The following is a 70,573-nucleotide window of genomic DNA, read 5'->3' as shown; positions in this document are numbered from 1 at the left end:
CATATCTGTATATAATTGTATATATGTTCTTATATCATTAGTGTTTCATTAAAGCTGTGTAGTTGAGTTTTCAATCCAGCCAAGTCTCTCTCTTTTTCTCTCTCTCCTTCCCTACCTGGGGGGGAGGGGGAGGGGATCGAGAGCATTTTTGTCAGACCTGAGTCAAACGCTGACATGGGGACACCTCCCACCAGACCAGGTTGCTCCAAGCCCCATCCAACCTGCCCTTCAACACTTCCAGGGATGGGGCAGCCACAGCTTCTCTGGGCAACCTGGGCCACTGTCTCACCACCCTTATAGCAAAGAATCTCCTCCTCATGTCCAACCTAAATCTCCCCTCCCACCTTCACCCTTTAGCAGGGCTTTGGCCACCTCACCTATTGAACTTTAAGAGCTTGTACCATTGGTACCCATAATACTGCAAAATTCAGGGTCCCAGCTGCTTTTGGGAAGTGAGCACACAGCCCTGGTGAGGCCTCACCTTGAGTCCTGTGTCCAGTTTTGGGCCCCTTACTGCAAGAAGGACCTGGAGGTGCTGGAGCAGGTCCAGAGGAGAGCAACAAGGCTGGTGAAGGGACTAGAGGGAAAGTCTTATAGGGAGAGGCTGAGGGAGCTGGGGTTGTTTAGCCTGGAGGAGACTCAGGGGGGACCTTCTCACTCTCTTCAACTACCTGAAGGGAGGTTGGAGTCAGGTGGGGTTGGGCTCTTTTTCCAGGCAACTGGCAACAAGACAAGAGGGCCTGGCCTGAAGCTGCTCCAGGGGAGGGTTAGGTTGGATATCAGGAAGCACTTCCCATGGAAAGGGTGATCAGACATTGGGATGGACTGCCCAGGGAAGTGGTGGAGGCACCATCCCTGGAGGTGTTCAAGGAAAGGCTGGATGTGGCACTTAGTGCCATGGTCTGGCTGCTGTGGTGGTGTTGGTCATAGGCTGGACTTGATGGTCTTAAAGGTCTTTTCCAGCCTTGGTGATTCTGAGTATTATAATAATGATGTGTTATTATAACAGACTCTCCCAACTCACACCTCGCTGTGGTTAAGGTAACAGCCCCCAGAGAGTTATCAGGCTGAGAGGAAGGAAATGTTTACTCATCACATTCCTCTTCATCATTGTGGCTTCCTCCCCAAGCCCAGATGGAGGTTGCAAAGGTCCAGATCAGGGCACTAATCCTGCTACAACCATTGGGGCAGCTCTTGGCTTGTACAGTTGTAGAAAGGTTTGTATCTTTGAGGTTTCTCCAGCCCACGTTGTTGGGTTCAATTCTTTATCGAGCAGGTGCCCACATCCAAAAGGCCCTAGAGGGCTTTTTGCTCTTTAATTACACAAGGTCATCCATAAACTTGTGAGGAAAATAACTATCTGCTCCCTTGGCAAGTTAGACAGGAGCAAAGTTCTCAGCTCCACCTGAGATGGCCAGCAGATCCATCTGCTGGATTCATCCAGACTGCTCCATCTTGACTCTTAGGACCTGGCTGGGGGGCAGCCAGTTGGGTTTCCTGCCAAAGAGGAAATGGAGCATCTGAACAATGAAGGATCAGCTCCTGAACATCTTTTAGCAGAAGCCATGGTGGGCCAGGAGCTCTTGGAATGGTGCAATGTCCCTTGAGACTGAATTCTGTGGGGAAGGATGTCCCAGATGTCACAGGGTTGGTTGTCTGGGTTGTTTTGATTGGGGTGGGCAATTATTTTGGGCTCGGTTGACTTGTAACTCTAGGAATGACTGGTTCATGGTGCCTTTGCACAGCTCATTCATGATGTTCAGATCCAGAAGAAGTGCTCTGGGGGCATCATGGGGATAATACTGGGCTTCAGGGAAAGGATCATGGAAGCAGGGCCTGGAGGTGGTAGGACCAGGGGTGATGGGTTTAAATTGGAAGAGGGGAGATTCAAACCAGATATAAGGAAGAAATGCTTTATACTGCGGGTGGTGAGACTCTGGCCCAGGTTGCCCAGAGAGGTGGGAGATGCCCCATCCCTGGAAACATCCCAGTTCATGTTGGTCAGGGCTCTGAGCAACCTGATCTAGATGCAGATGTCCCTGCTCACTGCAGGGGGTTGGACTGGATGGCCTTGAAAGGTCCTTTCCCACCCAAACCAGTCTGTGATGAACATCTGGAGAATGCACCTGGCTCCAAGACCACCACCTCCAACAGAGATGGAGGAGCCTGAAAACATGATGGTAGCCCACAGCTTATTTTGACTGAGTTTCTGAATCACTTGGGGGGCAGGAAAGTGGGGGAACATGACTGTCACATGGGGGCCTCTTCTCCGTTCTTAATTAAGGTGAGGGCAATCACTTGAGTCTGAGGGTTTCATTTTTAGACAGTTAAAATTAGGAGAGATGAATCCCAGGCAAAAGGTGCCATTTTTTGTCCCTATGGGATTATATGATATTGCATCCCACCATGTTGTCCTGGTGGTCTATGATGGTGGCTTCACCTTCATCACTCCTGGTGGCCACAGGGGACATGGGAAATTCAGGGAATACTCCTTACTTTGGCTGGATGACAGCATCCTGCAGCCATGAGCTCCTTTCTTTCTCTTTCCTGGTGGGACACGTGGCTCAGTGAGGAAAGACCTTCTAAAGGTGGGACAGAAGTAGTTGGCAGCCAAAATCAAGTTAGTTCCTTTAAATCAAGCTCTTTTTGGACCAGCTCAGCCAAACCTGGAGGTAGATGGAAATCCAGGAGCTGGAAGCTTGAATCCTTCAAGATCTATGATAAAACTGCAGTTGTCTTTGGTAGGGCCAGAGCAGAAAGAACAAGCCACCTGTGTGGAGTAAGTGTTCTCCTGAAGGTCAGCCAAAGGAGTGATTCCTGGCTGTGATCCCAACAGTGTCATACCCAGAGAGAGGACCTGGAGAGAAATAATGAGGAACCTTGATGCTTCATGTCTGGTTTATGTGTTTGATGACAAATTTTCAAGGAACCAAAAGGGAAAGCAGTTCTTTCCTCTCCCATGTAAATGTTCTATCCCAGAAAATCCTTTCTCTTCCCTGTAATAAATCTCAGGGAGGAACTTCTCTGACAGGCATTTCACCCCAGCTGTCAGCTGAGACAGATGGTTGGGAAAGATGTAGAAACAAAATAAGGAGCTTTAAAAAAAAAAACAATCTAGGTTCCATTTCACTATCAGGCAGAATTTCAAGTGAGCCAGCCCAGCCATGTTTCGTTGCTTGCAGACAAAACATGGTGTAACCTCTATCCCTTCAGAAGCACTTGAGATGATTAAGAGAAAGGCGGTTTTGTAGAGCCTGTTTCCAGGAATAAACATGAGCTTCAGCACCACCACGGTGAGCTCCACATCTCAGGACATGAATTCAGGTGGACAAGAAGAAACAGGGGCTGCAAATAAAAAAAACACCAATAAAAAGCACCAAGAATGAGGATCTTCTCCTTAGGCAACGTGAGGTCTCCACGGGTTTTTGAAGCAAATATTGAATATCCAGCTCTGCTTGGCCTTGGACACCCTTGGCCTGCAAAGCCCTGCTGAGGCAGAGCATCTTGCTTCTGTTGTGCTTCCATATGGATGCAAGCTTGGATTGGAACCAAAGAGCTCTACTGGAGATTAAACAACTCCACAAGCAGCTGGTATTAAGTGGAGACTGGATAAAGTTCTCAATTTAGATTGAACTGGGGAAGTTCTGCTGATGGACTCGAGCAGCAAAGGTGCACAGATGGCAACTTAGGGAACTTCTGAAGAAAAACCCAGCTGGGCCTTCTAAACAAATGTCCTTTCTGAAACCAGCATCTGAGGAGCAAGGGAGGGAGATTCTGTCTCAGCTACTATGATTAAAATGGTATTTTTGCCATCAGGGACCTGCCTGAAGTGCGAGATGTTGCCATATCAGGAGCAGTGCAACAGCCACATGGCTTCAGGGAGTGAAGAGGGAAGGTGGGATCTGCACGTGGACCATCAGGGCTTTTTAAGGAACAGAGAATTCTGGTTTTACTCCAAAAAAGAAATGGAGGGAAGAAAAACCAGCTTTGTACAGTTCTGTGGGGCAGGGGTGTTTCTGAGAGCAGCACCTCGCATCCGTCCATGGGTCTTTGAAGCTTCCCAGCCCCAACTTGTGTCACCTTCAAGCCCAAAGTTTCATGGGGGAGCTTGGAGGTATCAGCTTGGAGGCCTCAGACCAGACACTGCCCAATTATCTTGAAGTCTTCTGGAGAAAAGGACCCCAACAGCACTCACTTTCCCAGCAGCCATGGGAGTGGTAGAATTTATAGAATTATAGAATTGTTTTGGATGGAAAAGACCTTTAAGATCATCCAGTCCAAGCATTCCCCCAGCCCTGCCAAGGCCACCACTGCCCCATGGCCCTCAGCACCACATCTACATGGCTTGGAAACCCCTCCAGGGATGGGGACTCCACCCCTGCCCTGGGCAGCCTGGGCCAGGACCTGACAACCCTTGCCAGCAAGAAATGCTTCCCAAGATCCCATCTCAACCTCCCCTGGCACAACTGGAGCACATTTCCTCTTGTCCCATCACTTGTTCCTTGGGAGACCAACCCCTCTGTTGATGAAGAACATGGGCAGCTAGAGCTGATGTCTGCTTGAGCTCTGGGGTCACCTAAACAGCCTCCATCAGCAAAGGTTTCTTTTGAGACCTGTCCTTGGACAGTGGGAGATCCCTAGCATCATACAGCCCTGGCATCCTACCTGCTCCCAAGGGAAGGGTCCAAGGCCAAAGGTTGGTCCAGAGGAGGCCACAAAAATGATCTGATGGCTGGAGCAGCTCTGCTCTGGAGACAGGCTGGGAGAGTTGGGGTGTTCAGCCTGGAGAAGAGAAGGCTCCAGGGAGACCTTAGAGCACCTTCCAGTGCCTGAAGGGGCTCCAGGAAAGCTGGGGAGGGACTTGGGACAAGGGCTTGTAGCAAGAGGACAAGGGGTGATGGAGGAGGGGAGATTTAGTTGAGACATGAGGAGGAAATTCTTTGCTGTGAGGGTGGGGAGACCCTGGCCCAGGTTGCCCAGAGAAGCTGTGGCTGCCCCATCCCTGGCAGTGTTGAAGGGCAGGTTGGATGGGGCTTGGAGCAACCTGGGCTGGTGGGAGGTGTCCCTGCCCATGCAGGGGGGTTGGAACTGGATGGTCTTTAAGGTCCCTTCCAACCCAAACCAGTCTGTGGTCCTATGAAGTAATGGTGGCTATTGCTTTGTAGGGATTTTCTCATTGAGGTGCACCATCCAAAAACATTGAAGAGTTTTGCACACCTCAGACAGGTTTCAAGGAACATGAATGAACCCTAGAGATGCAGGAATGGAAATATTAACCCAGTTCTGGATATGGCAAGTGGACAAGGGCTTCCAGAAACAGGGTGGAGACACAGTGGGCTGATGTTGCCCAACAATGGGCCAGCACTGCAGTCAAAGGCCAACGAGATGTTTCCAATATCCTTTAACTGGTGCTAGAAGGAAACAAAAAATAGATATATCTGAAAAGTCTTTGGGGTGCAACGTGAGCTGATTAAAAGCAAAATAAAACCAAACACTAATTAACTGTGCTATTAAAGGTCCATCCACTTTGCTGGAGGAAAGAGGAACATCTTTGAGGATGGATGCTTGCTTATAAATCAGGAGGGCTTTGTTCAGCTGCCAGGTCCCCCACGGGCTGGCTGGGTGTTCTTTCTGAGAGCCCAACCTCTTGAACCTCAGCTTCTCTAGCTGCAAGATGGGGAGGAAAACTTCTCTCTCGCATCACAGCATCACAGCGGTTGGAAGGGACCTCAAAAGATCATCCAGTCCAACCCCCCCGCCAGAGCAGGGTCACCTAGAGTACATCACACAGGAAGGCGTCCAGGCGGGTTTTGAATGTCTCCAGCGAAGAAGACTCCACAACCTCTCTGGGCAGCCTGTCCCAGTGCTCTGTCACTCTCACAGTAAAAAAATTTTTCCTGATATTCACCTTAAACCTCCTGTGCTCCAATTTGCATCCATTACTCCTTGTCCTATCACTGGTCATCACTGAAAAAAGCTTAACTCCATCTTCTTGACACTCACCCTTTACGTATTTGTAAACATTGATGAGGTCCCCCCTCAGTCTCCTTTTCTCCAAACTAAAGAGACCCAGCTCTCTCAGCCTTTCCTCATAAGGGAGATGTTCCACTCCCTTCATCATCTTTGTGGCTCTGCCCTGGACTCTTTCAAGCACTTCCCTGTCCTTCCTGAACTGAGGGGCCCAGAACTGGACACAATACTCCAGATGCAGCCTCACCAATGCAGAATAGAGGGGGAGGAGAACCTCTCTTGACCTACTAACCACCCCCTTTCTAATGCACCCCAGGAGGCCATTGGCCTTCTTGGCCACAAGGGCACACTGCTGGCTCATGGTCATCCTCCTGTCTACCAGGACCCCCAGGTCCCTTTCACCTACACTGCTCTCCAGCAGGTCAGCCCCCAACCTGTACTGGTACATGGGGTTTCTCTTCCCCAAATGCAAAACTCTACACTTGCCCTTGTTGAACTTCATCATGTTTCTCCCCGCCCAAGTCTCCAGCCTGTCCAAGTCCCTCTGAATGGCAGCACAGCCTTCAGGTGTGTCAGCCACTCCTCCCAGCTTGGTGTCATCAGCAAACTTGCTGAGGGTACATTCTGTACCCTCATCCAGGTCGTTGATGAAGATGTTGAACAACACCGGTCCCAGTACCGACCCCTGAGGGACTCCACTAGTCACAGGCCTCCAACTAGATTCTGCCCCATTGACTACAACTCTCTGCCTCCTTCCTTTCAACCAGTTCTTGATCCACCTCACTGCCTGGTCATCAAACCCATACTTGATCAACTTATCTACAAGGATGCTGTGGGAGACGGTGTCAAATGCCTTACTGAAATCAAGATAGACCACATCTACCGCTCTACCATCATCCATCCACCTAGTAATTTCCTCCTAGAAGGCTATGAGGTTAGTCAAACATGATTTACCCTTGGTAAAACCATGCTGACTGCTCCTGCTGACCCCCATGTCCTTGATATGTCTAGAGATAGTGCCAAGGACAAGTTGTTCCATCACCTTTCCAGGGATGGAGGTGAGGCTGACCGGTCTATAGTTACCCGGGTCCTCCTTCTTGCCCTTCTTGTAGACTGGAGTGACATTTGCTATCCTCCAGTCCTCAGGCACCTCTCCTGTTACCCATGACTTACCGAAGATGATGGAGAGCAACCTAGCAATGACCTCCGCCAGCTCCCTCAGCACCCTTGGATGCATTTCATCCAGACCCATCGATTTCTGGATGTCCAGATTACGCAACTGATCCCTAACCCAATCCTCATCTACCTGGGCAAACTCCTCCTCTATCTTGACTTCTTCTGGGGCTATATGAGACTGGGGCTCCTGGGGAAAGCCTGCAGGAGTAAAGACAGAGGCAAAGAAGGCATTCAGCACCTCTGCCTTCTTTAAATCCTCTGTCACCAGGGCTCCCACCTCATTCAGCAGTGGGCCTATATTGCCTCTGGTGTTAGTTTTGTTGGCTATGTATTTGAAAAAGCCCTTTCTATTGTCCTTAACCTGACTTGCAAGGTTAAGTTCCAAGGAGGCCTTAGCTTTCCTAGTTGCCTCCCTACATTCTCTGACAACAGTCCTATATTCCTCTCAAGTGACCAGCCCCTCCTTCCATGATCTATAGATTTTCCTTTTCCACTTGAGTTTGCCCAGCAGTTCCTTTTTTAACCACGCTGGTCTCCTAGCTCCCTTACTAGATTTTCTACCCATTGGGACGCTCTGATCCTGTGCTTGCAAGAAGTGGTCCTTGAATGTTGACCAGCTATCTTGAGCCCCTTTACCTTCCAGCACTCTGTCCCATGGGACTTCCCTTAACAATTGATTGAGGAGGCCAAAGTTTGCTCTGTGGAAGTGCAGGGTTCTGGTCCTGCTGGGTATTCTGTTCCTCCCACACAGGATCCTGAACTCCACCATCTCGTGGTCACTGCAGCCAAGGCTGCCACTGACCACCACTGCTTCAACAAGGCCCTCCTTGTTGGTGAGCACAAGATCCAGCAGCGCTCCTCTTCTAGTCGGCTTGTCCACCATTTGCATTAAGAAGTTGTCATCAATGCACTGGAGGAACCTCCTAGACTGTGAAAGGCTGGCTGTGTGAGTCTTCCAGCAGATATCGGGGTAGTTAAAATCTCCCATAAGGACTAGGGACTGTAGTTGTGAGGCTGCTTTCAGCTGCCTGTAGAAAGCCTCATCAACTTCCTCGCCTTGGTCAGGAGGTCTGTAGTAGACCCCCACAACTGTATCACCCATACCACCCTGCCCCTTAATTCTTACCCACAGACTTTCAACTTGCCCCTCATCAGCCCCAGCACAAAACTCGATACATTCTAGCTGCTCTCTCACATAAAGAGCAACTCCACCACCTCGCTTCACCGACCCATCTTTCCTAAAAAGCACATAGCCATCCATGGCCACATTCCAGTCGTGTGAGCTGTCCCACCATGTCTCTGTTATTGCTACCAGATCATAACCCTTAGCCCGCACACAGACCTCTAACTCTTCCTGCTTATTCCCCATGCTGCGTGCATTGGTGTACAGGCATTTCAGGAAGCAAGCAGAGCACACTGGTGGGACCAAATCCTCCTTAGACCACCGTCCTTCAGGCCCTGGTATGTTCCTCTTGGGCTTGTCCCTAACAGACCCAGTTTTCTCCCCTTCCCCCTTCACATCTAGTTTAAAGCTCTCTCAATGAGCCCTGCTAAGTCCTGCCCCAAAAGCCTTTTCCCCCTCTGGGACAGGTGCATCCCACCTGCCACCATCAGGCCAGATGTCTCATAGAGCAGCCCATGATCAAAAAAACCAAAGCCCTGCCTTTGGCACCAGTCTCGTAGCCATTCATTGATCAGTAAACTCTTCCTGTTTATCTCTCCACCCATTCTTACAGGAGGGATGGAGGCAAACACGACTTGTGCTCCAGACCACCTAACTAGCGGTCCCAGGGCCCTGAAGTCTCTCTTCATTGCCCTTACATTTCTTGTGATAATTTCATCACTGCCAATCTGAAAAATCAGCAGTGGGTAGTAATCAGAGGGATTTACAAGATTAGGGAGTTTCCTTTTAACATCTCAAATCCGAGCCCCAGGGAGGCAACAGACCTCCCTGTGGGATGGATCTGCTCGACCGATGGGCCCTTCTCTTCCCCTCAGAAGGGAGTCACCCACCACAATTACCTTTATTTTCTTCCTGATTGAAGAAGTCCTAAGGACTCGGGGTGACTGACGAGTCCTAGGTGCTTCGCTAGGTAAGTCTACCCCTCCTACTTCATTTTCCTCTCCCTGAATTTCCAAGGCCTCATATCTATTCTTCAAGGGCAATTGGAAGGTGGAGGGGGTTGGGAGGGTTTTTTCTTGCCTCTCCGAGGTTGGACCTCCCTCCATTCCTTCATGTCTCTTAAGTCCTCTTCTTCTGTCTGGTGACAGGAGGGGAGGGGATCCATCACTTTCTCAACCTCTTCCATCTGCCCCTGCCTCAGGGTATGACTCCACCAATCTATTTCACTCTCACATTCTCTAATGGTACTTAATCTTTCAACCTCCTCTGTCAGTTCAACCACCTGCCTGAGGAGATCATTTACTTGCTCACACCGCATACATGTGGTGTCATTGACTCCCTGTGGTACCAGTGCCAGGCTCAGGCATTCACTGCAGCCAGAGACCTGCACGGCTGCGTGCCTGCTTGGGAGCTCCGTCTGAGTTCCCACATTCTTTTTCACTATGGTTTTTGGGCGCGTAGTGACCATGATCTATCTAGCTAGCTAGTTTACCTGTCCTGCTATGAGAAAGCAACCACTGCCCGCCTGCCCTCTGGAGGTCGCTGCCACTCTGCTCTGCGCTGCCGCGCGCTCTGAGGAGCTGCCGAGATGGCCGCTTTTAAACCTGCTGCCGTTCTCAGCCACACCCCCCGCCACGTCAGCCTTCCTGTTCCTCTCAGGATTCCCGCTCAGACTCGGGTCTCCTCGCTCTGCTCCGGCTTCGCCGTCTCCGGGAAGCCCGGTCTCTTCTCTAATCCTCAGTAATTAAAGGAGCAGCTCTCACCGCTGCCGGTGCCGCTGCCGCTCTGCGCTGCCGCTCTGCGCTGCCGCGTGCTCTGTGGGATCAATTCCTCCCCCCAAAAATTGGAAAAAGGGAAAAAGTGCTGTAGAAATCTGGAGGGTTGCTGCTCTATCTTACACTGCAAAAGCCAAAGTTCCTGGGTGAGGAGTCTTCTTCTGCTTTCTTATCACAGAGGTCTTTAAGAAAGAGGGCATCCAAGAGAGGAGGTATGTCCACTGTTCCCAAATCCTAAACGAGACCCCTTCCAAACAGGAGGAATTGGGAAGGCTTCCATCAGCAAAATGCTGGCAGGAACTGCCTCCAAACATTTGTAGCACCTTGGATCTGGTGGGGTTGCCTACAGAAGTGACATGACCTGCTTCCCAGGACAAAGAGGCTGAGGTGTGGAAATCAAAAGGCCATCGTGACTCCAGCGTGGCCTCCAAGATGTCCTATGAGACATAGAGGCTGGGGAGATGGATGGAGGAGGAAGGAGAGATGTGGGCTACAGCAAGTCCTTGCTGAGTTCTTCCCACTTGAGAGGAAGAGCTGGTGGAAGGAGCATAGGAAGAGTAATGGGAAGCTACTGAAGACATGGGGAGCTAAACCCAAACCCAGTGGGTCGTTGGTTGGACTTGATGATCTTAAAGGTCTTTTCCAACCAGAATGATTCTGTGATTCTGTACCCAACTCTTTGCAGAAACAATGGATGGTCAAACATCAGGATGCTTATTAAACCAGATCAGGTTTCCCTGCTCCCACTAATCCAGGGCTCACTCAGTCTCTTTATTAGTTTGCAGTTTTTCCTGATCCACTCTGGTTTTTAGTTAATTGCTTTTCCCCCTGGATTATCTAGACCAAGCTTTTTATGTAACAGCTGAGATAGAGAGCCTGAGAGATGGAGCTGGGATGTTTCTAGGGATGGGGCTTCTCCCACCTCTCTGGGCAACCTGGGGTGGTGTCTCACCACCCTCAGCATGAACAGTTTCTTCCTTCTATCTAGTCTGACTCTCCCCTCTTTCATTTTAAACCCATCACCCCATGTCTGATCACAACAGGACCTACTGAAAAGCCTGTCCCCATCTTTCTCAGAAGACCCCTTGAAGTACTGAACATGAAGACAGCCATCCAGAGGGAACAGGCTTTGTTTTTCAAGGTAACCAGTCTAGATGTCACTTTGCACCTTTATATTCTCCCACTCTCTTCTTAAAGAGTCCTCTGGAGGAAATTCTGAGAATGTACTTTGGTATTTTCCACCATCAGTCCCATGATTTGCTAACTCAACCTGCAAGGTGTCAACCAGCAGTAGGAACAGCACAAATACTCACTTCACTGCTGTCGTGGAAGAGCAGGTATCATCCATCTGTTCCCTGAATGACAGCAAATTGCTTTCCTCCTGCAGATGAGCCTCAGCAAAATGGGTCACTTCATTCTGAAGAGCCTGTGAGAAAGACAATGGCAATGACTCCAGTGTCGTGGCAACATATGCCAGCACTGTGAGGATCTCAACATATCCTCCCCCTGGTCCTCCCTTGGAAAGGAAAAAGCATATTTTGAGCAGCACTTCAGCACTGAGGTTTCCTGGGAACAGTGCTCCTGGGGAAACAGAACCCACACTCCCAGCTCTGCTGGATTTTGGGGGGCTTCTCCAGCCAGCTCCATTTAAAGCATCCTTCAGGCATCTCTGCTCTGCCCACCCCAGAATTCTTGTCAGCAGGACTTTGACAGCACCTCTCTGCCTGCTGTTAAATCCTCCCCTGAGCTTGCAGAGAGCTCTTCAATCAAGCAGCCTCTACAAGAGCACAGGACCAACATGGAATAGAATCATAGAACATCGGGTTGGAAGGGACCTCTAAAGATCATCTAGTCCAACCCCCAAACAATAAGCAGGGACATTTCCAACTAGACCAGAGCCCCATCAAGCTTGAATGTCTCCAGGGATGAGGCAATCTTTGCAGCCATCTCACACAATCAAGGGCTTGCGGGTGTGGGGGGCTCAGGCTTTTGGTTCCTCCACTGGGAAAGTAGATGCAAAGTATCTTGCTATCCAAGCTAATCTTGTGGGAATACAATCCTTACAGGCTGTCAATTACACTGTCTCCAGGATCTCCAACTCACCCTCCCAAAAAATCAGCTCTCTTGCCTTCAGCCAGGGCCCATCTGGGTGGAGTACAGGTAGATTCTCAGTGATATCATGGAAGGATGTGGGTTTGCCTGCAAATTCCTGTGTCTTATCCTGAGCTAATTTCTCTCTTTGTTTACTCTTATCAGGACCTCTGCAGCCAAGAATTAATTAGCAGCACTGCCTCCCTGCAGTGAGGTCCTACCAGTTCAAGGCATTGTACACACATGAAGCCAAGAAGATCTGCACAGCTTCAAACAAGTTTTTTTAAAGGAAACCATTACTAAGCACTATTACCAGTCAAAAAATCAGCTTGTTATACCACCAAAAATGAACACTTTAGTGGTGAAGGTCTCTCCAGTTTTCATTCTGCAAAGCAAGCTGTGGGAGTGGTTAGGAAGAAGATGTTTTCAGGCTGGAGAGATGGGCCCGTGAAGTTCATGAAGTTCAGCAGGGCCAAGTGTAAGGTCCTACACATGGGTCAGGGTAATCCCAGGCACAAACACAGGCTGAGCAGAGAATGGATTTGGAGTAGCCCTGAGGAGAAGGACTTGCACTGAAGCCCAGAAAACAACTATGTCCTGGGCTGCATCACCAGCAACGTGGCCAGCAGGGCCAGGGTGGGGTTTCTTCTCTGATGAGGCCCTCCCTGCAGTGCTGGATCCAGTTCTGGGGTCCCCAACTGTTGGAGCCAGTCCAGAGGAGGCCACAGAGATGATGAGAGGGCTGGAGCAGCTCTGCTCTGGAGCCAGGCTGGGAGAGTTGGGGTGTTCAGCCTGGAGAAGAGAAGGCTCCAGGAAGACCTTGCAGGGCCTGAAGGGGCTCCAGGAAAACAGGAGAAGTGAGAGGACAAGGGAGGATGGATTAAAACTGGAGGAGGGGAGATTGAGGTGAGACATGAGGAGGAAATTCTTTGCTGTGAGGGTGGGGAGACCCTGGCCCAGGTTGCCCAGAGAAGCTGTGGCTGCCCCATCCCTGGAAGTGTTGAAGGGCAGGTTGGATGGGGCTTGGAGCAACCTGGTCTGGTGGGGGTTGGAACTGGATGATCTTTAAGGTCCCTTCGAATCCAAACCTGTCTGGGATTCTCTGAGTCTGATTCTATGACTTTGCCTTTTTTTTTTGCTTGCTGAAGAGCTTTTCTACCCCTCTCCACCATGCCTGGTTCCTGGCTAAACCAGACCAGACCAAACATCCTCGTTGCTTACCTTGCCTGGGGCAATGGATTTTTTTTCCTTTTGTCTTTTGCTTTTGTTGCTTGTTTTCCCTTTGAAGAAGGCCAAAAAAACATCCCAAACAGGGTGATACTGTATCACCCAGCATTCATGCAGCTACTCCAAGGGAAGTTATTTGCTTCGGTTATTTGCTAAAATAAATAAATGCCCTGGAGATTAAATGCTGTGCCATGAAAGCATCATTGTACACCCCATCCCCCAGCAGACAATGTTTCCTAGATAAGATCCATGGCAGCCAAGGCTGATGAACTACAGATTTTTCACATGAAACTACTCATAACTGCTACTAAAAATATCACCTAGCTATACTTGCTAAAATAAACATTTCCATGCAGAGATAATTCCCCAAGCTTTGATGGAGAAACCAACAGGTGGTGGGTAAAACTCTTGGAAGAAGCTTGTCCTGCTTCATACCTTGCTGCAATTTGCCTCTTAGAGGCTCTTTTCTGGCATCAAACCAATTGACAGGAGTTGGGGACGCAAGTGGAAGCAAATCCAGAGTGTGTCCCCCAACCCCACCAAAAAAGAGAGTGATTTATTTTGTTATTATTATTTAATTAGAAGAAAATCATGAGCAGATATTTTCACATCGTAATTTTGATGCCAAAGATCGGACCAAAATAATGAGTCTCATTTCCTCTTAGGAAACTAAATGAAAAATGAGACTTGGAGAGAAGTTCATGAACCCACCTTAGCTGTCACACAGCTCCAGGAGAGGACTACTTGCAGCACACGGGGCTTCAGGAGCCCTTTTCCTTCATGCAAAGTGTGCTGGGAAGCTCTGCATAAGCCAACCCTGGGATCGAAGCCCCCATCCCAGTGTGCTCCCACCTCCATGTATCTCCTCGTGAGAGAAGGTCCATATTCCATGTCTGGCAAGGAGAAAACCTTGGCCATAAAAAGGTTTCTGGCCTACAGGAGGCATTTATTTGTGTGGGAAGACAGGACATTAAGTAGTCATTTGCCAGACAAAATCAACTCTAGAATCCAAAACCTTCTACAAAAGCCAGATGAGAAACTTATTATAGAACCACTGAATGGTTTGGGTTGGAAGGGACCTTAAAGATCATCTAGTTCCAACCCCCTGCATGGGCAGGGACACCTCCCACCAGCCCAGGTTGCTCCAAGCCCCATCCAACCTGCCCTTCAACACTGCCAGGGATGGGGCAGCCACAGCTTCTCTGGGCAACCTGGGCCAGGGTCTCACCACCCTCACAGCAAAGAATTTCCTCCTCATGTCTCACCTCAGTCTCCCCTCTTCCAGTTTTAATCCATTCCCCCTTGTCCTCTCACTCCCTGCCCTTGTTCAGCTTTCCTGGAGCCCCTTCAGGCACTGGAAGGTGCTCTAAGGTCTCCCTGGAGCCTTCTCTTCTCCAGGCTGAACACCCCAACTCTCCCAGCCTGGCTCCAGAGCAGAGCTGCTCCAGCCCTCTCATCATCTCTGTGGCCTCCTCTGGACTCACTCCAACAGTTCCATGTCCTTCTTATGCTGGGGGCTCCAGAACTCTCTTCAATGACTTTTGACAGCCCCGTGCTTTGGCCTGGTTTTGCATGGGGTGGGAAGACCCCATATGAGGCAGTGCCACGACCATCAAAACTAGGCAAACTGGGAAAAACAGCTCCTGAAGGACGAGGCAAAGAGGTGCCAGTGCTTACACATCCAGGACTTCATGAGGTAAATCTGCATGAAGATAAAATAGCAAGATCCACACCAGAATCATGTGCTGGAGCTGAGTCTACACAAATCCTGGAATAAAGATAAACCAGCCTAACCATCTGAATAGATATGTCATGCAACAAGCTCTGCAATTTATTTTTTTGCTCTTAAATCCTCCTGTCCTGAAAAAAAAAACAAAACTAAAAATCAAGCTAACTTCAAACAGGTTGTTTGGTTTTTTTCTGCCACAAACATCTCAATTGGGTAAATCCTCCAGCAAACTGTTGCTTTTTTGTTCTCAGTCTTAAACCAGGAACCAAACAGCAAACCAGACAACCTGAACAATTCCATTTCTGCCCCAGAAATCAGTGCAGACAGGCCCCCTTTTCAGTGGCAGGGGTTTCTTCTTGTGTATTAAGTGTAGACACAGGAAAGAAAGTATCTCCGTGTTTTCCCTTTGATGATGGGACCTGGAAGAAGCATTTTTGCCAAGATCAGTCCCATTATTGCTGGCACTGAGGAGCACTGGTAAATTCTGTACCTGCAGGCAAGTGGCTCTTGAATAGGTCCAAAAAAAAAAAGCAAGCCCGTTTCCTGCTTTTTGAAGATCTGAAAGGGACTCAAAAGGATTATGAAATGTCTGTGGTGAGGACAACCTTCAGACAGCAGCAGCAGCAGCAGAAAGAGAGGAAGAATCACCAAATTCATCCCACATCTCACTGGTTTTAAAGTCAAGTTCACACTGGAGACGCCTTCAGCAAAGCCAGGGCCTACAAGGTGTTGTGTTAATGAGTGCAGAGAAAGAAGAGCAGATATTATGATTTTATGATTGACAGAAGTATTGTGTGTATATATATATTTTTAAAAATATCTATATAAAAATATATGTGTGTATCTGTATATATTTCTATATATACATCTGGAAATAGCAACAACTCTTCAGAGAAACAAAACCACAGATCTGGAGTAAAATGAACAAAGGTGCCAGCACGACACAGAAAGCCTATTTTCTAATTTAAAACTAATCATAATAATAATTAATAATAAAATCTTCCAATCTAGACTGAGAATCTGGAGTAAAAAAGCTCCTGTGGTGATCTTTGTCCACCACAGCTTGGTGGTGTAAGAGAGCTCAGAAAGGGTCTGTTTGTTGAGCATATCCCACAGTCAGGTACAACCAGGTGGTTACTTGAAAGGCTGTTTGATGTGTTGCTGCTTCTTGAAGCCTAAAAGTCCAAGTCCTGTGCTTGTGGTGAGTACCAAGTCTGGAATTCATGTGTAGACATGTCTCTGCCCTTCCTCCTAAGACCTACTACCTTCATTGCTCCCCCTGTGCTGGGCCCTGGGGAGGGGGCACCTGGAATCCTGGGGTCAGTTCTGGGCCCCTCAGGACAAGAAGGACATGGAGGGGCTGGAGCGTGTCCAGAGAAGGGCAAGGGAGCTGGGGAAGGGGCTGGAGCACAAGTGTGAGGAGGAGCAGCTGAGGGAGCTGGGGGTGTCCAGCCTGGAGCAAAGGAGGCTGAGGGGAGACCTGCTGGCTCTGCAGCTGCCTGAGAGGAGGTTGGAGCCAGGGGGGTCGGGCTCTGCTCCCCAGGAACAAGGGATGGGACAAGAGGAAATGGGCTCCAGTGGTGCCAGGGGAGGTTGAGATGGGATCTTGGGAACCATTTGTTGTTGGCAAGGGCTGTCAGGCCCTGGCCCAGGCTGCCCAGGGCAGGGCTGGAGTCCCCATCCCTGGAGGGGTTTCCAAGCCATGTAGATGTGGTGCTGAGGGCCATGGGGCAGTGGTGGCCTTGGCAGGGCTGGGGGAATGCTTGGACTGGATGATCTTAAAGGTTTTCTCAAACCAAAGCAATTCCATGATTCCATGGCTGACCTATCTGCCAGTAAGGTCAACATCAGGAAAATGAAATCCATGCCACCATGCTCCTCATGGTGTAACACAGATCAAACCCAACCTTCCAGGCAGGGACAGCTTAACCTTTAAAGCTGTTGTCCACCCAGCAGAAGTTGTAAATAATTTCAAGCTCTTCCTGGTATCAGTAGCACTCAAGGGTGCTCAACCTCCAATGGGAACAAGCCTTGTTTCCAGGCATATCAAAATAATTTAGATTATTTTGGCATCTCATTTGAAACAATCCCATTGGGTTCTTGCTTTGACCATGTGTACGAGGTTTGTCTGGTGTTCCACAGAAGATAAAGCAACAGCAGGAGAACTCGCTCAATCCTTTGCTTCCCTGTTGTCTTCTTCTCACCCATGATATGATGAAAATTCACAAGAGAACCATGATTGGTTCAGTAATTGTCAGTGTTAGCATCCTCAAAATCCTAGAGGATTTTACCTCATGAGGTAGTGGTTCCAGCTCCATAAATGGCCTAACATCCAAGAGAAGGCCACGGGCCAACATCATGGCAATGAAAAGAAAGCAAGTGGCCTGTTGATAAGACTGGAGGTTTTCTTGGCAGAGCTCATGTGTGTCAGCAAAAATATCCTTGCAGTAGCATAAACTCTGACTATCAACCCAGGCAGGTAGGTCCTCCTGCTCTTCTAGCTCATGCCATTTGGGAGATAAGCTTAAGTGACACTAGAGGAAGAGTTTTGAAGTCCCCAAGAGATGTATTTCCTTAGCAAGGGGTATCTGGTTGCAATGGTACAATTCTGCTGCTACCACCTCTGAGCACAGACAAGAACAGTTCCTGCCCTACCTAGTAGAAGGTCTCATGAAAGGTGTCCCTACCCATGGCATTAAGGTTGGAACTAAATGATCTTTATGGTCTTTTCTAACCCAAATAATTCTCTGGTTCTACTAATCCTCACCTGGAGGGCTAAATCTGCTGACAAGGCAGAAACTCAGAACATTTCACCTGGAGCCACACCTGACTGGTGTTTGCACCAACGACCAAGCCAGTAAAAGGGCAGACCAGAGAACCCAAGGAAGAAGCAGTTTTGCAGGTACTTTATGAGCAGAGCTACTGAAGGCAGTGGAAGTCCTGATAACAACCAGATTATTTTGACATGTCCTTTGATTCTAGTTCATATACGCTTCTCTCTGTGCCCTCCATGTTGCTCCATGAAGAAGTTTTGGATGAGAAAAAGCTGACTTGCTCTTGGGTTCAGAGAGGATGTACCAGCAGGTAAGAGCAAACCAGCAATTAGAGGTTAATGTTCTGATAGCTGAGGCATTTTGTCCATCATGGCTCATAGGGGACCCACTGGGGCAATCCCAAGCACAAATATGGGTTGGGTGGGGAATGGGGTGGGAGCAGCCCTGAGGAGCAGGCCTTGGGGGTGCTGGGTGATGAGAAGCTCCCCATGAGCCGGCACCGTGCGCTGGAGCCCAGAAACCCCCCGTGTCCTGGGCTGCATCCCCAGCAGCGTGGCCAGCAGGGCCAGGGAGGGGATTGTCCCCTCTGCTCTGCTCTGCTGAGACCCCCCTGCAGGGCTGGGGCCAGGGCTGGGGTCCCCAGCACAGGAAGGACATGGGGCTGATGGAGAGTCCAGAGGAGGCCCCAGAGATGCTGAGAGGGCTGGAGCAGCTCTGCTCTGGAGCCAGGCTGGGAGAGTTGGGGTGTTCAGCCTGGAGAAGAGAAGGCTCCAGGGAGACCTTAGAGCACCTTCCAGTGCCTGAAGGGGCTCCAGGAAAGCTGGGGAGGGACTTGGGACAAGGGCAGGGAGGGATGGGATGAGGGGGAATGGATTAAAACTTATTAAATTGTCCTCCGGGGGGTTTGTCCTCCGGGGGGTTTGTCCTCCGGGGGGTTTGTCCTCCAGGTTTGTTTTCTTTTTTTTCTTTGGAAAACAGCTTCTTTCTGACTGCAGCTGCTCACCAGGAGCTGTGGCCTGAAACACCGGCCAGGTACAGTCCCAACTGTGGCCAGCAGGGCCGGGGAGGGGATTGTCCGCTCTGCTCTGCTGAGACTCCCCTGCAGGGCTGGGGCCAGGGCTGGGGTTCCCAACACAGGAAGGACATGGGGCTGGTGGAGAGAGTCCAGAGGAGGCCCCGGAGATGATGGGAGGGCTGGAGCAGCTCTGCTCTGGAGCCAGGCTGGGAGAGTTGGGATTTTCAGCCTAGAGAAGAGGAGATTCTGGGAAGAAACATATTGTGGCCATTCAATAGGGCCTAAAAGAAAGATGGGAACAGACTTTCTAGCAGGGCCTGTAGTGATAGGACAAGGGGTGGTGGTGGTTTTAAACTGAAAGAAAATAGATTCAAACTGGATATTAGGAAGAAAATCTTTACTGTGAGGGTGGGGAGGCCCTGGCCCAGGTTGTCCAGAGAGGTGGGAGATGCTCCATCCCTGGAAACATCCCAGCTCAGGTTGGACAGGGCTCTGAGCAACCTGATCTAGGTGCAGATGTCCCTGCTCACTGCAGGGGGCTGGACTGGATGGCCTTGAAAAGTCCCTTTCCACCCAAGCCATTCCACGATTCCATGAAATGGCTGCTCCCGGTGGGCAGTGGCACCATCTCCCCCATGCTTCTGCAGCCCTACTGGGATGTTTGGTGGGGTGCAAAGCAGTTGTCCCTGAATCAAACCTTGCTCACCCCTGCCTTACACTGGTGTCTCCCCTGGACCATGCAGCTCCCTCAGCATCTCCTGGGAGCAAGCAGGGTCCCACCAGGATTCCCCACCTTGGTGGGATCCCTCACCTATGATGGGCATCAAAGAGACAGGAGAGGAATCGCCCTTTGGAGGGATTTGTCTCCCTGGAAAGAACCTAGGCTACTTTAGACCAGCAATCTAACTTCCTTCTGGCCAAAAATAGCTAAGGTGAACACCATCTTATAAATGGCCTGGCCAGGTAAGTACCAATTGTGACATTAATTATTTCAATCAATGTCAAATGGGTCCATAATTGAGTTTTTCAGTCTAGAGAACAGAAATGAAGTGCCTTGGAAGATACTGAAACAGAAATACACACTGCCCTCAGGGGTGCAGATAATGGCATGGAATTTCTGTACGTCACAACATTCCTTTAAAACCATGTCATCTAATGACACTTTCTTCCCTTTGGGAGGAGGGAGAGAGGAATTATCTTCGTTAGATGATTTCCTCCCTCTTGGATATCCCTCGTCTTAATTTTCAGATAGATGTGCGTTTTCTAGGTCTTAACTGTAAATAAAAATAGCTTCTGCTTTGTAGTCGCTGCTTTTTTCAGAGTCTTGAAGGAATAATCATGCATCTCTGGATGACATCCTTGGAGGAAGAGCTCTGCAAGGGATCTGGTAGTAAGTGAGGTGAGAGCCTGGTAAACTGAGGCAGGGGATTTGCCCTGTTCAAGGGTCTCATGGAACTGAGATATAATAATGAATATATGAAAATTCTAGAATGGTTTGGGTTGGAAGGGACCTTAAAGATCATCTAGATCCAGCCCCCCTGCATGGGCAGGGACACCTCCCACCAGACCAGGTTGCTCCAAGCCCCATCCAACCTGCCCTTCAACACTGCCAGGGATGGGGCAGCCACAGCTTCCCTGGGCAACCTGGGCCAGGGTCTCACCACCCTCACACCAAAGAATTTCTTCCTAAAATCTAACCTTAATCTCTCCTCTTCCAATTTAAAGCCATCCCCCTCCTTGTCCTATTGTTACATGCCCTGGTGTGAAAAAAAAATATAAAATCTCTCTCTCTCAAAATCCACCTAGATCTAGTAAAACCTTCATCAACACACAAAAACGCCTTCACAACTTCAGCTACTTCGCACAGAACGACATCCTTTCCAGCTGAAACGATTATTCTCCTTAGGTTACCTGCTTCCTTTAGGCCTCACCGTTCCCTACAACATGCTGTGGAGAACCCACCACAGCAGCCCCCGCCCCCCAAGGGCGTTTCCAGCCGCCCCTCCCAGTGTCCCCAGCCCCTCCGTTCCTCACTCACCGAGGCCCCGCGGCCCAGCCTGGCGCCTCCCCGGGTCTTCCCCCCGCGGCCGGGCCAGGCCTGGAGGAGCCGCTGCCGCCTGAGTCAAGGCAGCCGCGGAATGTGGCAACGGGGAGGGGCCGCCGGAGGACGGCGGGGAAAGTGGGGAAACTCTCCCTAGGCAGCCCGGAGGGTTCCTGGAGCCTCTCCCCGGGCAGCCCCGGGGGTTAAACGGCGGTTCTGCCCACACAGCCCCGGTGGGTGAGGGGAGCGACTCTCCCTGCGTTCCCTTCTGCCCCAAGGAGGCCAGAGCGGGCAGCAAGTTCCAGCAGGGGTCGGAGGCAGGGCAAGCGCCACGGGTGGCAGATTTGTTGTGTGTTAAAGATAAACCAGCTTCATTTATTATTTTATTCATGTTTAGGTTGCCCAACGTTTTGTGGTTTGTAGAATCGTGGAGTGATTGGGTGGGAAGGGACTTTTCAAGGCCATCCAATCCAACCACCTGCAAGTGAGCAGGGACATCTGCACCTAGATCAGGTTGCTCAGAGCCCTGTCCAACCTGAGCTGGGATGTTTCTAGGGATGGGGCATCTCCCACCTCTCTGGACAACCTGGGCCAGGGTCTCACCACCCTCACTGTAAAGAATTTCTTCCTTATATACAGCCTAAATCTCCCCTCTTTCCATCTAAAACCATCACTCCTCATCCTGTCACTACAGGCCCTGCTAAAAAGTCTGTCTCCATCTTTCTTTTAGGCCCCACTGAATTATTGAAAGGTCACAACAAGGTCTCCCTGGAGCTTTCTCTTTTCCAGGCTGAACATCCTAACTCTCTCAGCCTGTCTCCAGAGCTGCTCCAGCCCCCAGATGAACAGGAAAAGCTGCAACCAAAAGATGCTCCGAAGTCATGGTGCATTTTTCCATCTTTGCTCCCAGGCCTGTGTCCCAACTGGGGAGGTCACTGATTTGGGGGGGGGGGGGGTCAGCAAAATGTTGTGCACAGGGAGGTTGGCTGCACTTAAGATAGTTCAGCTGTAGAGAAAACACAGCCTTGCTTCAGAGAGTCTGAGTAGTCTTGTGTTCACAGTGAAGTCAAAGCAATTAAGAGGGCTTTCTGGCTTTCCTTAATCTAATTTACTACATTTTTTTTGTAATGAATCTGTTGCACAATAGTTTGAACTGGTCCAAATTAAACAAACTTTCCAGTTGGTGCCAGTGGAGCTTACCTGTTGGCCTGCAAGCTGACATGCTCGCCAGAGGGAGATGATGCACCTAGATTCACCTTCACATATTGTGGTGTTTCTAGCTTGAACTGAGAAGGTGAGATCTTACTGTCCCTTCTTTATCTCTCCAGTCAAGTTTTGCACCAAATTTATGGATTCAGTTATTGCAGCAGAACATGAAAAGCTGGAGTTTTCAAGCTTAAATGGCCAGATGTGGATCTGCCTGCCACATATATGGGTCAAATTTGTCATCAGGCTGATGTAGCTGCTCCTCACTATAGAAACAGAGCATGGTTTGGTTTGGAAGGGGCTTTAAAGATCATCCAGTTCCAACCCCCCTGCACGGGCAGGGACACCTCCCACCAGCCCAGGTTGCTCCAAGCCCCATCCAACCTGCCCTTCAACACTGCCAGGGATGGGGCAGCCACAGCTTCTCTGGGCAACCTGGGCCAGGGTCTCACCACCCTCACAGCAAAGAATTTCTTCCTCATGTCTCATCTCAATCTGTTCCTCACAGCAAATAATTTCTTTGCTTTAACATATCTTGGAATTAATGCTACAAACTTAACAAAACTACCTCTCTAAGCAGGACTTTGGTGGGGAAGCCCTGGAGACATCTGGAGAAACCTGAGCTTCCCACTTCCTAGCACATCCCCATCAACAAAGGGAGTACTAGCAATAATAATACTACCACTTAACAGGTAAGGACAATAGCTGGTGGGGCTGGGAATGGGAGAGTTCTTGCAAACCTCTGGGTCCGGTGCCGGTGATATCAGGCAGTCTGGCAGGAGGTCTGCAGCTCGGGTTTCTTAAAGCCTTTTAGGAGGTGGTAATTGTCTCACTTTCGCTTTAAACACCGTGTTAATTATGCTTTTAAACAATGGCTATAAACTGGGCCTTTAATTCTTTGTGCTCTGTTGTGTCTCTGTGATGGGGGGGGAGGGGGGGAGTGTTGGAAGGCGTTCGGCGGGGGTCAGGGTTATATCATCACTGGGGCTATGGATGAAAAAAAACCCAACAAACAACTTCAATTTCTGTAGTTGATACATTTGAACCTCAAAGTTGTGTCTCTCTTTGGTCTGGGAGGCAGGCTGACCATAGCAGCCACTACAGTGCACTTAAATTGACTCTCCTCTCTATTCCATAGGTGCTGTTGGGTGGTTCAACTCTGTGTTGTTCAAATTCTGCCAGAAACACACCCCCCCCCCCAACAAAAAAAAAATCATAGTGGAAAAAAAAAATTAAAATGCCTGTAATATCCTTTGGATGTTTCAGATTCAGATTCAAAGTTACTTGGATGTCTTTGGAAAAACAACAAATATTAATGCATTTGGGAAATGGTGGCCACGTTCTGCAGTGCCCAGAAGACCCATCCAATAGCCCCCGGGTATCTCAGCCACTCCAGCTGCTGCTTCTTTTACCTTCTCACAGAATGTGTAATTTTTCCCCTTCTATGAGGAGAACAAATCTGGGCCTCCTTTGGATTGATCGCTGCTATCAGATGGCCCCTCTTCCCTCCAGATGAAATTAATGTGCAGGTTTGGATAATGTGCTTTTGAAAATCCAATCTTTAAATTACACTTTACTATTAATGCTGCTTATTTTATTATTTTTTTTCCCTTCAGTTTATGCAATTTGGATCGTGAAATCAGGGTAGTTCAGTTCCTGCCCCATCCTTTATTCTTTATCTGAAACTCTGAAACTCCCGTATTTCAGGTTCAAAGGAGGTTTCTCATCCTGGAGGATGGTGATATAATCAGACAAGGTCCCATTTGCATTTTGGTGCCACTTTCCAGTTTTCAGTAGTTTACATCACTTGGAGGAAAAAAATAAAATAAAATCCAGTTCTGAGCAGGTTGTTTTCCCTGGAACTGAGCCATGTGGAGGACTGGCATGAAAGCATTTCTATTGGGTTTAATATTTGTAAAAAAGCTATTAACAAGAAAAAAAAATAAATCCCAACCCTCCATTTAGACAAATGAGGAGTTTTCAATTATCTGTTTTAATACACTGACTCTGTTAATTCCTAAATGATCAGGTATGAAGGGCTATTCCTGCTGTCTAGACTACCCACCTGAGTAACTCAAGACCAGAAGGACTCCCTGCATCCATACAGGTTTAAACCAGCTGGAGCTCATCTTCTGAATACCACCAAAACCTCATTTCACAATTATTATTGACAGAGTATCCACCACAACCAGTGCTTAATTACTCTACCTGGACTATTACTGGTGAAAAATGATGCTTTGGTTCTCACTTGTGTTCTCCTAGCAGAACATCCAGCTTTTGGCTCATCCTGTATCTTTGTGAGACTCAAAAAAAAACCATTATCAAACCCCCTTTTTTTCCCCCCATATGGGGAACTAAGTCATTCTAGACTTTTAGATCAAAAAACATGACTTGTCTGCAGTTGTCCTGATTTTGGAGCATCTTCTCCATTTCTTCTTAAGCCTCTCATATACAAAGCCCCAAAATGTTGTCATCTAGAGATCTAATGCTCCCACAGAAAAGGAATATAAGGAATATAATCTGAGAATTTGTTGCTTAAAATGAGAATTTGCACTGGATTTTGGGGAAATGGAATCTAAAAGCTCCTCTTTGAAGCAACCTGGTGCCCAATGTTCTATGCTTAAAATGTCCTTCTTGCATCACAGGTCATTGAATGATTTTCTTCATGTCAAGCTGTAGGTCAGTGTGAGGAACACTGATCCTGAACCACCCATGAACATGGGAATTTTCATTTTACAAGAGTAAAATCCAGTAAGATCCAGTCTCTGATGGGACAAAAACCCCCAGCAGAATCAGTGGGAATTACCCCTGGAAAGGAATGTGGGAAGCATAGGTTGATATCTCACCACCCGTGAGGACATGGGTAATGTTTGAGGGAGAGGAACCAGCTCGACAAAGTATCTGGCCAGGCCACTGCAATAGCTACAGAAAGACACATAAATGAGGGCAAGGTTACAGCGTATCCCACTAAAAAGGAAGGAACTCTCAAAAGGACACCCCTACCTGCTAGCACTAGGAAATCCAGGAGCTGCTGATTTTCCTCTTGCTTTGCCTTCTGCTCTCCCATCCCCTTTGTAACTCTTTCCTTCTACCAAAGGAAGAAAAAAAAAAAGGCTTTGGGTAGTTCTGTTTGACTTTTTTCATGAAGGAATTTTGGGTTCCTCCAGCTGATGCTGGAGAAGTGCACATCCCTCCATTTCAGAGGCCAGATGAGCAGCCCAACTTCCAGGAGCTGCTCAATCCCCCTAAAGCTCCAGACCTCCCACCCAAAGTCAGGGATGAGCTTGGTAATGTTCAGAGCTGCTTTGGAAGTGATGGATGCTCCACCCTCCTGGGCATGGGTGTTTCAATGTCCTGTGTTTCCTACTCAGCATCCAGGAGGCAGCAGATCCACACATCGGATGGACCCAGGGGTCTACAGGCAAATCAAGAGCAGAAAGTTGCTGTCTCCATCTGTCTCCAGAGGTTTCAGGAGGAGGAATTGTGGGGTAACAGACACGATTTCCCATGTCAGCCCCAGCTTTTTGACATATATCCCATTATCTGGACCAGAGTTGCTATAGGTAAGTCCAAATAAAATATTGCACTTCATGCATTTGGCAAATGGCCTTCCTTGAAATCAGGAGGATTTGGCTTTACACCCCTAAACTAAAATGAGGAAAGGGGGTTATCAGATCCACTGTCCACGTGTGCTTACCTGTAAGATGTTCCAGCAAAGCTGCTCTGCCTTCTGTTTCCATATGGAAAAAAAAAGATCCCTTCTTGAGAGCTGACACACCAAAACAAGCCTGAAAACATCTATTTATTATTTCAGCTAGCTGAAACACAGGATTAGAGATATGATATAAATCAAGGAAGATTTAGGCATAAGGTGGTGCATTAAGATGGTGGATTTTAGTGCTAAGATTGAGCTTCCTGTTCTGCAGGATCCTGAGGAGCACAGACAGATCCCAAAGGCTTCAAGACTCTGGGTTGGATTGGTGGAGGAAGAAGTTGATCTCTTCCTCAGCATAATATGTAGCCAAAGGGATTTACAGGTTTTCCTTCATCTGTAAAGTCAAATATTCCACCTGCCTGTGATCCCCTTGGCATCTCCTCTGCCTGGCCGGCGGCTCCCAAGCATTGTCATGTTCTCCTGCCCTGCAATCCCCAACTCTGGGGTCATCTCCTCACAGATTGCCTGACCTAAATCCCTTCCCACCTCACCTCCTGGTCATAAATCCCATGGCAGGAGCTGGGCTGAACCTTGGCCCCGTTGGTGAGGCAGCTCTGCCCTCACGGGTTATCTGAGGGGACAACGGCGTGATGTGGGCCAAGGTGGAGGTGTGACAGGGATTAACAGCCAGGGTACAGCTGTGAGGGACCACTGGAGAGGTCATGAAGAGCAGGCACTGCTTCTCCTACCCACCAGGGTATGCATCGTAGCTGTGGGACACTGGATTCTCCTTGGCAGTGGCACTTGGTCCTTCTTCCTCGCCCCACAGCACACTGGCTTAATCCCTGCACTATGTGTATTCCTCTTCCATGGGCATTGCTACACCCACATCTTCTGTTCAAAGCAGCAAATTGGGGAGAGATGTTACCAATTTAATACATATTTAGATATACTTTATTTTGTCATTTCCTTTTAAAGGCTGAGAGAGAGTTGGGGTGTTCAGCCTGGAGAAGAGAAGGCTCCAGGGAGACCTTAGAGCACCTTCTAGTGCCTGAAGGGGCTCCAGGAAAGCTGGGGAGGGACTTCTCACCAGAGAAGACAGTGATAGGACAAGGGGTCATGGTTTTATATTGAAAGAGAGGAGATTTAGGTTAGACAATAGGAGGAAAATCTTCACCATGAGGGTGGTGAGACCCTGGCCCAGGTTGCCCAGGGAAGCTGTGGCTGCCCCATCCCTGGAAGTGTTGAAGGGCAGGTTGGATGGGGCTTGGAGCAACCTGGGCTGGTGGGAGGTGTCCCTGCTCATAGCAGGGGGGGTTAGAACCTCATGATCTTTAAGGTCCCTTCCAACCCAAACCATTCTATGGATATATGATTTATGTTGGCATCAGGGATCCCGGGTAAGGAAACTTACCTTGTGTTTGACCCCTCTACCAGACAGAAAACCTGAGCAATCCAATCTTTGTGTGGTCAAATAATAAAAAACCTAACAAAATTCCAACTAGCAAAGCACATATGTGAAGCCAGGCATGTGTGAGAGTGCTTTGAGGAATTTTCTTTCCCACAACAGAATGAGTTCCCTGAGCTGGTGCCTGCCAGGGCTACTGCTGGACCACTTGATTTGGATGGACCAGTTCCCAGGGTTTTTCCTCATTCCTGATGAGCACAGGTGAGGGCTCATCTCATCAGGCTTTTTTTTCCCCCTCCCCTCATTTATTCTACCTCCCTTGCTGGGAATCTCTGACAGATAAAACCTTGGAGTGGCTGGTTGAACCCAAGAGCACAAAAATTATTCTTTTAGCTCGTGAGAAGAGCAAGAACACTTGAGATCCTGTGACCTGCTGCTCAGCACCCAGCAAGGTTGCTGGGAGAAGAGGTTTCTTTGCAGACCTGAAGTCTCCAACTTGCTGTCTCGATGGGAGCTGCTGGAGAGGAAGGAGACCTCGGACCCAGCCAAAATGGCATCGTAACCCAGACTTGGAGCGTTGCTTGAGAGCTCTGCTCTGAAAATAATGCTTAAAAATAGAAGCAGAGCCACAAGAGAAGCTATTCCTAATGTGCACAAAAGGATGGGTGAGTGCCAGGAGCCTGCCTTGTGCCCTGTCTGCAGCCTGGCTGCTTCTCTCCCACCTCCCCTGAATGGCTTTTCACTGCTGGTCCAAAAAAATACACAAGAGAAACATACCCCCAAAAGAGCAAAGCGTGCCTGTTATTGACCCTCAGCTCTGTTTGTTTGCAGCCGGTAATGATGTCAGGAAAAGGGGTTTGTTTTGGGTTGGGTTTCTCCCCCCCTCCAAGTCTTCCTCTTTGTTGGAAGTGCCTTTGGTGAGTCTCACACCCTGGTGCTGTTAGCAAAACAATTAGGTGAACAGTGCCCTGGCTCCAACTGTCTGTCAAAGGCTGAATTGCAATGCAAATGAACTCGGCTTGAGCTCTTCAAAGACAGCTGGGTTCAGGAAAGGTCCCCAGAAACCACCAGGAGAACCGAAGGTCTAGGGATTGGGGGAAGGTGGGCTGGGTGGGATTTGACATACTGGACCTAATGTGGTTTGAATGAGGGATGCGTGGCATTTTCCAAATATGTTCTAGAAATCCTTTTAGTACTTCAGGGGGGGCTTGGAAGAAAGATGGGACAACAGGTTTTCATGGGGCCTGTGGTGATAGGACAAGGGGTGGTGGGTTTAAACTAAAAGAGAGGAGAATCAGACTAGATATTAGGGAGAAATTCTTTATGCTGAGGGTGGGGAGACACCACCCCACGTTGCCCAGAGAGGTGGGAGATGCTCCATCCCTGGAAACATTCCAGCTCAGGGCTCTGAGCAACCTGATCTAGGTGCAGATGTCCCTGCTCACTGCAGGGGGTTGGACTGGATGGCCTTGAAAGGTCCCTTCCCACCCAAACCAGTCTGTGATTTTTTTGATTCAAACAGATTTTATTCCTTCTCATGGGTTACATTGGTACATTTTGGGACAGATTTCTGCTCCAGGCTGACCTTGAGCCATGTCACCCCACAGCAGCACAGCCTGTAGGTATCACCCCTCCCTTTCAAAGCATCTTCTCAACTCAGGTACCATCCACATTTTTATCAGCTTATTTCTGTATTTTCCATATGGGCACACACATATGGCCTGTTTCAACAAGTTAATTAGCAGTTCTTTATCCATGATATTTAGCATTTCTGGGTTTTTTTTTCTTTCAGCTGCACAGATCACAAAGACAGGCAAGCCCTGGTGGCCCAGTTGTCTCAGTGGTCAACTAGAGATCCCGACTCAAGAGCCTGGAAAGTTTTAAACATTTAAAAAGTATAATGCATTTATTAATGGGCAGGTCCAGCGTGTCTTTCAGCAGCAGATACTGGAAGGAGCAGGAACTCTTTATTTTTAATTTCCCCTATCAATTTACCACGCACATCAGAGTGAAAAAGGGCTCGAGGTTCTCTCAGGCAACAAGGAACTGGGCCTCAGTTTACACGAGGTCACTCCCGAGGCTGGTGAACAAGAGGTTAAACTACAAAAAATGGCCTCAAATGTCCATTTTTTTGTTTTGTCTTTTTTTTCCCAGGAGGGAGAAGTGACCATTTGAGCAGCAAGGGGGTTTTCTTGCTGGTGCAGCAGCTCCAAGCAGCCGTGGAATTTAACAGGCCATTTAATGGGCCTAGTCGTGCCCATTAATTATTTGGAGGCGAAGTGAGGAGTCCATCCCCTTCTTCCAGACTCCAACTTCCTTAAAAAAAACTTCTCCCTTTTCCATGCCATCAAATAATCTTCTTCCCCTCCTGGATTATTTAATTTTTTTCATGCTATGTATCACGCAGCAGATTTTGAGCAGATTTGGAGCCTTGGATGACAAGGCTACCCCAAAATCTACCCCCTAATGAATTGAGCTCCAAATCCCAGGAGTGATTCCAGGCCTGTTTGGAGTTTCCCTGGCTCACGGGAACATTTGCCAGACTGGGCTGTAAAATCCTCCTGCCTGCACCAAAGGGAGGCATCCAGAAGAGACAAGCCTGGGAATATTTTGTGTCCCCCTCCACCCCTGTGCTTTACGGCTGGGGACGTTTTGAAGTTGGATGCAATTGTTTTGGAATTCGATTTGCTGGAATTGAAGAGTCTTGGCTTCAGCAATGACTTCCTGAGTGACCTTAAGGAATGATTAGATGGAAAAGGAGCTCCAGGTCCCTGGGAGTTACACACGCAGGGGTGGGGACCCTTCAGGGTCTTCTCCAGCCCTACAAAAACCAGGCGCTGGGAAGCCTGGTGGGAATTCCCAGCCGGCAGCAGGGCTGGCCAAGTCATGCAGCCTCTTGGTGGCTCAGTTTCCCCATCCTCGGCAGGTCCTGGCTGGGACAACTTGGAATAGGGGATCTGTGGAGTACTCCAGGTGCCAGGAATTACTCCCGCCAGTAGGACCCATAACAAGAATAGTCAGAGGGCTACGTGCCCATCATTCCTGCTTCTCCTTTCTGTGAGAATTGGAGTAGACTTACCCACTATCAAATACTTTCCCTTCCTTTGGCGACAGGTGCTGTAAAAGTGCTCAGTATTATTAGCAGTATTTTTTGTGCCCAGAATCGTTTATATGTATTTTTTTATTTGTATTTTTGTTAATTTTTCTTCATTTTTTCATGTCTTTTCTTTGTAGCACGGAATGGGTTGGGTTGGAAGGGACCTTAAAGATCACCTCGTTTCCCCCCCCCCAATGCCATAAGAGGGTTTATAGCTGGATATTTCGATATTTACACCCAGGTGTGTTGTTTGTTTGTTGTTGTTGTGTTTGTTGTTTTTTTGGGGGGGGGTTTCTGGTGGGTCCCCTTTCATGGCTAGGAGGAGTGATGGGCAGGAGGGAGAGGGGGAAAAACCCCCCCAACCTTCCAGCAACCTGAGCCGATAAATATAAGCGATATATTTAAATTTTTTATGTGTGTTTTTTTTTTCATTTCCTCCCCCCCCCGAGCGACAGGGTGTCTAGATGCCCACGTGACGGGGCCGCGGCCGCGCACTGAGCACCGGGGTGGAGGGGAAAAGGGGGGGGTTGGAAAAGAGAAACCGGGGGGTGTTTGGGGGGGAGGGGAAAGGACGAACCGGGGGAGGAGAGAGGACAGAGAGCGCAGGGAACCGCGCAGCTCCGAGCTCAGCTTCCACCCCCCTCACTGCAGGAAGGAGGAGGAAGAAATTATATATATATAAATTATAAAATAAAATCGAAAGAAAGACGCTGGGGTGAGGGGAGGAGGGAGCGGCGAGTCGTACCGAGCGGAGGGAAGGGAGGAAAAAAAAAAAGGGGGGGGGAAATAAAAATCAAACCCAACTCAAGAAAGGAGGAAGACGAGGAGGGGAAGGAAGGCAGGAAGGAGGAGAGAGGAGGAGGAGGAGGGGAGAAAAAAACCCACAACAAACCAACCCTGAAGGAAAAAAAAACTCCAGCAAACCAACCCAGCGAGACAGAGGCAGGCAGCAAGGAGAGGGTCGCCGGAGGGTGCCCTCGCACCCATGTAAGCGCGGAGGGGCGCGGAGCGGGCAGCGCGGAGCTCCCTCCGCCGGCACCGCGCTGCGGGGGAAGGAGGGAACCCAGCCCCGCTGGCTCGGTGTTATTCTGATTTCTGTCTCTGTGTGTGTGTGGTGTTTTTTCTTTCTTATTTTCCGCAGCAGCCGGATCAAGACTCGTTGTGTGTGGATTTAAAACCCTTTGGGAAGAAGGAGGAAAAATTAAAAAAAGAATCGACCTAAAACCGACCCAAACCAACCCCAAACCCCGCGTTCAGGACGACCTGGGCTTTTCAAAAAAAGGGATACAACAACACTCTGGATGCGCTTCTTTTCCTCTTTTGTGACAGATGCTTAAACCGATTCCGACGGCTGAACCTTAGGGTTGGTCTCCGGCTTTTTTTTTGTTGTTGTTTAGTTGAGATTTGGGACATTTTTTGCTTTTCCACCAGGCACCCTTGTGCTTCTTCTTTTTTACACACACCCCCCCCACCCTTTATTCTTTTTTGATTCTGCCCTACGTCGCATCAATCCCGACTCCCCCCCAACACCCCCCCCACCCTCTCCGCCCCCCCCTAACCCTCCCCACCACACCCCCCCCCCCCCCTCTTTCTCCCTCCTCCTCCTCCTCCTCCTCCCCCAGCCCCGGCGGGTTGATGGGAGCTGCGGTCCCCGGGAGGCCGAGGATCCCCCCGCGGCTCCAGCCGCGCTCCGCACCCGCGCAGGGCAGCGCGGCGCCGGCCCGCTCCCCCCGCCTCCCCCCGCCTCCCCCCGCGCCATGCGCCGCACGCTCTGAACGGGCCCTTTATTATTAATTATTATTAATTATTATTATTTTTAAATTATTTTGCTTTTTTTTTTGAGCACCGCCGGCAGCCTCCCGTCTCTTCCCATCCCTCCCTCTTTATATTTTTTTCTTAAATTTAATTTTTAGATTTTTTTTTGCTTTTCTGGCAGCGGGCAGAGGCGCGGGTCAGGCGCAGCCCCCCCGCTGCGGGAGGCGGCGGGACCCGCGTTCCCAGCGCGGAGACTGGCGCATGCCACAGTCCGCCTCGGCCCCGCCGCCGCCTTCCCGCCGCCGCCCGCAGCCCGCCGCTGCCCCCCGCTGCTGCCGCCGCCGCGTCTCGGCTCCCGGCCCCTTCATGCGCGACGGACGACATCATGCCCGTTTTGTAGCCGGGGGCCCCTCCTCTCGTCCCGCATGTTCAGGACCAAACGCTCGGTGCTCGTTCGGCGGCTCTGGAGGAGCCGTGCGCCCGGTGGCGAGCAGCAGCAGCAGGAGGAGGAGGAGGCGGCGGCCGCCCAGCCCGCTCAAACGGCGGCGGCGGGGCTGGAGGCCCGGGCTCATGTCGGCGGCGGTGGCGGTGGGGGAAGCGGGTGCTGCCCGGGGAAAGGGGGACGCGGTCACCGGGCTTCCGCGGGCGCGGAGGCGGAATTGAAGGCGCTGACCCACGCCGTGTTGAAGCGGCTGAAGGAGCGGCAGCTGGAGGGTTTGCTGCACGCCGTGGAGTCCCGCGGCGGGGCGCGGACCCCTTGCCTGCTGCTGCCCGCCAAGGCCGACTCCCGGCTGGGCCAGCACTGGTACCCCTTGCCGGTGCTGCTCTGCAAGGTGTTCCGCTGGCCCGACCTCCGGCACTGCTCCGAAGTCAAGCGGTTATGTGGCTGTGAATCCTACGGCAAGGCTCACCCCGAGCTCGTCTGCTGCAACCCGCACCACCTCAGCCGGCTCTGCGAGCTAGGTACGGCTCGGGGGCGGGGGGATGCGGGGATGGGGGGGGGTCCAGGGGCTGCAGCCCTCTTTACCTTCCTAATACCGGGGCTGCAGCCCCCTTTGCCTTCCTAATGCAGGGGCTGGAGTCCCCTTTACATTCCTAATGCCGGGGCCTTCGCCTTCCTAATACCGAGGCTGGAGCCCCCCTTCACCTTCCTAATACCGAGGTTGGAGCCCCCTTTACCTCCCTAATACCGGGGCCTTCACCTTCCTAATACCAGACCTGGAACCCCCTTCACCTTCCCACCCCCTCAACTTTACCTCCCAAAAAAAACCAAAACCCCACAACAAATCACCACAACCCAAACCCCACAACACCCCCCCCCAAACTTTCCATTAATTCTCTTTCGATCCATTTCTATTTTTTTTCATTTAGGGGAGGGGGTCACCACCCCCTAACCCCCCCCCTCTCTCTATCCCTACCCCCCCCCCACGGCGCTGCCTCCCCGCCGTCCCCGCACGGTGCCGGGGGATTAGGGGCCGGGCGGCCCCGGCTCCGTCGAGCCAAGGAGGCCCCGATCAGACAGCCCGAGCGGCAGATAGCAGGGAGACTGGCGCCAGACGGCCCCTTTTGTTTATCTGACAGCTAAATATCAAGGCAATCACCGCCTCGCTGCCCTGCCTCCAACCCCCAGAGCTAAGACAAACAGTTTTGCTAAAAGAATGCCACTGTTATCATAAGTTCCTATCTTTTTTTTCTTTTTTTTTTGCTTTTCTCATGGCTCTGCCTTTATTTTCTCTGTACTCTAATTCCAGAGTCTCCCCCTCCACCTTACTCCAGATATCCAATGGATTTTCTCAAACCAACTGGTAAGTGGGCTTATTATTTTTTTTTTTCCTCGTGAGGCAGAAATTTTGTTTTGTTTAAAAAAAAAAGAAAACTGCCCCTTTCTCAGGGGAAACTTCTGGCTTTTGGGCTGCTTGCGTGTGTGTCTGTGCTTTCTGGAAGAATGAACGTGTAATTTATCTAAGACACAAAGTAGGATTTGAAAAAAAAAAATTCTGGCAGGGAGATGGAGGAGGGATTGCAATGCAGTGCAGGCCTTCCCTGCTCCAGTCACTTGGAAAGCCAGGAAAACCATGGGCTCTGGTTGGAAATGACAGTGCTGCTGCACAACTCTGGGTGAATTTCTGAAGGATATAGGGTCAGGATCCAGCACAACTCAGTTTGGCATCTCCCTGGCTGCTGGGAATCCCAAATGAGCCTTGAGAAATGGGAGTGGGTAGAAATATTATAATAAGCCTGATCCTGCTTGGTCAAGTTGAAAAATAAAGGAAAAGGGGGTTGAAAAGTTTGGTTGTTTTTTTTTTTTCCCCCTTTTTCATTTTTTTTTAACCTCACTCTTGCATGCCTGTTGCTTGTAATTGAATGTCAGGGTGCCAGGGGAGAAGCCCATTTGAGGCTGGCACCAGCTCTTTTGCAGTTGTCTGCATAAACTCTTGGTTGGCAGGGAGCTCGCCGGGTGTGAGATAAATCGGGCTGGAAGGAGGAGGAGGAGGAGGAGAGGTGGGGAGAGTCAGAAATGGAGGGGGGGGAGCTCAGGGCTGAGCAGCTCCTGGCTCCCTCAGGATTAGGGGATCTGGAGGGTTGGCTGGAGCACGGTGGTCTCTGTGGTCGTCGGTGGTCTCTGTGGTCGTTGTGTCCCTTGGTCCCAGCAGGCAGGAAGGGGACAGTGGTGCAGAGAGGAGGGAGGAGATGTAGTTCTGAAGACCAAATATCAGGGCATGTATTTATTATATTTTTTTTTGCCAAAAAGAGCAGTTTCTGTAAAATTGCTGCTCTTTAGTTTCTCAGGACTAAAGGAAACCCCCAAGCTGAGGTTGTGTTGGACGTGTGGGGTTCTGTGGCGGGATCCCATCCTTCCCGCTGCTCCCTTTGCAGTCTGAACTGTCGTTTTTGCCCTCAAAGAAAGACTAAATAAGACTTTTTTTTATGTCTTCTGGAAACAAGCAAAGCTGTTTAACAAACAATTGGATTGCAAAGCATGAAATGTTTTGCCTCGGCGTGAAAAAACAGGAGATTAAGGCTCATGAATGAATGAGGAATGTTGGGAGCAGGCTCAGCATCCCAAGCACGTGCTGGGATGGGGGGAAGAGTCATTCCATAATTTTCTCTGAGGGTCTGCTGGCTCATGAGGTTTTGTGGGTTGAGATTGGTATCGTTTGACTGTGTGCGTGTGGGGAATTTTCCCCAAAAATGTGGATTTTGGCCTTTCTTTCTGCCCATCATTGATCCTGGTGTGGGCCGGAAAGGGGTTCGGAGCGGCGAGCTTGCCTTGGGTTTCTTGTAAAGATGCTGGGCTAAATCTATTAGCAGGGTTGAAACGTCCAGTCTGCCTCTGCCAGGACCTCATTTTCAGTTAGCCGAGTGATATATTTATTCATTAGCAAGTGTTGACATAAGGTAGCAAAATGTGTGTAAACAGAAAAGCCGCAGAACATGAATGTGCCATTTCGAAAGGAAAAGTTATTCCTATCGGCCAATAGGAAGTGATTAACGCTGCCCATCGGAAACGCAGAAACAACTGGGTTACTCACCAGAAAGTCCTCCTTTTTTTTCCTTTTTGAAAGAAAAATCCACTTGGCAGCTGAACTCTTGGACTAACGGGGCTGTGACAGGCACAAGTGGAGCCTGGAAGTCTGTGGCAGGTGGGTTTTGCAAGCTCAGGGTTTCTCTGCGTTTCCTCTGCGGAGGGACTGAGGATTTCCCGGCCTGGCATTGGTGTCATCTCCTGTGGCATTTTCCCAGCTGTGTGTTTGAGGATTGCTAGGATCCACGGGCTGGCTAGGTGGAAGAGGGACGGTAGGTGGTGATGGGGAGGTGTGAAGCCTTTTGCCTGCCTGATGCATGTGAGCCATCTTCTCCCTTGGGACGTGGAGTGGGAGAAATCCCTCCATTGGACTTGGGCAACTGCATCTGCCAGTGGAGCTGGGAACTTGCAGCCAGCAGGAAACTTCAGCTTTTCCATCAAGACTGATAGTGGTACTAAAAACACTGAAGTATTTTAGTGCTGTGTCTTCTGAATGCTTCATATGGATGGACCAGCACGGGCTCTGGCAGTGGTCACCAGTGCCCATGATCATAGAATCATGGAATGGTTTGGGTGGGAAGGGGTCTTTTCAAGGCCATCTAGACCAACTCTCCTGCAGTGAGCAGGGCAACTCTAGGTCAGGTTGCTCAGAGACCCATCCAACCTGACCTGGAATGTTTCCAGGGATGGGGCATCTCCCACCTCTCTGGGCAACCTGGGCCAGTGTCTCACCACCCTCAGCATAATGGATTTCTTTATATCCAGTCTGAATCTTCTTTATTTTTGTTTAAAACCGTGATGGTGGGGATTAAATGTTTTTAGGGGAGTTGATGGAGGCTGAGACAGGCTGTGTCACTGGCTGGAGGACAGCAGGGAAGCACAGGGGAGCTGGAGCTCTGCTGCAGGCAGTGAAATGCCATGTCAGTGGCATGTTGGCAGGACAGATCTGGTGTTTGTGTGCTGGCTGTCGAGGAGAAACCTCTGCCCTTGACAGCCAGGTTGCCTGCAGGGACACTGTAGGTCCAGGTTGGCTTGCTCATTCATGAAGGAGAAGACTTGCCCTCTTTGTTAGATGGGATGGTTGCAGGGATGGCTGATGGTGGGTTGCACGGAACTGGGCTGCTCCTGCAATCCTGGAAGCATGTAGAAGCTCAGCATTCCCAGTATCCCTGCAGGAGCTGCCATGTGCAGCTGTGTTGGAAGTGAGATGGGATAGTAGTGTCTCCAAATAATTCAAACAGATGTTTTGAGCCATCATGAAGTGGGACAAGGAGTTGCAAGTGGCTGTGTCTGTTGTGCTCCTGGGTGGCTGGTCATGGTGGTTCTGGAGTTTGAGAGTGCAGGAAACCCACTGAGATGTTGCTGCAGAGCCAAATGCCCTCCTGCAGCATTGATTTTCAGGGGAGTTGGAGGTTTGACAGCTTTCAGGAGCTATTCACCACCTTGCAAGCTTGGGCTGGTGGCCACCAGGAAGAATTGTATCTCCATGATGGCTTTACATTGAGGGAAGGCAGTTTTGGGAGGAGATTGACACGCAGTTGGCAACCTCTGATACCGTGACCTCTCGGTGCTGAAAATAAAATGAGCCCAAATAGCCACTGTTTGCAAGAGCCCTTGGCAGATCTGGGGGTGGTGGGAAGAGTGCAAGGATGGAACCAGCCATGTGTAGGGCAGAGAGCCCAGGAGGGGTCCCACTTTGGAGCTTCCCCCACACCTGACTATCACTCTTGGTCCAGAGTTGAGGTGCATCAGCTCTGTGGCCTCTAAAAAGGCTTCTGAGAGTAATTGATGAAGGGAATTGGCTGTTGGCTGGTGGGAAATGGGAAGGGTGCTGACTTGGGCTTTCCTTTGATGGATGGTGTGGCTCAGGGAGTGGTCCAGGTGTTTAGGGGACTCTGAAGCTGGCCTTGTTTTCAGCACAGCACAGCAAGGCCGAAAGGATTCGGAGTGAAACCGGAGCAGCATTGCTGTAAAACCCCTCTCACTCCATTTCTAGGGTTATGGATTTGAAGTCAGGACAGGATTCTCTTCCACCATCCTGTCCAGTGTCGTGACAGAGGACCTGGTCACATATGATTCCTAGACAACATGGAAAGGGCAAAAGATGTCCTTGAGCCCACAGGGACTCATTAAGGAGCTGTAACTGGAGGTGGATGGAGCCCAGTGTGGGGCAGAATGGTCTTCAGAAACCATCTATAGCCTGAGTGGTTGGAGGCATCTCAGGGGAAGGAGAATCTTCTGTGGGGACTAGAAAGGGTTAAAAAGGGAAAAAAAAAACAACCCAAGGAAAAAGCAAATTTCTTGAAAGCACAAAGAGCAGGAGAAGGCATTTAGAGAGTGTATCACATACAGTATTTCCCAAGTAAGTCCATTTCCTGTCGCCCCCATTGTTTTTGGTTTGATTAAGTGTATCCTGTTAAACTGTATATTCCTGTTAGGGCTTCGACTTCACTCTGATAAAATGAAGTTCTGCAGACAGGAATTTCTTCTGCACTGGGATTTCTGGGATGAGATCTGGAAAAAGGACTTGGTCAGTAGGGAGAAATTGATCTCTGCTCTCCTGGTGGTGGCCCTTGCTTTGAGATACAGCTGTGAATGAAATGATGTCATTAGGGAGCCCAAATTTGATGCAACTCAGTCTGTGTCAGCCTGCTGAGGACCAGAAGATTGTGTGAACTTCATGGAACTTCTCAGTGACCTTGAGCTTGACTTCCCCGTGGTAGTGACTGTCAAGCTGGAGTTTGCCTGTAGGACCAGGGGATAGATGGTGGCTCCTGGCTGTTGTCACCTGGAGGAGCAGGCTTGGAATGGGAAAGTCCAAACCTTGAGCTCAAACGCCTCCGTACATCAGGAGAAACCTCTTAACGGGGTGGCCCATCTTCCCCTGCCCTTTGGTGGTGCACAGAGGAGTACACCCAGTTGCCCACCTGTCCCAGGAGGTGACAGCAAGGGTGTAAGATCTGCCAGCAGCTGGGGGGGTGACAAAAGTTGGGTGGGGGAACGCAAACCTAGGCCGTTGGCCACAGAAGGGCGGCGACGAGACATTTTCCCTCTCAGTTCCTGTTTTGGCAAGTTCCAGGTGCTGACTAAATTGGGTAAAGCACAAAGCCAGGGTTGGAACGTTCTGGGGAGCTCGCTTCCATCCCAACGGCGACGACCTTGATCTCATTACCCAGTGGTGACTGGGCCAGAAGAGGGTGGCAGCCAGTCTGTAATTTTGGCCGGTCTATAATCAGCCTTGGCTGGTGATGAAGCACAGCGCGTTGCCTTGATGGAGGCGACTTAGGGTGGGTGCTTTTTGATGAACTACCCTCTCCTGCGAGGACAATTACCCTTTGGAATGTGTGTTCTGCCCGAGGCCATGCTGGGAGCCTGTGAAGAACCACCTAGATACTGAATTTCTTTTCTTCTTCTTTTCTTCTGCTCCAGCAGATTGTCCAGACTCTGTGCCTTCCTCCACTGAAACAGGGGGAACTAATTGTCTAGCCCCTGGGGGGCTTTCAGGTAAGACAACTCTTCTTGCCCTTGATTTTGGCCACGGGTTGCGATGACCAAGGGTGCTGATGGAAGGTGGAGTGATGGCTGGGGAGTTCTGGGGTTGTGGGTCGTGGAGAGAGGTGTGCTCAGGGGGGGATTTAGGTTTCGTTTCACTTTCCCTCTCATGCAGAGGATGTGTTGAAGTCCCAGGCAAGGTTCTCCATCCCTGAAAGCCCCTATTTCCTTTGAATTCCAACTTTATGCTTCATTAATTTTTGGAGTGAGGCAGGAAGAGGTGTGGTAGGGAAAGCAAAGTGAAGCTGGCCACCTGTTTCTTTGGATGTGTGGGTTATTGGAGCAGGTGTGGTTGTGCCTTGCAGAAGGATTTGGTGTCGAGCTCTCCTTGACCTAGTGGTGGTGGTGGTGACACCTCCTGTCTCTGGGATGAGAGCTGTGGTTGGGCTTTGCTCCTGGTAGGGTGACCAGCATCCCACATGTCATGCATGAAGTTCATGGTGTCCTGAGGAGGAAAGATGATTCCATTTTTTGCAGGTGTTGCAGGGGGAGTTGGGGCTCAATCCTTAGGGGTTCCTTCCAACTTGAGATACTCTGTGTTTTCCCTTTTTCCTGTTTGCCATCTCCTTCAGCCTGCAGGATGGGGGTTTTAAGGATAGTTTCTCCACCCCTCTTGGCATTTTCATAAAATTATGGGATAATTTAGACTGGAAGAGACCTTTAACTGTCATCCAGTCCAGCTCCCACTGCCTTTTCCAAGGTGTCTCCAGCACCTCATCTCCTACCTTGGACCAGCCAACTCTGTGGCTTGGCCTCTGTCTCTACCAGGATGAGAGTGTCTGAAACCCATTTACCTGCCTGGCCACTCTGCTGCTTGAAGGTGCTTCCCTTTGTGGGGACGTCTCCGTGATTTACGATTGATTCATCACCCAGAAACTGGAATTTCAGAACTAGGTCGGTGGTGGTGGCTGCACGTGCATCTGCCCCTGCCTCTCTCCAGGAATTGCATTGGGTTTGGATGTCTTTAAGTGAGCCTTGTTTGTTTTTCTTTGGGTGTAATATATACCCTGTCTGTTATTTGAGAGGGGAGCATATTGTTTGTTCAAAGGCCCTAATGAGAATTAATCAAACGGGGGGGGGGAGGGAGCAGAGAAACTTGTCATTGCCTTTTTGTGTTGTTGGTTGTTTTCTTTTTTTTTTTGGGGGGGTGTTTCTTTATTTTGTGCTGTTTTGTTTTTTTTCTATTGGAGCCTGGAGCTTTAGGGAAGAAAAAAAAAAAAAAGCCCTGTAAAAACAATAATAATAAAAAAAGGCAAGAAGCAAAACAACACAATAAGGATGTTGTTAGATCTTTTCTCCTCCTTGTTTTTTTTTTTTTCCCTTTTTCCTCCTGAAATACACCCGGCGAGGAGGGGAGGAGAGAGTTCAGTTCCACAGGATATACCACATGAAATAAGCAGAGGAAGTACTCTGCTTTTAAAAAGGGGGCTTTCTATAAGGTTCAGCCTATTGATAACATCTCGTCTGGCTGCTCTGCTCCCGAAGGGAAGGCCGGGAGGTGGGGGCTTGGGCTGCAGGAAATAACACTGGCTCGTTCCCGGTGCCTCCCGAACGGCTGCGGGAAGGGGAGCCCCAGCTCCTTTAGCAGAGCCTCCTTCCCCCCTTATAAACCCCCTTATAAACCACCTCCCCCCCCCAAAATGCATTTTTTAACTCATTACTTGATCAGATTTTTTTTTTGGGGGGGGGGTCTTCCTTATCAAATCTTCCCCCCCCCCTTTTGCTTTCCAAGCCTGGAACCCAGAACCTTTTACCATCATTAACCGCTCTTCTATATTTTTTTTTTCCTCCTCCCCAAATGTAATTGTAGCCATTTAGTTTAATGAGGAGCTGATAGGAGAGTTGACTCATGAAGGGAAGGGATACGGTTAGATACCCAAGCCCTGAAACAAAGCCGAATGCCTCCACATGAAAGAGCATTTGTTTTGAATTTGCTCTGATTTACTGGCATCTCCCTTCCGCGCGCCGAAGCGCGGCGCTGAAAATTCCCAACTGGAGAGACCCAGTGGAGAAAGGAAAATAAACGCACTTTGCAGCAATCCTCCAAAGCTCCTTCTTCTTCTTTTTTTAATGTTTTTTTTTGCCTTCCCTCCCCCTCCTGCATATTTTAGTTAGCTGAAGAGCGTATTGGAAGAGGGATTTAATGAGTTAGCGGCACAGGGAGCGCTTTGGGTTGGTCTTAGGGGAAATTTGGGCAGATGGGAATTGGTGATGTTGGGTGGAGAATCCAGCATCCCTCAGTCCCCTCCAGACCAAGGTTATCCAGGCTGGATTTGTGGTTTCTTGATGAAAGGGTGGCTTGAAGAAAGCAAAAAAACCCTCCTGATTTTGGTAGATTTGGAAACTGTGGCAGGAGGCTGAGGGAGAAGGCATCATGGGTGGGTGGTGGTGGTGGGTTTCTGTAGTGCCATAGGCTTTGGCCACCAGGGTTGGGCAGTGGATGCTGGTATAGGCCAGGTTGGATGGGGCTTGGAGCAACCTGGTCTGGTGGGAGGTGTCCCTGTCCATGGCAGGGGGGTTGGAACTGGATTATCTTGAAGGTCCCTTCCAACCCAAACCAGTCTGGGATTCTGTGAATGTACAAAAGTTGGAAGGGGCAGGATTTAGTGAGGCAGATTGCTCTTGGCACCAAGAATTTGGGAATGGGGCCAGCCTGGGGTTCATAGCTACTCTGGCAGGTGAACCACATGGGAGTTTGAGAGGATGATGGCAAGAGGAGCATTGAAAAGGGCACGGAAGTGAGCAGCCTTGCAGGTCTCCATGAGAAACCTTTGATGAGAAGTCTCTGGTTCAGCCACAGCCAGCGTCACAGTCTCCTTGTGGGGGCTGAGGGCAGTTTCACTGATGGATACCAGAGGTGCTGGAGGATCTGGGAGGGGGAGCTGTGTGGCTGAGGGGATGGATGTGGAGGGTTTCCTCCTTGTGATAACTGATCTAAGCTGCTCTTTCCCACCCCCCCTTTCTGTTCTCCTTCCTGGCCCAGGACTGCAACATTGTGTAGTCCTTCATGCTGTGCTTGTGTCCTCTTCTCATCCCACCACTGTTGTCACTCCCCCCAGATGTCCTGTTCTTCTCCTGATGCACCCCTTGCTCCCCAGAGGTGCTGGCTCCCATTTCCAGTTTCTTGGCTTTTATTTATTTTCTTAAATGTCTGTTTTTATCAGTGGTCACTCTGTGGACAGGTCAGAACTCCTTGCTCATGGTGTCTCCCAGCGAGGTGTTTGTGCTTGGGTGTTACCAGCCCAGATCCTTTGTATCATGGACATGATTAGAGAGCAAAAATATCCTATTGGAAATAAAAATAAGTTTGGTAAATAGTGAGACAGAGGGTGTTTTTTCCTGTATTTTGAGCTGACTCGTTCCCAGGAGATGTTTGGTTATGACTCTTCTTTCAAATAAGCAGCCTGGAGGTGGCTGGCCTGTGGTCCAGTGGCATCTGATTGGTGGGAGCTTGTATGATCAAGCATAGAGGAGCTCTGCTCTGAGGGTAGGAGTGAGGTGATGGTGCTTGATGGTGTTGGTGCTGGGTCTCCATGGGATGCTCTCCACCCAACCCTGGACATCTCCCTCTTGACCCGTGCGAGGGATAGGGCTGGTGGCTCTTGGCTGATGGAAGGTTGTGGTGCCTGTGGTGGGTGAGAAGGTGGCTCTCCTGCAGGACAGATGAGTGGTGCTGGATGTGCAGGCAAAGTGAAGCTCTCCAGGAATTCCAGAGTTGGCTGTGATGGGGAAAGTGAGATGAGCTGGCTTGTGTCCTCGCCACCTCTGCTGCTTTTTTATTTATAGGGATTATTCATAAAATACCAAACCTGAGAGTTTACCCAGATTTCAGGCCAATCTTCTTGACTTGCCCTGACTCTGGAATGACTCCAGGGTCTCCTGGAGCCAGTGGATGTTAAATGATGATGCTTGGTGGGTGCTGGACCAAGGCTCTGCAAGGCTTGAGGCTGGGAGACCCCACAAGGTTCTTTAGGAGCGAGCACAGCCTCAGTTTCTCCCTCCCAACTCCTCAGTACCAAAAAGCTGGGAAAAGACCTTGGGAGGTTGGAGAAGCATCAACATTGCTCCCTGCTTGGCTGTGGGACCTCGTCTGGTTTAAGGGACCTCTTGGCTGAGTGACATTTCATTCCAAAATCGTGAGCAGGCCGGGAATGTTTCACTATGTCTCTTATCCCTGCTGGAATCTGCTCGTTGGGGAAGGAGCATCTTGTCCAAATCTGGAGCTATTGGCCCCCAAAAGTGGCTCTTCCCTCCCCACCCACCATGTAAACAGGATCCTTTGTGGTTTCTCCAGCAGCGTCCTGCCTGGTTTCCCATTTACCCCCTCCCCTTCCCACCTCCCTTTTCCTACAGAGTTTATAACCTCCTGTGAAATGCCTTTATTTACAAATTGGCATCCTATTATAATCTGAAATTGAGATGTCTTCCTGTGGAACTAGGATTGTATATTTGCCCCGGGGATAAACAATTGCTTGGGGAATTTTTATTATTTTTTTTTTTAATTTTTTAATGTTTTAAGTCATTTATTCTTGGTTTATTTTGGAGCCTAAAACGGCCTTTGGATACTTGGCTTGGAGCATCGTGGGGGGCTGCACCCTTTCCATCCCGCCCTGGCTGGAGACTCAACGCCACCCCCTCCTCCCCTCTCCTTCCTCTTCCCCAACTTGTTCTACCTCAAAACTACTGTCCTGTCCTGGAAGAGGACAAGGTTATCAGGGGTTAATGCCGAGATGACAGCACTGGAGCCTCTGGAGCAAAGCAGGCTGCCTGCCAGACTAGGAGCCTCCCGCCTCGCCTCGCACATCATCTGACCGTGGCCTCGGCGCTTGGCACCGACCCCGGGGCTCTTGGCTTGGCCTCTCACTCTGGCTCCTCCAGCTCCTTGAGGGTTTTTTGTTGTTTTGTTTTGTGTTTTTTTTAAGAGGGACACGGCTGGTGTAGCCCCCATGCTGCCACAGGGATGGTGGGAACATCCCTCTGCCTCTTAGCTAATTAAAATCCACCCCCCCCCAAAAGCAAACAGGACCCGTTGAATAATTCTTTTCAAGTGCCTTTTGATCCTTTCCTAGATGTTCTTCCAGGATGGGTTTATAAAAAGAAATTAAGGCAGAGGTGCTGCTCCCCCTATGAAATACTTCAATCCATCCCTCTACAGCTCCTTGAAATGCATCTTTCTGGGCACTGCCAGATTTTCATAGAATCACAGAGTGGGTTGGAAGGGACCTTAGTCCAACTAGTTCCAACCCCCCCGCCATGGGCAGAGACACCTCCCACTAGACCAGGTTGCACAAAGGATTTTCCCAACCAAATGATGCCTTGAGAGCAGCCAACAACAAAACGCAGGAGAAGACCCCACCACTGGCGAGTCCCTCACGGTGCAGACCATGAAGAGAGGGTTTTATCCCTGAGGGGAGGAACAAGGGACAAAAAAGGTGAATTTTGGAAGCTAGGTGTCGATTCAAACCGTGCTCCCCTCTCAAAAGACGTCCCAGCAAGCGCCAGCAACTTGATCGCTGGGGACATTTAAAACTCGACGGGACAAAAACACTCGTAGAGGAGCGTTCCCGGGGCTGGCGGGGGATGTGGGCTGCATCGTTTCCATCCTCACTGTCTGCCAGCAGGGATCACTTACACTAGAGGAACCAGGAACATTCCCCACACGCATTTCCCCGCCGTCGGTGCTGGGGGGGGGGGAAGCCTATTCTGACGCTGCCTTCAAACGGAGTCTGCCCCATTTTAGGGTGCACAGGGGGAAAATTGTGTGTATGGAGGCCTCCAGGGTGCTTTGGGGAGGGTGGTGGGTGCCGGCTGGGGTGCCAGCCCCACGGCTGTCCCGGCCGGCTGGAATGACCCACGCCGCAGCCTGGCCGCCTGCCCACTGTCACAAAGGAGCTTCCTCTCGGGTTTATTTTCAGTGCTGAGATATTATTAACTGCTCAGGCCCGGTCTCTCTCTTCAAACCACCCTCGCTTTTTGCCTAAATCGCTTTGTTTCCCCCCCCCTCCTCCCTTCCCCTTCCCCCGGCCGGGGTCCCAGCTGCGTCATGGCTGCTCTTGAGGAACGGGAGGGCAGGGAGCAGACAGGCTGGGTCCTGCTCGGGGCTGAGGGCGGCCCACGGAAGGATCTTGGCGTCCTGCAGGGTCTCTTCCCTCTCTCCTCTTTCCCCCATCTCTCCTCTTCTTATCTCCTTCCCCCCTCTCCTCTTTCCCCTCTCTCTCCTCTTCCCCTCATTTTACATTTTACTCCAAGAAAAGACTTCTCCTCGTTGGGCACTGCAGGGATTTTCCATCCCCATCCAGGGAAGGGGGTAGGGTTTGCATCTTCTGGGCATGGACCTGCTGCAGGAGCCACCCTTGAGATGGGGGATCTTTGCTCAAAGCTGTCAGGACCAAAAAGCTTTTTCCAAGGATTTTTGGGCCACTGGGGTTGGGAAATGGCGTTTGATACCCTTTTTAATTTTCTTCCTTATTTTTCCCCCTTTCCCCCCCTTCCCCTCTTTCGGGTAGCCATTTAAATACGTGATGATAACTTTCATCCTGTTAATTAACAGGAAACATTGGGACAAGACAGGAAATGACATCAGTCTTTTATGAGGAAAGAGCCAAGAATTTAAAAAAGTATATAAAAAAATACAAGAAAACACAGTTATTAGTGAAAGGAAAGAAAGTGCCAGGGGAGGAGGAGAAAGAAAAGGAGGGAAAAACCCATTCCATGGGCCCCACTTTTCTGAGGGAAACTGCTGCAGCACTTTGATGATGTCAAAAAATAGGTGACTACCAGGGTCACCTTTCCTTGAGCGTGATGCTCGAGCTTCCCAAGGAATCTTTTTTGTAGGTTGTTGGTTTGGTTTTTTTTCTATTTCATGCCTTTTCTCAGCTTCCTTCCCCAAACTGTGAGGCCTAGGAAGCTCTTGGCCGGGAGACTTAATTTTGGTTTGGCTGCTCGGCCCTTCAAATTGGTCCCCACCCAGTGTCATTATCTTGGTTTTAACTTGCAAGGGGAAAAAAAAAAAAAGGCAAAACACCCTGCAAGAGCTGTCTCAGCCCTTCTGTACCCTTTTCACCTCGCTGCAGAAAATATCTCCCAGCTTCAGCTCCCTGCTTGGTTTGTGCTGGCAACACTGGGGCACCATGGAGTGGTTTCAGGAGAGCCTGGTGATGTTCTTGGTGATGCTTCTCTATGTGCAGTACCTGGCTTGGTGGCTCTTCCCCATCCTTTCTCTGGGATGAAGGTGCCTGCTGGGTTGGTTGCAGGAGGTCCTGGTGGGGCTTCTCCATGTGCAGTGACAAGTACCTGGCTTGGGGTCTTTCCTTGTCCTCCCTTGGTGGTGAAGATGCCCAGTGGAGTGGTTGCAGGAGGTCCTGGTGATGCTCCTCTGTGTGTGATGGCAAGTACCTGGCTCTGAATCTTCCTTGTCCTCCCTTGGTGATGAAGATGCCCAGTGGGATGGTTGCAGGAGGTCCTGGTGTTGCTCTCAGAGATGCTCACCCATGTTTGATGGTGGGCATCTGGCTCTGGGGTCCTTCCACATCCTCCCTCAGGAATCAAGTAAGATGCCTGGTGGGGTGCTGGGTTTTGGTGGGCCATCTTTAGGCTGAAGTCTTGGCTCCCATGGGCTTTCCCACCTTTTCCCTGATAACCTGAGCAGTGGGAAAGGCAAATTTCTCCATCAAGTGGGTAACTCAGAACCACTCAGGCTGTTAAACCTCGTTGCAGATAAAAAAAACAAGGCTATGAATAGTTATTTATTAAAAAAATGTATTCAATCTATGTGTTTATAGAATATATTTATGTAGAGATCATGTATTTATTATACTCTATAGTATCTATAACTATATACAGATACAGGTTGAATGGATTAAGTATTTTCATTATATGTTGAATATATATTCAATATATTAATTATATATTGAATAAGTCTTATACATAATTATATATATGTGGTTTGAATGCATTCAGAATATTCAATATATATTCATTCAACTTCATTAGAATAATTTAGATTAAAATAGACCCTTAAGATCATGGAATCAGTCTATATATATTCCATCTGTGTGTGTATATATATATATTATTTTTTTTCAACCTACTTATATAGGTTGAATAGGTTTTGTTTGCAGAGCTGTCAGTGCTGCTTCAGCAAGAGTTGGCTTTGTGGTGGAGGAACCGATGTGGTTGGGAAGGTGGTGACAGTTCAAATATCCAGTGCTGGGGTCCCCAACACAAGAAGGAGATGAAGCTGTTGGAGAAAGTCCATAGGAGGCCACAGAGACCACTCTGAGGCACCTTAAATGGTCCTAATAATAGAGGAAAGGACTTGGCATGGGATAAATCACAAAGAGGGCCTACAGGAAAGCTGGAGGGGGATGTTTTATCTTTATCTTCCCCCAGTGATGGTTGTAATGTGGTTTCTACCTGAGGCTCTGTCAAGCTCTTGACACCAGCAACGTGGAGAAGTAGGTGAAATTATTGAAGAGCACAGTGAAAAAGTGCTTGTTGGAGGGAGTCCAGAGGAGGCCCCCAAGAGCTGGAGCAGCTCTGCTCTGGAGACAGGCTGAGAGAGTTGGGGTGTTCAGCCTGGAGAAGAGAAGGCTCCAGGGAGACCTTAGAGCACCTTCCAGTGCCTGAAGGGGCTCCAGGAAAGCTGGGGAGGGACTTGGGACAAGGGCAGGGAGGGATGGGATTAAAACTGGAAGAGGGGAGATTGAGGTTGGACATGAGGAGGAAATTCTTTGCTGTGAGGGTGGTGAGACCCTGGCCCAGGTTGCCCAGAGAAGCTGTGGCTGCCCCATCCCTGGAAGTGTTGAAGGGCAGGTTGGATGGGGCTTGGAGCAACCTTGTCTACTAGGAGATGTTCCTGCTCATGCAGGGGAGTTGGAACTAGATCTTTAAGGTCCCTTCCAACCCAAACTATTTTATGAACCTTCACTTTTACAACTGATGACTTAGACTCTGTATCTGGCGATTTTTTTTGGTGATGGGAACTGGTGGGTTGAGTTTAGTGCATCACCACCACGAGGTGGATGCAAAATAATACTGGAGGGGTCATGTGGCTGGTTGCACTTTGGTGTGCACCTTGGTTTTCCGCAGGAGAATGCTACTGGTGATGTCCCAAATCCCCTGAGTTTGCCTCCATGGGATGATCTGTCAGTGATGCCCCAAGTCTCCTGAGCTTGTGGGAAGACACTGTTGAGTTTGGTGATGACCAAATTCCCTGGGTTTGCCTCCACAGGAGGATGCTGTTGGTTCTTGGTGTTGCCCCATATCCCCTGGGTTTGCCTCCACAGGAGGATGCTGCTGGAGGTTGGTGGTGCCCAAGTTCCCTGGGCTTTGCATCTGTGGGAGGATCCTGTTGGATCTTGGTGCTGCCCAGATCTTCAGGACTTTACCCCTGTGGGAAGATGCTGTTGCTTCTTGGTGATGCCCCAAATCCCCTGGGTTCACCCCCATGGGAAGACACTGTTGGGTCTCTGTGATGCCACTCTGGCTGTGGTGTGATCCCCACCTGGGACACGGCTCTGCCGCTGCCACCGGAAGCGGGGTGGGATGAGCACAAGGAGCTCTTAGGTTTTAGTATTATTTTTTATATATATATATATATATCTCTATCTGTTTTTTCATCTGGGTGCTGCTGACCTGCCCCATTTTATAGCCCGGGGCAAACCTCTTACCAGCCTCTGTCTGCCAAGTCCTCCAGAGCGCCGGGAGGGTTAATTACTTAATGAATGTAATATTCCCTTCTTAATTGCTATGCATTATTAATCCAGAGCAAAGCGAGGGGAGGGGTGGTGCCTGCATGGCCAGGCTTGTGAAAACTCCATCCATCCATCCATCCATCCCTTGCCCACTCCCCAGGTAGGGGGTTGGTTGGTTCTGTCCATCTGTCCGTCCCTGGGCGGTGACCCGGCTTGGACGTGGGTGCATCTCACCCGCCTGCTCTTAGGAATAGGCCTTGATTAGATTATGAAAGCAGACAGAAGTAATGATTAACTTTTCCAGTCTGCTCTCTGTCTCCAGTCTGGCGCTGGGTGTTTTTTCTCCCCTCCCACCTCCCCTAAGTAGAGCCCTGGCCCCGTTGTAAAGAAAGCCAGGAGGAATGAGGAGGGAGGGGAAAGGAGGAAGGCGGAGGGAGGAGGAAAAGGGGGGGAGGTGGGGGGGGGAGGCCTTTTCCATCGGATCCGGGACTGGAATTTATTGGCAGGAATGCAGTAAATGCTCCAAATGCCAGCCCAGCTAAACAGTTTTCATAATTGTTGCGGAGCGGGGCACGACGAGCGTGAAAAGGACTTTTGTTCCAACCCTTCTTGGTTGTATTTTTTTTTTTCCATGGGTTTACATCCCAGCCAGGGATGCACCTCTGGGAAAGGGAACTGGGGAAGGTGTTGTGGTTTTTTTTTTGGGGGGGGGTTCTTTTTTTAATTTATTTTTTTGGAGGGGGGAGGGGGAACATATTTTTATGTCTGTTTTTGGTCTTCCGGGAGAGTTCTGGGTTGGTGTGCTGCTTTTTTTGGGTGGTTTTGGGGTTTTTTTCTCTCAGTATTAAATGCAGCTGGGGGGGGCTCGTGGGGAGGAAGGGGGGGAAGAGAAGAATCCCAGCACACATCTGGGTATTAGGTATCCCTTTGGAAATCCTAGACTGCTCTGCTTCAGTTTTTATGAAGGTCTTTACAAGGTTTTTTAATGTGTAGCCCACAGAGCTGCATGTTGTTCCTGTGTTGTGTGTCCCCCCCCCCTGCCCTGGGACATCACTGGCTACCAGGCAACCTTCCCCCTTAGCTTTATTTTAATTACAAAAGCATTTTTAAGGTCTTCATCCTTTAAAAACAAACTTGGTGGTTGCATTGAAGGGGGGGCTGTGACCCCCCCCAGGGCTGGTGTAGCCTCTGGTGGCTTCAGCATTCATGGAAAAGTTGATGGTGTCATAGGAGCCTCCAACACAGCCCAAGCCAGGAGAGAGGGATTTTTTTTGCAAGCTCATCCTCAGGTGTGATTTGCCTCCTTGTAAGTCAGGAGGCCTTTGTGTGCTGGTTTCTTCTCAGAAAGTTTCTGTTTGAGATCTGGGTTGGGTGTATGGGTGGAGAAGAGGTGTGTCTTGGAAGTGTGGAGGTGTTGGCTCATGTCCTGGAGCTGGGGCTGGTACCAACCCTGAGTTGCTCGAGGGTCGCATGGCAGCATCTCCTGAACTCTTGACTTGGGCTTCTTGCATTTCCCAGAGGAGCCTCTTGGCTCTTTGTCATTAAATGTGATTATTCCGGGTTGCTATCAAGGCAGGAGAGGAGGACAGAGGGTGCTGTGATGGCCTCTGAGTCATCAGGTCCTCCCAGGACAACCTCACCTGTGTCAGAGAACAGAAACAGGGACCTGTGCAGCAAAAATAGGATTTCTGAGGATTTTCCATGTGGGACCCACATGTTCTCACACCTATCTGGGTGGCCTGAGGGTCTTCAAAACCCCATGGATGCTGGCAGCACCCCTCAGGAAGGGTGTCCCCTCTTAAGTCATGCCTTTGTCCCACCCAAGCACGTTAGGTTGGAGCCTGGGGAAGGGATTCCCATCCTACTGCTTTTTGGAAACAAGGGAAAAGTTTTGCCACACCTTTTTTGGAGGGGTGCAGGAAGAGAGGCAGATAAAGAAGGTTCTTTTAAATTAAAACTTCAAAAAAAAATTAGACTGCCTGTATACTAAACAACAGCAAAGAGGCCCATTTACTGTAAATATTATGAATGGATTTGGCTGCCTTCTCCATCCCCACCCTTCCTCCAAGGCTTTTTCTCTTGAGCTGAGTCGAAATTGGGCCTTCAGACAGCAGGGTACTCTGTAATTTGCATGGCTGATGAGGCCTGAAGCCTGGTGTGGAGGAAGCTGGAGTCAGCTGGCTCCTCTCTAACCACTGGAGACAGGCAGACAGGCATTTTTGGTGTGTGCCCAGGTGTTATTATTTTATTTTTTTATTCATTTCTGGGCCCCCCTCCCCTTGCAGCCTTGCTGGGATTTTGAAGAAAACGGGCACACAAAATAGTTCTTCTCTTCTTGGGTTGTTTTTAGCCGTGGTAATTGATTAATCACTGTAATTAGACAGTAGCAGTGACTAATAGGATGTTTATGAATCAAATTTCTGGTTTGGTGGACTTGGTGATCTCAGGAGTTGCACTTTGGCTCTTTCTTTGCCATCTCCTCCCCCCCCTTTCCCAGCCCTGCTGCTCCTTCCGTGCAGGGGACACTGGGGACCTGGCACAACTTCCCACATATACCTTGGTCACCCCGTATTTTTCAAGCCTGGGCAGCCTTGACATGTGCCATACCCATACCTGCTCTTGAGGCTTTGTAGGTCTGCAACAACCTAGGTCTTGCTCCCAAGGACCCTTTCTGGGTTTGTTTTCTTGCTTTTGTGTCCCAGCCCTGAATTAACTCTCAAAGATCAGGGCTGGGTTCCAGGTTGGGAGATGGTTGAGTGGAGGTGCCACCAAGTTGGGGTGGGAAACTTAGGGGATATCCTCAGGGATCAGTTATCTCTACCCACCACCTAACCTGACCTCATTTTTTTGTCCTGATTTCACAAGAGGGTTTCCCAGCCATGGTGAAGGTGATGGAAGTTCTTGGTTGGGTCACCATGGGACTGTGCAGAACACTCCCCAACTCATAGGTCACTGCTAAGATGACTCTGAACCAAAGGCCTAGTTACAAATACCAGGAAATCTCACTCTTTTCCCTGATGGCTCCTCCTAAATGTTATCCTCTGGGTCCCAGTCAGACTTTAAAAAGGTTTCACATCAATTGGTAACATCTCAGATTCTGGGTACCAGCCCTTAGAAAAGTGCAGCAAACTGAACTCTTGGTTGGAGGGGAGGGTGAACATTTCTTTTCATACAAGGTTAATTTCTTTAGCTAAGAGCAAAGAGCCATTTAAGTGATTGGGTGGACAACTCATTAATAAATGAAAGAAATAATCTTAAGGCTCTTAAGCCTTGCATGACTATAGGTGGAGTAATAAGAGCTGCCTAATTAGGCGTAGACACAAATTTATGGTCTAGCCTGTCAATCCTCAGATTAAGGACTCCCTAAGTACCTACTGACACGATGGGCTGTAATGGCTCCTGAAGAGATGTGATGGTCTATCCTGTCAATAATCCATGGATTAAGGACTCCCTAAGTATGTGTTGATGTGACCGACTGTCCCTGCTCTTTGGGGGCTCTTGTCTTGGTGTGATGGAAGGACCTCACGGGCCACCTTGGGTGGTGTCATCCCTGCAGTAGGTTAAGAATTTATTTTCTCTGCAAACAACAGGAGCTTAACACATGACCATCCCCTAAATTAGCCTTTCAGAAATCATCTCAGCCATCAAAAGCAGGGGGGGGGGAGGTGAGGAAGCTGGAGCTGTCTAGCTAGCCCCTGTGTGCAGGGAGGTATAAAAGGGTGTTGGGGCAAACATTGCTGTGGGTGGTGTCTCCAGGCTTGCCCACAAGCTCCATTAAAGGCACAAAGACTCTTTTTCTGCATCAGGATCTATCCTTTAATTTGGATTCTTTGCTTTGCTTTGCTTTTGCAGAGCATACCTGGAAATTTGGCTTTGAAGACTTTTTCTTGGGAGTTTTTTTTTCTGTCTGTTCCCTGTCCCAAGTAGCCTGTAAATTACTGAGAGACTAGAAAGGAAGTGAAATTTCCCTTTTTGGTGCCCCTTTTTCTTTGCTTTGATGAACTGTGTGGTTGCATGTCATGCTCAGTCTTCTCCTCACATGGATGTAATAACCATTTGCTTCTGGAGGAAGAGTTCAGGGGTGTCTTTTTCCTGAGATCCTGCAAAAAACCCCACTTGTCATTAACACAAGGGGCAAAAAAGAGACCTGCAGTGGCCCAAGCTGCCCTGAGGACCCTCCAGAAGACCATACAGAAACCCATCAAACCTTCTGGGTTTTGTGTTTCCATCACTCTAGGAGAAGATGGGGGCCATAGTTCTGCCCTGGGCTTGCAAATGCCACTTAAGGTCAGCCAACAGAGATTACAGGGTGCGAGACATGCTGAGCTGGGTCTCAGCCTTGGCCCTGGCCAGATGACATGTTGTGCTGTCACCAGGCCAGCCCATTTTTTTTTTTCTGTCTTCAAGCACAGATGCCCTCCGTGTGCACTGCTGGGTAAAGGATGGACCAAGGGTTCATCTGCTCATTGGTGTTGCCCACATTGCTTGTTTTCCAGCAGAAAGCTGCCTTCTTGGAAGCCAAGCAGGGATCTTCTCACCACCCAGCTGGGTCTCCTTGCCTTCCCCAGGAGCCCACATCTGAGGCATGATCCTTTTAGGAAAGGTCCATAAGACCCATCTTCTGGTGCTGTGATTTCTTGGTGGACATTGACATTAATTCATCTGTTGCCTTGACCCGTTAGTTTAGTGGTCGTGTGTGCAGTGTCACCTCTGCAGGTGGCCCAGGTGAAGGTGCCACAAAACCTGAGCAACCTGATCTTGTTGAAGATATCCCTGCTCATTGTGGGGTGGGATTGGACTAGATGGCCTTGAAAGGTCCCTTCCAACCCAGACCATTCTGTGATTCTATGCAAACGAGAAGATTTCTGTCAGCAGTTCAGGGTAGATGATGCCATGGTGAGTATTGAGCCAAGGTTGATGTTTGGTGGGAAATCCAGCCTCAGGGGTCACAGCAGTGAGGAAGCAGGGTGGGGTGAGAAGTGGTGAGAAGTTTAGGAAGAGCACAAGGAGGGAAATAAAAGGTTAACCCCCCCCCCCCCCATAAAAATAATCTTAAAGTATGAATCCATAGTTGGAGACACTTCTACAGTTGGATTGTTTAATTGGCTCCTAATCCTGAAATCACCAAGGAAAGTTGCAATTCCAGGCATTTAAAAACCTAACCAGGAGCTGCCCAGTATTCCCAGTTTCAGAAAGGAGTTGTTACTGTGGCAGATCCCAGTGACAATCCAGCTAGTTGTTGACTTGATCCGATGGGAGTAGCCCCAGCGGGTGGGATCGCTCAGCGTGTGCTAAACTTGCTGTTTTCTTTAGGGGCCCGTTGATTACAGGAAAACCTTTTAGTTATGTCAAAACAAAACAAAGCAAAACAAAAGCTCCCCGACCCACCTCCCCTCTCCCTTCATGAACTTGGCATCAGGACAAGGCCAAGATCTGAAAGCTGGCCAGGAACTGCCTTGATTTTGGTGGGCTTTTGTTTGGTTGTGGTTTTTGGGTTGTCAGGTTGTTTTTGTTGGGTTTTGTTTTGTGTGGGGTTTTTTCCCAGTTAAAATCAGTTTTTCCAAAATTTTTAATACTTCCAAAAAAAGAACTTTTTCTTCCCAAACTCCTTTTGAAACTTCTGGAGCTCAGAAAGAAAAAAGTGTAGACTCACAGACTGGTTTGGGTTGGAAGGGACCTTGAGGATCATCTAGTTGCAACCTCCCTGCCGTGGCCAGGGGCACCTTCCACTAGACCAGATGTAGAGATGATGTGGTTTCATCATCTTCAAAGTGTTCATGTGTTAAGGAGAAAAGCCCCACCAGAGATTTTCTGCCACTTGCAGGCCATGTGAGATGTGAGTCCTGCCACAGCTTGGAAGAACCAAGCTTGGGCCTGTTATGGATAAATCTGTGTGTTTCCATGGTGTGATTCTCCCATACACAACTTCATCTGGACCTCCTTGGTTTCAGCAGCTTTTAATTTTTAGGGATTATTGCTCTGGTGTCCCATCCTCCAGGATTTTTGAATGGATGTAGCATTTTCTGTTGCATCCCCAGAGCAGGATGATGCCTGGCCAGTGTGTGCACATCCAAAGCTAGAAGAATCCTGACTGTGGCCTTTTATTGAGGAATTTTGAGCAGGACTTGATGGTGGTGAGAGTCAAGGCAAGTGGTGGGAAACCTCCAAGCCTCTCACGCTGGTTGGCAAGTTGCTGGGAAGGTGGTTTTTGGGGGGACACTCCATCCTCTCCAAGGGATACACTGATAAAAGTCAAGGCAGCCATTCCAGGAGGGTGCAGAGAAGGACCACAAGGTTGACCAGAGGACTGGAGGACCTGCCATATGAGTAGAGGCTGAGAAAACTGGGTTTGTTTAACCTTGAGAAGAGAAGGCTTCAGGGGAGACCTTATCACCATGTTCCAGTACGTAAAGGGTGGCTCCCAAGAAGATGGAGACTCTATTTACAAGGAGTCACATGGAAAAGACAAGGGGTCATGGGCACAAGTTGCTCCTGGGGAGATTCCGATGGGACACAAGAGGTAAGTATTTACCATGAGGACAGTTAAACATTGGAATAGGGAAGTGGTGGATTCCCCCACATTGGACGGTGACAAGTCTCAGTTTGACAGGGTGCTGAGCCACCTCCTATCAACTAGAGTAGCACCTAGAAAGGTGTGACCGGATGATCCTTGAGGTCCCTTCCAACCTGGCATTCTAGGATTCTAGGATCACCCACCCCAGACTTCCAGAAAACATTGCTCCAAAGACTTCAAACCATTGCCCTAATTTCTCCCTTTCATGCAGAAATGGGCTCTGACAACCTCTCTCTGTAGACCCAACTATGAATGATCAATATGACCAATTCTTGAAATTCTTGAGTGTGGCCTCACTTGATTTTCAGCCATTTCTATATATTTCCTTATTTTTTTCCACAAAAAGCCTGGACAATGTGCTGGGGGGGGGGATGGGTGGGAGGAGCCTGACAGAGCCCCTTAGGCAAGGCCTTAATGCAAACCATGGAAATGAAATAATAACCCAACGATAGCAGCAACTGGAGAGATGCTTAATAATGGAATAATAGCCTGGATGTTTATGGTATTTAAACATGATCATTGTTTGCTGGAATATGGGAACGCTCTCAGTTTGCTGGGATATTTCCAGGCATTTAGAAAGGGATTGTGTTTGCTCCGAGGAGCTCGTAAAAGTGATGCTTGTGATTCCCAAAACCTGAGAATCCCAAAGCATTTCTCAGGCATTTTCTGGGCAGTTGCACATGAGGGTGTGTTGAGGGTGACGGGGCCACAGATTTCATAGAATCATAGAATGGTGAAGGTTGGAAGGGACCTGAAAGCTCATCAGGTTCCAACCTCCCTGCTATGAGCAGGGACACCTCCCACCAGACCAGGCTGCACAGGCCTCATCCAACCTGCCTGTCGCAAGCCGGTACCGGGGGGCTACCGGCTGTCAGGATACTGCCCTTCAACACTTCCAGGGATGGGGCAGCCACAGCTTCTCTGGGCAACCTGTTCCAGCACCTTTCTACCCTCATGGTGAGGAATTTCTTCCTGATGTCCAACCTAAATCTCCCCTCTTTCAGTTTAAAATCATCACCCCATGTCCTATCACTGCCCTCTCTGGTGAAAAGCCCCTCCCCAGCTTTCCTGGAGCCCCTTCAGAATTGTAGAATCATTAAGGTTGGAAGTGACCTCAAAGACCATCAAGTTCCAACCCCCTTGCCATGAGCAGGGAACCCAACCACTAGATCAGGTTGCATAAAACCTCATCCAGCCTGGCCTTAAAAACCTCCAGGGCTGGGGCATCAACAACCTCCCTGGGCAACTCATTCCAGTTCCTCACCACCCTTAGAGTGAGGAATTTCTTCTGATATCCAACCTAAGTCTCCCCTCTCTCAGTTTAAAACCATCACCCCTTGTCCTATCACTGTCTTCTCTGATGAAAAGCCCCTCCCCAGCTTTCCTGGAGCCCCTTCAGGCACTGGAAGGTGCTCTAAGGTCTGTTTCCTGGCATCTGGGGTTTTTTTGTGTTGTGAGTTTGCAGCAGGAGGAGATGAGAGTTAGACTGTGAATCCAGATTAATCCCTTGGGGGATTTTGAGGCAAAAATCAATGTATTTTCTTTATTTGCCCAGAACCGTGGGTCATTGCCACCAAAAAAACCCACAAATTTTTGGGGCAAAATTCCATCACTTCAGGAAACATCTCTGTGTCATTTTTTCCCTCCTCTCCTACCCGGGGTGATGCCACCAGCTTTTCCCCACCCCTTTTCCTAGCAGATGACAGAAGCAGGGAGGTGGGTGGGAACGAGGAGGCTCCTCCAGGATCCCAACAACGCAGGAAAAGCGGCTTCGGCGGCGGCTGCCGAGGAGGCCTGATCCTGTTTATCCAAGCTCAGGCTTTATATTCTCATGGCTTTTGGACTAGACAGGCAGTCAACAGCCCAACCCCACCAACGGAAGAGGCTCTGGCATATTTATACTCTTTGCTGGCATTGGTTCCTTCAAAAAAAAAAAAGGGAAAAGAGGAAAAAAAAATCCCGGATTACCTAAGACTTGTCCTTGAGGTCTGGTCACCCCATGTCATTGGAATTCATTCATGAACTTCCAGCCTTCCATAAAGGTCTGTTCATTCATAGCCAAGACAGTTGTTTTTGTTTAGGGTTTTTTTTATATATATATATTTTTTTTTAATTCCAAGTTGTTTTTTGTTTCTTTTTGCTTCAAGTTATTTTTAAAATCTGCTGCCAATTCAATAAGGTTTCATAAGCACCCACGAGCTGCTTTTTAAGTGGTCTTCCCTAATGCAAGCACAAAGAGCAGGTGAAAAACTCTTCTTCACCCCCACCTCCTCCTGAAAGGGATGTTTGGATGTCCAGCTAAACACAAACCTACAGGAATTTTTACCAGGGTTCAGTTTTCCTCCAGAATTCCTTCAACTGCTGTAAAACACGAGTCAAGAGCATTTTTGGCATTGGGGGGCAGGGTGCAGTGGAGGTGGGGTGTTGGGTGGGCAGGGTGGAGGTGGGTCCAGGAGCATCTTCCCCCTTGACTGAGAAACGTTGTCCCCCTGGATCCAGGAGCATTATGGCTCCCTGGATCCTGAGGGATCATCCTCTTGGACCAGGGGAATTAACCTCTCGGATCAAGGAGCATCATCCCCCTGGATCCAGGAGCATTATGGCTCCCTGGATCCTGAGGGATCATCCTCTTGGACCAGGGGAATTAACCTCTCGGATCAAGGAGCATCATCCCCCTGGATCCAGGAGCATACCCTCCTCCCCCAGATTTGGGGCATTTCCCCCCCATGGATCATAGAATCATAGAATCATAGAATCCTAGGGGTTGGAAGGGACCTCGAAAGATCATCTAGTCCAACCCCCCTGCCAGAGCAGGGTCACCTAGAGTACATCACACAGGAAGGCGTCCAGGCGGGTTTTGAATGTCTCCAGAGAAGGAGACTCCACAACCTCTCTGGGCAGCCTGTTCCAGGGCTCTGTCACTCTCACAGTAAAAAAATTTTTCCTGATATTCATCTTAAACCTCCTATGCTCCAACTTGTATCCATTACTCCTTGTCCTATCACTGGTCTTCACTGAAAAAAGCTTAACTCCATCGTCTTGACACTCACCCTTTACATATTTGTAAACATTGATGAGGTCACCCCTCAGTCTCCTTTTCTCCAAACTAAAGAGACCCAGCTCCCTCAGCCTTTCCTCATAAGGGAGATGTTCCACTCCCTTCATCATCTCTGTGGCTCTGCGCTGGACTCTTTCAAGCACTTCCCTGTCCTTCTTGAACTGAGGGGCCCAGAACTGGACACAATATTCCAGATGTGGCCTCACCAATGCAGAATAGAGGGGGAGGAGAACCTCTCTTGACCTACTAACCACACCCTTTCTAATGCACCCCAGGATGCCATTGGCCTTCTTAGCCACAAGGGCACACTGCTGGCTCATGGTCATCCTCCTGTCTACCATGACCCCCAGGTCCCTTTCACCTACACTGCTCTCCAGCAGGTCAGCCCCCAACCTGTACTGGTACATGACATTTTTCTTCCCCAAATGCAAAACTCTACACTTGCCCTTGTTAAACTTCATCAGGTTTTTCCCCGCCCAAGTCTCCAGCCTGTCTAGGTCTCTCTGAATGGCAGCACAGCCTTCTGGTGTGTCAGCCACTCCTCCCAGCTTGGTGTCATCAGCAAACTTGCTGAGGGTACATTCTGTGCCCTCATCCAGGTCGTTGATGAAGATGTTGAACAGCACCGGTCCCAGTACCGACCCCTGAGGGACTCCACTAGTCACAGGCCTCCAACTAGATTCTGCCCCATTGACTACAACTCTCTGACTTCTTCCTTTCAACCAGTTCTTGATCCACCTCACTGCCTGATCATCAAACCCATACTTGATCAACTTATCTACAAGGATGCTGTGGGAGACGGTGTCAAATGCCTTACTGAAATCAAGATAGACCACATCTACCGCTCTACCATCATCTATCCACCTAGTAATTTCCTCATAGAAGGCTATGAGGTTAGTCAAACAGGACTTACCCTTGGTAAAACCATGCTGACTGCTCTTGATGACCCCCATCTCCTTGATATGTCTAGAGATAGTGCCAAGGACAAGTTGTTCCATCACCTTTCCAGGGATGGAGGTGAGGCTGACCGGTCTATAGTTACCCGGGTCCTCCTTCTTGCCCTTCTTGTAGACTGGAGTGACATTTGCTATCCTCCAGTCCTCAGGCACCTCTCCAGTTACCCATGACTTATCGAAGATGATGGAGAGTGGATCCTTAGACACCATTCCCCTGGATTCAGGAGCATCTCTGCTCCCCTGGATCCAAGAGCATTTTCCCTCCATGGATCCTGGGGCATCATCCCCCTGGATCCAGGAGCATCCCTGGATCCAGGAGCATCCCCCATGCCCCCGAATCCAGAGTATTTTCCCCCCATGGATCCTGGGACAGCATTCCCCTGGATCTATAAGCAATATTTCCTCCCTGGATCCAGGACACCCCTGCCAAGATCCAGGAGCTTTCCTTCCCCCTGGATTCATGTGCATCACACCCCAGATCCAGGAGCATCCCCCCCCAAGATTCCTCTATCTCCCAGGGAAACACTATCCTGGGGGTGCTTCTTGCCCTGCCAGGAGCACCCTTGGGTGAAGGGCACCCCATTTGGCTTAGGGGGGAGGTAACCCCAGCCACCAACCCTGTCCCACCTCAGTACCAGCTTTCACCAGGATACAGAGTTCTCCACAAGAAAATCTTGGAAGGCACCAACAAGGGGGGACAAACCGGGGCACATCTTGATAGATGCTGTCCCAGGGATCACCCCCCCACTGCCAGGACCCCATCCCTGGATTCACCCAGGAGTGAGGGTCCCTATTTGTTGTGGACAAGTTCTCCATGGGACAGCAATGTGTTCTTGTGGCCAAGAAGGACAATGGTATCTTGGGGTACATTAAGAAGAGTGTGTCCAGTAGATTGAGGGAGGTTCTCCTCTAACTCTGTCCTAGCGAGACCTCACCTAGAGTGTTGTGTCCAGTTCTGGGCTCCCCAGTTCAACTGGGACAAGGATCTACTGGAGAGAGTCCAACAAAGGGCTATAAGGATGATGAAGGGACTGGAACATCTGTCTGATGAGGAAAGGCTGAGAGACCTGGGGCTTTTCAGTCTAGAGAGGAGAAGACTGAGGGGGGATCTAATTAATGTCTATCAATACATGAGGGCATCAAGAAGGCAGGGACAAGCTCTTGTCACTTGTGCCCTGTGACAGGACGAGGGGCAATGGATTCAAACTTGAGCATAGGAAAGTCCACCTCAACATGAGGAAGAACTTCTTTCCTGTGAGGGTGACAGAGCCCTGGGACAGGCTGCCCAGAGAGGTTGTGGAGGCTCCTTCTCTGGAGACTTTCCAGACCTGTCTGGATGCCTTTCTGAGTGATCTGCCCTAGATTTGGTCCTGCTCTGGCAGGGGGGTTGGACTTCATCATCTTCAGAGGTCCCTTCCAACCCCGGCCGTTCAGTGATGCTGTGATTCTGGGCTGTACACGGGCCCATTTTTAGTAGTTGCCTCCAGCAACTGGAGAAATATTTTCCCTGCTGGCAGGGAAATGAGGAAATTCAAAGTGTGTGGCTGGGTTTGCTTTTTTTAATTCCGTTTTTTGGTGCTGGATTTATTTATTTATTTATTTATTTATTTTGCTTTTTAAAAGCACAGTGCAGGGCTTGAAGCACCATGAGGAGGGGGGAGAAGAAAAACCTCCCTGCGCTGGGGAAATGGGCTACGAGAAAACAGGGCAGGCAGCAATTCTGGGGTGGGGTGGGGGGGGTTGGGGTGTTGGAGAGATTTGGGGTGCTGGGTCTCCCCCACTCCCATGGTGCAGGGGATGGTTTTGGTAGGAATCATTAATTGACATTCTCAGCTTGATTTTTGTTCTTTTAAATATAGTTTGGGTTGGTGTTATTTTTTTTAACGATGATTTGGTCTAATGAGGAGCAGCTGAGGGAGCTGGGGGTGTCCAGCCTGGAGCAAAGGAGGCTGAGGGGAGACCTGCTGGCTCTGCAGCTGCCTGAGAGGAGGTTGGAGCCAGGGGGGTCGGGCTCTGCTCCCCAGGAACAAGGGATGGGACAAGAGGAGATGGGCTCCAGTGGTGCCAGGGGAGGCTGAGATGGGATCTTGGGCAGCATTTCTTGCTGGCAAGGGTTGTCAGGCCCTGGCCCAGGCTGCCCAGGGCAGGGCTGGAGTCCCCATCCCTGGAGGGGTTTCCAAGCCGTGTAGATGTGGTGCTGAGGGCCATGGGTTAGTGGTGGCCTTGGCAGGGCTGGGTTAATGGTTGGACTTGATGATCCTAAAGGTCTTTTCCAACCTTGATGATTCTATGATTCTGTGATACTAATTCTAAAGATGAATAGTTCCCAGGTCTTAACATGCCTACAGAGGCTTGAAGGAATCACCTCTCATGAAAAGGGTTTTTTTCCCATTCCTCACCACCACCCCCACCTCCCACTCCCCTCATGGTTTTTCCTCCTACTTGTATCTTCATGGCTCACCCAGACTAACTACTGGCAAGGAAGTGAGAGGAACACATTTCTGGTATTTTTGGAGGGTTTTTTTTAGGGTATTTTTGTGGACTTCTCTGGGAATCACCAGATGGTTTGGTTTGGAAGGGACTGTGAAGATCATCTAGTTCCAGGTGTGAGGTGTCTGGTCCCCACCCTGCCACTGTTTGATGGTGCTTCCTGCAGGTTGGGGCTTCATCCAACATCTCCATCCTTTCCATCACCCAGGCTCTGATTACAAGCAGGGAAGAGCCCCGTGAACTAGAGCAAGCAAGTTCTTGTCACCTCCATGGGGTGACCTTCAGTGTACTTTTCTTAACAGCACCTCATTTGTTTTTTTGGCATCTTCACAGGAGGTATTTATGGAAATGGATCCATGATCTGGTGGGTGGAAATAAGGGGTTGCAGGGTGTTTGGTCCTGCTGGAGGCAGCTGGCTGCAGCATCTCATCCTCCTCTGTTGGCACTGAGGGTGGTCCTGGTGAAGGTTTAGGTGAGGGATGGCTGCGCCATAGATGCTGCTGGTGGGTCTCAAGCCACTTCTGAAGGTGGACCTGGTAATTTAGGACCCATAATTCCAACCAGAGCTAGGCACTCAAGCAACATAGGAGTCCTCCAGACCAGGGTCAACTGAAATGGTGGCCTTATCATGTGGCTTTTGGAAATTATTCATGTGCTGTGGGCATTGGTGTGTGCATGGAGACCATCATGAATCATAGAATTACCTTGGTTGGAAAAGACCTTCAAGGTCATCAAGTCCAACTGTTGACCTAACTGACAAGTCTTTAACTAAACCATATCCCTCAGTTCTATGTCTGTATGACTCCTAAATTACTTCAGTGATTCCACCACTGCCCTGGGCAGCCTGTTCCAATGCCTTTTGGGGAAGAAACTCCTTCTAATATACAATCTAAACCTTTCCTGACACAACTTGAGGCCGTTTCCTCTTGTTCTATCACATCAAACCTCATTGAACAGACCCACCTCTTTCTAACCTCCTTCAAGGTAGTGGTAGAGAGAGAGGAGGTCACGGGCAGTCAAGGACTTTCCAGTGTTGTGGAACCTTCCAACCTTTTGGGTTGTATTCCTGCCCCCAGTGCTTAAATTTCTCCTTCCTTGTTTTCCTCCTGTAGATTCCCAACTTCTTCAGGAGCCCGGGGATCGATCACACTGGTGCGTGGTGGCATACTGGGAAGAGAAGACTCGTGTGGGTCGGCTGTACTCTGTCCAAGAGCCCTCCCTGGATATCTTCTATGATCTACCTCAGGGGAATGGTTTCTGCCTCGGACAGCTCAACTCAGACAACAAAAGCCAACTGGTGCAGAAGGTCCGGAGCAAGATTGGCTATGGCATCCAGCTCACCAAGGAAGTGGACGGCGTGTGGGTGTACAACCGCAGCAGTTACCCCATCTTCATCAAGTCGGCCACACTGGACAACCCCGATTCCAGGACGTTGCTGGTTCACAAAGTGTTCCCAGGTTTTTCCATCAAGGCTTTTGACTACGAGAAGGCCTACAGCTTGCAGAGACCCAACGACCACGAGTTCATGCAGCAACCATGGACCGGATTTACTGTCCAGATCAGCTTTGTGAAAGGCTGGGGCCAGTGCTACACCAGACAGTTCATCAGCAGTTGCCCGTGCTGGTTGGAGGTTATTTTTAATAACCGATGACTCGAGACAGAGTGGACTCATGACATTTATACTACTTTGCTGCTATTATTTCCTTCTGAGTGCTTGCTTTTCATGCAACCTTTTTGGGTTTTTGTTTTGTTTTGTTTGTTTGTTCTGTTTGTTTTTCCCTGTGTTTTTTGAGGAATAGCTTATGGGAAGATTATTTTTTTTTGTTAATTTTTTTTTACTTTTTATTTGTTTTGCCTTGGGGTATTTTGATAACTCTTTTCCTTTTTTTCAAAGTGTGAATGACCAATTACTCAGAAGGGCAAAGGAAGGGTGCAAGGGGAGGGGGATGGATGGATGGTGGATGGATCGCACACGATAATTATTTCACACCTCTGAAAGGATTATCCGGCGCGACCATCCCTGGGTTTGGAAGCCACGTGCTACATGTTACAGTTCCTTCTCTTGGATTAAACAACAAGATACCTGTTATTTTTTTAATTCCCCATTTTTATCCCCTTTTGCTGCCAGCCACCCCCTGGTGACAGTGACACTGAGAGCCCTTCTCCAGCGGTGCTAAACCCCACGTTGCCGCCAAAGGATGGTGCGAAACCTCCCCACCCGGGTCTTCAACCCACCTTTTTCATTTGTATTTGTATTTTTATTTTGGTCTTGTTGCTGGGTTCATGTCTCATCCCTGTGTTCATCCTTCCACTGCTTCGTTGGGGTGTTTTTTTTTTTTTGTGTTCCTTCTTTTTATGGTCATGGATTGAGAAGACAACAACCTCGTGCTTCATCGCTTGAGCCTGAAACGCGAAGTGATGGAAGCTGAAGCCTCAAAAGAAAATGCTAAAAAAACCCCACCCCATCAAAACCAACAAACCAAATGAAAAAAACAAAAGGGGAAAAAAAAGAAGTGTTCACAATAGCTGGGCTGTTGTCACCTGCTTCCATCAGGTTATCCCGGTACCATCCTATCTGGAAATGCAGTTGTGCTTTTCATTTCTTCTTGAATTCATACACGAGTATGATACTTTTACACTGTTCTTAGCTCAATGAGCATGTTTAGACCTTAACATAAGCTATTTTTCTAAAGATAAAGGTTTAAATGAACAAGAGAGCATCCTCATTGGAACTTTTAGCATTGTAGTGCTTTGGAAAACAAAAAACAACCAACACAACAAACCACACACACACAAAAAGGACTCCTTGAACCTCCTCCCCCGTGAGATTTATTAAAGAAAAAAAAATGTATTTTATGTTATATATAAATATATTATTACTTGTAAATACAAAGACATTTTATAAGCATCATTATTTATGTATTGTGCAATGTGTATAAATGAGAAGAGAAAAAATAAGAAAGATGCACTTTGCTTTAATATAAATGCAAATAACAAATGCCAAATGAAAACAGAAAAAAGAGAAAAAAAAGAACAACAAAAAAAAAGAACATGAGATTGGTGTTTCCTTTTTTTTTTTTCTTATGGGTGTTTTTCATCCAGATGAATGTTTGTTTGTTGTTTTTTCTAAAGGAGTTTTATGTTCCATTAAAAAATAAAAACCTACACTTGATTCCAGGTTGTGGCGAGTGGCTTTTTCAGTGTGGCAGGAAAGATGCTGCTCTAGGTGGGGCCCACGTGGGGTTGATGGTGGGAACACTTCACCCCAGCCTTGTGTGGGACTTCTCCAGTGTGAGTAGCACCCAGATTGGGTCACTCCTGAGTTTTGGGTTCCTTTGGGCTGATTTGGTGCACCCAATGAGTCCAAGTCTGGAGGGGTTGGTTGGATCTGGGCAGGTTGCACAGAGATGCCCAAAATCATCTGGGGTAATTCTTGCTATTCCTGTTTCTCATCATTTCAACTTGAAAGAACCACCCTGCTCCCATTTGACACTCTTCCAGTCCCTGAGATACCAGGGGAGGCCAAGCTTCTGCTCTGTGCTGGGACACAGGTGGCCCGTGCCACCAAGTGCGGAGGAAAACGTGGGGAGAAGGGGAGAAAACCAGTCCTTGGTAGGTTTTCATCAACTATTACCTGCCTTCCTCATCTCCCATGCCTCTGGAATTAATTAAAGGTTATTTTTCCTTTTGCCCCACCCTGCCTTCAGGCCTTCACAGCTCCACTGCATCCCATCATGGAGAAGGACCCTGCAGCCTCTTGTGGATAGGGACCTTGATTGGAACCACCAGACTCCCGGAGACGGAAGGATTTGAAGAAGTAGAAGGTCCAGAAGGGCTTGTAAGCTTCCTCCCTGCCAAAGCATCTCAACACCAGGAATGTGACTTCAGCCTCTGCTGTCCTTCATGTGGTTGATAGCAGTAGATCAGGCTTTGTGGGCATCTGGACCAGGTTCACTCAAGGCTATACCTTTCTGTTCAATATTGGCCCAACCCAGAAGGATTTATTGAGATACTATATGTGGTTTGCTCTGAATGGACTGTGCCTTCAGCTGGATTCGTGTCATAGAGCCCATGAACCAGCTTCATAATGGTTTGGGGTCATGATTGGGTGTGATTTGCATGGCAGTTTCAATTTCCAAGCTCTCACCTCGTCCTTCATGTGAGAGTCAGCATGGAAGGCTTGAGGACATGATGGATGCACCCACCCTGTCTTGCTTGATAAGCAACACAAGATACCTGGAAGGGCAGATGTTGGGACAGTGGCACCTACACTATAATTTGGCTCATTTTCTTCCCGTTCTGTGCCAGCAGACTTGAAATACCCGGAAACCACATCAAACCTTCTCCGTGGTCCAGCAGCCAAACTGGCACCGATGGCTTGCATCAGAAGCTCAAGAAAGAGTGTTCCCACCCATGTCCTCAACATCCACCCAGGCAACACACCATGAAAGGCCCAGCAGATGAAGGATAAAGCAGGAGAGTTTATTGCAAAACTGCCTGTTGACTCCTCTGTGCTTTTGTAGCATTTCTCTGAAGGACTATGGACCTTGGGTTAGAAGGATCTCTACAGATCTAGGAGCCACCGGGTCAGTGGTCACACTAGGGTTATGGTCAGCTGGCTGAGAAGTTGGCTTTTACTTTGGAGTACCCAAAGGGTAGAGGAAGTTGGGACTCACTCATACTTCTCCTCCCCTCTCCAAGCTGTTGTGCTGGCAACTAAGGTGTGGTTCTTTATCCAGAAGAGATGAGATGAGGGTTTGTCCTTGAGGTACCACACCAAAGTAGCAGCAAGCCATGTAGGCACACCAGAGATGTTTTGCAGATGTATTCACCTTGTTCCACAAAGTGAGTACCATCTCATGTTGGTTAAAGCCCCGAAACTTGGAGATCTGGGCTCTTGTCCCTGCTAGTTGGCTCATGAGATGTGACCAAATCATCTAGCCTTGTTTCTCAGGATTTCTTTTGTGGGACACACAGGCTACAAATTGTAGCTCCTCCTGAGAGGTGAAAGCAGCAAATGGAAATATTGTATCCCTAAATGAACACAGCAGCTTTCCAGGATACCTAAGAGCCACAAAAATGACCACAGGGCTGGAGAACCTCTCCCTAACAGGCAGAGAGAGTTGGGGTGTTCAGCCTGGAGAAGAGAAGGCTCCAGGGAGACTTTATTGTGGCTTTTCAGTACTTCAAGGGGGCTTAGAAGAAAGATGGGGACAGACTTCTTAGCAGGGCCTGTAGTGATAGGACAAGGGGTAATGGTTTGAAATTGAGAGAGAGCAGGTTCAGACTAGATATATGGAAGACATTTTTTGCCATGAGGGTAGTGGGACCCTGGCCCAGGCTGCCCAGAGAGGTGGGAGATGCCCCATCCCTGGAAACATTCCAGGTCAGGTTGGACAGGACTCTGAGCAACCTGATCTAGTTGAAGATCATAGAATCACAGACTGATTTGGGTTGGAAGGGATCATAGAATCATAGAATCATAGGGGTTGGAAGGGACCTCAAAAGATCATCTAGTCCAACCCCCCCGCCAGAGCAGGGTCACCTAGAGTACATCACACAGGAAGGCGTCCAGGCGGGTTTTGAATGTCTCCAGAGAAGGAGACTCCACAACCTCTCTGGGCAGCCTGTTCCAGTGCTCTGTCACTCTCACAGTAAAAAATTTTTTTCTGATATTCACCTTAAACCTCCTGTGCTCCAATTTGCATCCATTACTCCTTGTCCTATCACTGGTCATCACTGAAAAAAGCTTAACTCCATCTTCTTGACACTCACCCTTTACGTATTTGTAAACATTGATGAGGTCACCCCTCAGTCTCCTTTTCTCCAAACTAAAGAGACCCAGCTCCCTCAGCCTTTCCTCATCAGGGAGATGTTCCACTCCCTTCATCATCTCTGTGGCTCTGCCCTGGACTCTTTCAAGCAGTTCCCTGTCCTTCCTGAACTGAGGGGCCCAGAACTGGACACAATACTCCAGATGCAGCCTCACCAATGCAGAATAGAGGGGGAGGAGAACCTCTCTTGACCTACTAACCACACCCTTTCTAATGCACCCCAGGATGCCATTGGCCTTCTTAGCCACAAGGGCACACTGCTGGCTCATGGTCATCCTCCTGTCTACCAGGACCCCCAGGTCCCTTTCACCCACACTGCTCTCCAGCAGGTCAGCCCCCAACCTGTACTGGTACATGACATTTTTCTTCCCCAGATGCAAAACTCTACACTTGCCCTTGTTAAACTTCATCAGGTTTTTCCCCGTCCAAGTCTCCAGCCTGTCTAGGTCTCTCTGAATGGCAGCACAGCCTTCTGGTGTGTCAGCCACTCCTCCCAGCTTGGTGTCATCAGCAAACTTGCTGAGGGTACATTCTGTACCCTCATCCAGGTCGTTGATGAAGATGTTGAACAACACCGGTCCCAGTACCGACCCCTGAGGGACTCCACTAGTCACAGGCCTCCAACTAGATTCTGCCCCATTGACTACAACTCTCTGCCTCCTTCCTTCCAACCAGTTCTTGATCCACCTCACTGCCTGATCATCAAACCCATACTTGATCAACTTATCTACAAGGATGCTGTGGGAGACGGTGTCAAATGCCTTACTGAAATCAAGATAGACCACATCTACCGCTCTACCATCGTCTATCCACCTAGTAATTTCCTCCTAGAAGGCTATGAGGTTAGTCAAACATGACTTACCCTTGGTAAACCCATGTTGACTGCTCTTGATGACCCCCATGTCCTTGATATGTCTAGAGATAGTGCCAAGGACAAGTTGTTCCATCACCTTTCCAGGGATGGAGGTGAGGCTGACCGGTCTATAGTTACCCGGGTCCTCCTTCTTGCCCTTCTTGTAGACTGGTGTGACATTTGCTATCCTCCAGTCCTCAGGCACCTCTCCTGTTACCCATGACTTACCGAAGATGATGGAGAGTGGCCTAGCAATGACCTCCGCCAGCTCCCTCAGCACCCTTGGATGCATTTCATCCAGACCCATCGATTTCTGGATGTCCAGATTACGCAACTGATCCCTAACCCAATCCTCATCTACCTGGGCAAACTCCTCCTCTATCTTGACTTCTTCTGGGGCTATATGAGACTGGGGCTCCTGGGGAAAGCCTGCAGGAGTAAAGACAGAGGCAAAGAAGGCATTCAGCACCTCTGCCTTCTTTAAATCCTCTGTCTCCAGGGCTCCCACCTCATTCAGCAGTGGGCCTATATTGCCTCTGGTGTTAGTTTTGTCGGCTATGTATTTGAAAAAGCCCTTTCTATTGTCCTTAACCTGACTTGCAAGGTTAAGTTCCAAGGAGGCCTTAGCTTTCCTAGTTGCCTCCCTACATTCTCTGACAACAGTCCTATATTCCTCCCAAGTGACCAGCCCCTCCTTCCATGATCTATAGATTTTCCTTTTCCACTTGAGTTTGCCCAGCAGTTCCTTTTTTAACCACGCTGGTCTCCTAGCTCCCTTACTAGATTTTCTACCCATTGGGACGCTCTGATCCTGTGCTTGCAAGAAGTGGTCCTTGAATGTTGACCAGCTATCTTGAGCCCCTTTACCTTCCAGCACTCTGTCCCATGGGACTTCCCTTAACAATTGATTGAGGAGGCCAAAGTTTGCTCTGTGGAAGTGCAGGGTTCTGGTCCTGCTGGGTATTCTGTTCCTCCCACACAGGATCCTGAACTCCACCATCTCGTGGTCACTGCAGCCAAGGCTGCCACTGACCACCACTGCTTCAACAAGGCCCTCCTTGTTGGTGAGCACAAGATCCAGCAGCGCTCCTCTTCTAGTCGGCTTGTTCACCATTTGCATTAAGAAGTTGTCATCAATGCACTGGAGGAACCTCCTAGACTGTGAAAGGCTGGCTGTGTGAGTCTTCCAGCAGATATCGGGGTAGTTAAAATCTCCCATAAGGACTAGGGACTGTAGTTGTGAGGCTGCTTTCAGCTGCCTGTAGAAAGCCTCATCAACTTCCTCGCCTTGATCAGGAGGTCTGTAGTAGACCCCCACAACTGTATCACCCATACCACCCTGCCCTTTAATTCTTACCCACAGACTTTCAACTTGCCCCTCATCGGCCCCAGCACAAAACTTGATACATTCTAGCTGCTCTCTCACATAAAGAGCAACTCCACCACCTCGCTTCACTGACCCATCTTTCCTAAAAAGCACATAGCCATCCATGGCCACATTCCAGTCGTGTGAGCTGTCCCACCATGTCTCTGTTATTGCTACCAGATCATAACCCTTAGCCCGCACACAGACCTCTAACTCTTCCTGCTTATTCCCCATGCTGCGTGCATTGGTGTACAGGCATTTCAGGAAGCAAGCAGAGCACACTGGTGGGACCAAATCCTCCTTAGACCACCGTCCTTCAGGCCCTGGTATGTTCCTCTTGGGCTTGTCCCTAACAGACCCAGTTTTCTCCCCTTCCCCCTTCACATCTAGTTTAAAGCTCTCTCAATGAGCCCTGCTAAGTCCTGCCCCAAAAGCCTTTTCCCCCTCTGGGACAGGTGCATCCCACCTGCCACCATCAGGCCAGATGTCTCATAGAGCAGCCCATGATCAAAAAAACCAAAGCCCTGCCTTTGCACCAGTCTCGTAGCCATTCATTGATCAGTAAACTCTTCCTGTTTATCTCTCCACCCATTCTTACAGGAGGGATGGAGGCAAACACGACTTGTG

At 49.3% G+C, this 70,573-nt stretch overlaps 1 protein-coding gene across 3 annotated transcripts; it reads left to right on the top strand.

Moving 5' to 3' along the window:
* Nucleotides 1–32,029: 32,029 nt before the first annotated feature.
* Nucleotides 32,030–65,065, top strand: SMAD7 (SMAD family member 7). 3 transcript variants are annotated; one of them, XM_051641750.1, is made up of 4 exons: nt 32,030–33,005; nt 33,794–33,847; nt 39,001–39,072; nt 63,006–65,065. In XM_051641750.1, exons 1-4 carry the CDS (start codon nt 32,468–32,470, stop codon nt 63,542–63,544), a joined length of 1,203 nt encoding a protein of 400 aa, XP_051497710.1. In that variant the 5' UTR covers nt 32,030–32,467; the 3' UTR covers nt 63,545–65,065. The 3 variants fall into 3 exon arrangements, with proteins under 3 accessions (XP_051497710.1, XP_051497709.1, XP_051497711.1); XM_051641749.1 differs by having other exon boundaries at nt 38,998–39,072; XM_051641751.1 differs by lacking the exon at nt 39,001–39,072.
* The last annotated feature ends 5,508 nt before the right edge of the window (nt 65,066–70,573 follow it).

The sequence above is a fragment of the Apus apus genome, chromosome W, assembly GCF_020740795.1.
Source record: "Apus apus isolate bApuApu2 chromosome W, bApuApu2.pri.cur, whole genome shotgun sequence".
Classification (NCBI taxonomy): domain Eukaryota; kingdom Metazoa; phylum Chordata; class Aves; order Apodiformes; family Apodidae; genus Apus; species Apus apus.
This window is presented reverse-complemented; position numbering and strand designations above follow the sequence as displayed.

Bases quoted from the DNA above. Each gene is read 5' to 3' on its own strand.
- SMAD7 (XM_051641749.1), top strand. From the start codon at position 32,468: ATGTTCAGGACCAAACGCTCGGTGCTCGTTCGGCGGCTCTGGAGGAGC. The intron at 33,006-33,793 runs GTACGGCTCGGG...CTCTAATTCCAG, and splicing joins CAGCCGGCTCTGCGAGCTAG to AGTCTCCCCCTCCACCTTAC. The intron at 33,848-38,997 runs GTAAGTGGGCTT...CTTCTGCTCCAG, and splicing joins GGATTTTCTCAAACCAACTG to CAGATTGTCCAGACTCTGTG.